The sequence below is a fragment of the Castor canadensis genome, chromosome 2, assembly GCF_047511655.1.
Source record: "Castor canadensis chromosome 2, mCasCan1.hap1v2, whole genome shotgun sequence".
Lineage (NCBI taxonomy): Eukaryota > Metazoa > Chordata > Mammalia > Rodentia > Castoridae > Castor > Castor canadensis.
Window position 1 is genome coordinate 110,741,792 of NC_133387.1, and position 72,089 is coordinate 110,813,880.

The 72,089-nt window shown below is 41.8% G+C and overlaps 1 non-coding gene and 4 pseudogenes across 1 annotated transcript; 2 read left to right on the forward strand and 3 right to left on the reverse strand.

The window, feature by feature from the left end:
- Nucleotides 1-1,091: 1,091 nt before the first annotated feature.
- Nucleotides 1,092-10,216, reverse strand: LOC141418110 (ATP-binding cassette sub-family A member 13-like; annotated as a pseudogene).
- Nucleotides 10,217-10,563: 347 nt separating this feature from the next.
- On the reverse strand, nt 10,564-27,229 carry LOC141418111 (ATP-binding cassette sub-family A member 13-like; annotated as a pseudogene).
- Nucleotides 27,230-27,589: 360 nt separating this feature from the next.
- On the forward strand, nt 27,590-29,115 carry LOC109678126 (cytoplasmic protein NCK2 pseudogene; annotated as a pseudogene).
- Nucleotides 29,116-32,768: 3,653 nt separating this feature from the next.
- On the forward strand, nt 32,769-32,932 carry LOC141420918 (U1 spliceosomal RNA). Its single transcript, XR_012445642.1, has one exon. It is a non-coding gene; the product is annotated as a U1 spliceosomal RNA (small nuclear RNA).
- Nucleotides 32,933-48,594: 15,662 nt separating this feature from the next.
- LOC109678125 (ubiquitin-conjugating enzyme E2 W-like) lies at nt 48,595-49,045 on the reverse strand (annotated as a pseudogene).
- Nucleotides 49,046-72,089: the final 23,044 nt, after the last annotated feature.

Consider the following 72,089-nt stretch of genomic DNA (forward strand, 5'->3'; position numbering starts at 1 on the left):
TATCAAGAGATAGGCTATGAAAGAAGCTCAGTGAAAAAGTATTTGCCTAAGGGATAGAAATTTGAATTTTTTTTTAAACTGTGAGTAGGAATGAGAATGTTTCCATTTGCAGAAGGAAACAAATCATCAACTCTATGGGCTTTTTGTTAAGTCCCTTCTTTGTTTTTTAAAGCTGCCAATGAATTTTTTAATAGCAAAATATGGCAGGTAATACGTTACTTAATATCCACTACTAATGAAAGAGTTCTGAACCCAAGTCTTTATATCTAAAAGAATGTTATGTTTTCTATAATACTGTGCTTTAAAAAATGAACTGGAATTGCCACATAAGAAAAGGACAAATTCTAAGCCAGTATTAGCTGAAATTGTATACTGTTCTTTTTCTGAAAGGTCTTTTTATACATTCCACTTTGTGATATGTCTTCCTGGTGATTTAAAAAACATCCTTTCTTTCTTTAGTTGTAAGTACACCTCATTAGGAAAGATTTATCATAATTCTAGTGTATTCAGTGCTTAATACATGAACCCCCATCGTATACAGAATTGTTGATCAGCAAAAGAAAAGCGAAATTAATACTATAATTAAAGTCAATCCTGATGTTCATGAAAAAAAAAGAAAAGAAAAATTGTTTGCCTAACATATGTAAGGCCCTGGGATTTATCCACAGAACTAACATGAAAAAAGGGTGGGAAAATAAAGTACTGCAGTCATTATGGAAATCAGCAAGGAGGTTCCTCAAAATTTAAAATAAGAACAACCATATGATCCAGAAATTCACTTCTGGATTTATATCCAATGCAAATGAACTCATGTTCCCTGCAGCCCTATTCACAATAACCTAGACATGGAATCTGCCCATTGACAGATGAATTGAGAAAAAGTTTTACACACATGCATGCACACTGGAATATTATTCATAAAAAGGCAGGAGACCATGTCATTTGCAACAACATAGTTGAACATAGAAGAAACATGTCAGACACACACACACTACACTTAGACCAGAAAAGGGAAGAGTAAGAATCCAGTGGTGTGGACTTTATGGGGCCTTTGCTGAAGCAGTCACCTAGCATGGTCTTAGAGGTAGTAGTCACTTCAACTCAGCTTCTCTACTTTTCTTTTCTTGGGGCACTCTGGCTTCTCTCCTTTCTCCACTTAGATTTTCAGTGTCTACTCCATCCTTGGACACAGCCTCCTCCAGCTTTCCTTCACACACTGCATTGAAGACAGGTACTCAGACCCAGTCATTGTCTGAGTGTAACCATAGGAGAGCAAGAAGGAAAAAGACAGTGGCAATCTCAGGCATGCTTCTGCAAGATGGACAGATGTCCAGATCTAGTCCCAAGGCTCCAGTCTGTGTCAATTTCTTATAAGGCACACACTTTCATGCTGTTCTTATTCCTGATTGTGGAGCTCTCTAAATCTCCCCCAGTTCCTTCACCCAAACATTTCACAGACTTGATAGTCTCCTCTGTAGAGACCCTCCTTCCAGCACACTGGTGATAGAGACAACTAGGTCAGAATAGTGGGTACACATCAGGGTTCCTTAGGAGCCAACTCACTTCTGAGAACAGTGGTTGAGTTAAATCCAATTTATGAAGGCTCTGCCCTTGGAACCTTCCCTCATAGAAAAGAATTTCTACCTCAGAATTTATACGCGTATACAGATTAAATTAAACCAATGCATACTTAAAACTCCCACAATGGATATTATTCTAAAATTTAACAATATAACCTTGACATAGAGGAAATTATGAAGAAGGAAAATATACTTCCCTCCCCAGTAGCAAGAAGTAATGGGAGAAACGTTTCAATTTCCTTCAGCACAGGTGAGAGCTATCCAACACAAAGGTTGAGACTGCTTTTTTCTATATTTTTCTGTCAGCTTTCCAGGCTAATCAAACACTACTAGACGCAAAAAGGGGTACAACCACTCTACCACAAAAGCAGCAATAGTACTCAGAACTGGACCTAGAAGAAAGGGATTTTCTTTGTGACATGTATACATGTATATGTGTATTATAACCTGAATTGGTTCATCCCTTCTATTTTTCTCCTTTCTGCCATAGTCCCCTTCCCATGGTGATTTCAACAGGTTTAAAAATTCTATGTTCATTCTTGTGTAGGAAGTACATCAGCTATATTCACTTTCTTAACTTTCTTCTTTTACCCTCCCTCTCCTGTTAGTGACCTCCTCTTAGCATGACCTGTTTTTTCATAATATTGTAGTTGTATTAGGTTTGCATGAGAGAAAACATGTGGCCTTTGGCTTTCTGAACCTGCTAACTTCACATAAGAAGATGATCCATCTATCTGCAGTGACAAAATTTCATTCTTCTTTATGTCAGCAGTGATATTAGTAGATCTGACTGCTGCTCCCTCTGTGTGAGAACAAGCCATCTTTCCTTTCTCTCTCAACATCTTGTTCATTGGTCACCCCTTCTATCTTTCCACGGCTGTCCTCCTACTCTATGGACTGGAGGGGCTGCAGTTTAATGATAGTCATGTTTGAGTTTCCTTGAAATTAGATATAAAAACTAAAAATTAATTTTCTAAGATCATTTCACATTGCTATCTTAATTTAGCAGCTGTAACACAGAATGGCAAAATAAATATAAATTCAAGTATCAATGAATGTTTAGTTCATTTAAAATTCATTACTTTGGCTGACTGTGGAATGTCAAAGTAATTATGTGTTCAAATGTGTCTGAATTCAACATGCCAGAAAAGCACTGAAGAACCAGAAAGAAATTTGATTCAAATTTTACCTAAAATCATTTGTTGAATGTTGAAATGTGTACTTAGATGTGTAGTACTTCAGTAGTGGTACTGTAGTGTCAATGTTCAGAATATTTGCAAATTAGAAATAAAGATTTTCTTTCAAAAATTAATAGCCAGATATTCTGACATGCCTATGTAATCCAAGCACTCAGGAGGCTGAGACAGGAGGATCATGAGTTCCAGGGGCCAGCTGAGCAATATAGTGAGACGCTATCTCAGGGGGAAAAAAAACTATACAAAGCTCTGTATGACAGAGAGTGTTTCATTTACATCACCCTTGTCCTGCCATCTCCTCTGTTTTTCAATCCTTTTCATATTTCTTAGCCCAAAAGGTTAATCAATTCTTGGGTTCAGAGAAATATTTGTATTACAGAAAAAGAGATATGTAAGCAAGTAAGAGCTAGTCTTGTATGAAACATTTCCAAACCACCAGTTGCTATTGTGAACCAGCTCTTTGAAGGCTGATGGGTGGTTTTCTCAGTGGTGTACAGAGAACCCCATCCTCAGCCTGTCCTGTCCTGTCCTGGGGAAGAAGAACTAGCATCTGTCACATTCCCACTCCAACAAAGCCATGGGAGATCACTTGTATGCACTGCCTGATCTTACTCAATCTTCCCAATGCTCTTTGAAATGGGTATCACCATGTTCTGTTTAAGGTTCTAAAACACTCAATAGCATGCCCAGTGTCACTCACCTGGCTCGAGGCACATAGAACGCAGCCTGTTTGAGGATGAGCTCTTGCTCCCTCCATTACATCACTTGTCATGACATCAGTGATGCAAGAGTCAATATGAGTCTGTACCTGAAGACACTTGAGGACAATAGTGCCTTGCCAGACATGGTGCTGCACCAACATGAATGGTCCTGAGGCAGCTATGCAGAGCAAGAGGCCTCAAGAGTGGGCTACAACCTCATGGCTGCCCAGCCCACAGCCACCCTCAGTCAATGATCCATCCAGTCATTCCACAGACATGAACGGAATGTCTACCACATCTGTGTCTTTCTAGACCCTGGAGGGCCACATTAATGACCATGCAGACACACCTCCTCAGCATTCAGCTTTCACTTGACAGGTTTGCCCCAGGTATGTGCCCCACCAAGGTCTCTTCTTGTCTTCCACCCTTCACTCTCACTCATATCTCCCCATTTCAGGTTCTTCCTAGTACTTATCAGTAGCAAAGCTTATATTCTTTTGAGTTTGTCTTTAAAAAGCACTGGCATGATGGGTCTTACCCAAGTTTCACTTCTGCCTTTTGCTCATGCTTAGATGTTGTTCTGCACACCTGGCTCCCAGCCTCAGCCACCCATACTTACCCAGAGGGCTGGTAACTCTTCCTCTCTGATGGTGGACTTTGACCATGTGTCCACAGTGCCCCTCCTTGGGTAAAAACCAAAGTAGTGTCTTCCCTCTACAAAGTTCTCCCCAGCCACAAAATTTGCTCATTTGTACCCAATGAACCCAGAATATACATATGGACCTTCCAGTGTCTCTTACAGCTAAATATTCCCACATGAGCAGACTGAATATGTAGGAACCTCAGTGGATAGATGCATGAGCACATGAGGTCTCCTGGCATTTGTTCACTCATTCATTCATTCAACAAGCATGGATAAGCATCTTTGCTGCTCTCATCCTTATATGGAAGGTTTATAATGGTCAATAGACAGAAGAGATATTTTTAAAACAGCACACGGTGATTAGAGTCATAATGAGGAGGCCAGACCACAAGGGAGGAGACTGGGCAGGGCCACCTGACCCCAGATAGGGTAAGTTAAGGAAAGTTTCCTAAAGGAAATAACACCTAATCTAAGAATAATAGTAGGATAGAATAGCAATCTAAATAATAGTAAAATTCTAGTAAATCAGAGCAGGTGGGAGAGTGAGCATGTAGTATAAAATGAACTCGGAAGGAGCAGGGGTACAGAGCCAGCATGGCAGAGCTCTACACAGGGACAAAGGTTATAGTCTGCTCAGTCTTCCTCTTGCTCCTCTCTGTTCCTCTTGTCTGGTCAGACCCATTTGTGACATCTTCATTTCTCTCCTGGCCTCTCCTCACCCATCTCACCAGTACCTGCTGCCATCAGCTGCCTCAGAGTCCTTCACCCCAACATCTCTGAGAAAGCTCTGAGCAGTTATGTCAGGAGACTGGGTCCTAGGGAGGTGGCCATGTGTGATCACATGTGGAATTCTTTAAACAGTAATGGCTGTTCCGTGTTTTCAGATGGCTTCTACCATGCTAACATGTTGGAGAAAGTCCTAAATAATATAGTTACCCTACAAGCAGCTCATGGTACTCTCCTTCAACAGTGCCATTAAAGGGAAATGTGCAGTCCTGAATTTCACAAGTGTGGCCCAGTAGATGAATTAACTCATTTAGAATATAAAAGCTCACCATGGGGACACCATGCTGAGTATTGTTGAGACACAGAGTTTAATAAGAGATTGGTCCTGCTCTCAGTGAGGCCACAGAGACTACTGTGGGAAAGGAGGCACTAGAAACTAAAATGCAAGCAGCAAGTGCTGGAGCTACGGGGAATTCAGGTCACTGTATAGACCACTAAGCACACATTGGCAGACTGCATATTCTGTGCCAGGCACTGCACATGAATGATTGTGACATGGCTGCTGCATGAAAGAAAGGTTAACTCTAGTAGAGCAGGGAAGAGATGCACAAAAAGAAGTGCATAAAATGTTGTCTTTGGTAGACAGCTCCTTATGTCCTTGTAACAAAGGTGGGCAGTCCTTCTGGATAATATGTCCCCAACTCTAGACCACAGAGCATAGCTGGAGATTATGTCATGGAGACAGGAGAAGCACATATGAGCAATGGCACAGTGACCAGAAAGCCCAGCATAGGGTCAGGAAGGGGCTGCACAATGTGACTCAAGTAGGATCCAATGAGGTTGGAGAGGGTGAGCCAGACTCTTCCTGGCCTCGTACCCAGACTAAGAAGGCTGTGCTTTGTTCTCAAAAGAAACTCAGGGGTAATCTATGCATCCCCTGATAGGCAAGCTCTGAAAACTAGCAAGGGGAAATTACTAAGCCTCTTGTTATACAAGCAACCTACCTGCAAAGATGATGAGCACACGTAGAACCATCATCTTCACTTTCTGCAGCATCTCCATGGTTTCTGAGGGCTTTTCCAGCATCTAACACACTTGACACTTCTCAGTAACACTTATGAAGAAACAGCCAATGATAATCAAGGGTAAATACCTGCAAGCATGTGCATCACTGCTGTGTAGAAGGCTAAGTAATAACATGTATATAAGAACTCTCCTCTCTGCACACCAAGTTAACTTTGCTGGACACAAGAAACAAAGTTTCTTCAGAAAGGTTTACATTTCCTAGTTCAGTTCAAAGCATTGATTTTGCATGCAGCTAACACACCCATTATCTGCTTTCTCTTCTTGTTCTATTCTCTTGAAATGCAAAGGAAAATGATTGTAGGTTATCAGATCATGATGACCCACATAAAGAAGGATGAAACCCCGCCCTTTGCAATGGTGTGGATGGATCTGGAGGGCATTGTGTTAAGTGAAACAAGCCAGGCAAGAAAGATAAGCACTGTCTGTTCTCACTTGTATGTGGAATCTAAAAAGTTGACCACATAGGTGTTGAGAGTAGAATGGTGGTTCCTAGAGGAGTGTGGGGAGGGTGGTCCATGGGTAGAATGTTACACTTGGATAGGAGTAAGGAGTTCTGGTTGTATGACACAGCAGGGTGAGTGTAGTTAACAATAAGACAGTGTATATCAGGATGGTGGAATGGCTCAAGTAGTAGAGTGCCTGCCTAGCAAGTGTGAGGCCCTGAGTTCAAACCCCAGTACCACAAAAAAAGATATTCAATATCTCAAAATAGTTTGAAGACATGATTTTTAATGTTTTAGTGGTTGAAGGGATGTACTAATTACCCTGATCTGATCACTACCCAATGTACACATGTAACACAATATCACATTGTATCCCACAAATATGCACAATTAAAAGTCAGTCAAAACTAAACAGTCACAAGTCTTTACTCCCATTTCCTGAGTGGGGCACAGGAAAATTTCTCCCTCCCCTCCCATTTCTCCCTACTTTAACTGCTAACTAAAATAAATCCTTTCTAAAACTTCAAAATAAATAAATAAACAGCTGGGCATGGTGGCTCAAGCCTGTAATCCTAGCTACTTGGGAGGTGGAGATCATGAGGATCACAGTTCAAGGCCAGCCCAAGCAAAATTTACGAGACCACATCTTAACAAATGGCTGGGCACAGTGGCATTCACCTGTCATCCCAGATATGTGGGGAAGCACAAATAGGAGCATTGTGGTCCAGGCTGGCCCTGGCATCAAGCAAGACCCTATCTCAAAAAAATAACTGACAAGTGAAAAAGGGCTGGGGGCCTGGCTTACGTAATAGAGAAACTACCTTGCGAGCATGAGGTTCTGAGTTCAATCCACAGTACAGCAGTCCCAAATGAATTAAATAAATAAAGAAAGAAAATAATATGACAATATAGTGCTATGGTATAAATTTCCTTTATGAAAAGCCATAAAAATGGGTATGAAAGCTGAAATTGGTTGAAAACAAGGGTTGGTAATACCACATCAATTCAAAAGAAAATTCTAAGCAGAGAAGTAAACTGAAACCCAGTACAGTTTAGGATCAGAAGCAACAAGAAGATAAGGCTGAAAGCTCTGGAAGTAGCATTCTTATTCCAAGGTAGTGATAGTTCTTGTGACTTGGGATAACTTTTTCATTAAGTTCATCCTTCATTAGAATGATTTGAGGAACAGCACTGAAGCAATAGAGCTAACAGAAAATACATCAATTTGTCTGGTGACATATGAACAAGGGCTTAAGGACTTAGATGACACCTCTAATTTCAATGCGTGACTGAAAGAAAGGTGGACGCCTGCATAGACTGTGGGCCATCCAAACAGTCCTGTCACTCCTCTCCACCCCTCCCCCCCCACACACATACCAAAATAACTTGGGCAGGTGCAGCACCTCTGGGGCTCTGCACAAAAAGAGGCACAAATCCTCTAACCTTAGGCAGCAGGTTATTTCCAGAGCATGACAACTAATAGGACTGGAACTTTTAAGAACAAGTTTCCTTTGACCTAACACTAAGGGATGGGTCAACTATTTAAAATTGGGTTGAATCTAGAGAAGGCAGAAGCCAGAAGGTGACTGGGACTTTCCTGTGGTTCACTACAAATTCAAGCACGGTTTTTCTATGTGACATGAATAGATTACTGTTCTGGCTACATATCCAATGGTAAAACCCTGGGCTGCCAGAGTAGGTTCACAGAAAAATTGTTCATGTACGGAATGTTGAGATGAGTGAATAGAATGCAAGGTTTTGCTTTTGAAAATAATTTATTTTTAAGTAAATTTTGCATAAATACAAATATTTAAGTGCTAAATAATGAACCAAATAGTGAAAAGAAATTATTGACATGAATCACTCTGTGTGGAAGTCAACTTCAGAGTGTCACTAAAGTTGAAATTCAAGGATACGACTAGACTACTCTCCCTGACTCAATGTAATTCCCATTAGGTTGCTGCAGTAAGGGAAAAAAATAAAGTGAATTGGGGTGTGATTACTTTGATCTGTCAATAGGATTTTTTTTTTTGCCAGTATCCAACAATACAAATAATCCCATCAGGTATTTCTTGAAGCATGATAATAGTTTGGCACTATGAGGGAAATCCACCATGTCTTTCTTGGTCCTCTCATCTTTTACTGATGTGGCATAATTTCCAAAGTTTCCATTAAGAAAAAAAAATCTAAAAATCTGGATGAAACAAAGTGCTTATGGAAGTTAGCCACTGAGAGTTGTCTGGAATGAAATCATTCCTTAAGAGACCTTTTCCACTTAGCACAGTTTGGATAGCTGTTTCAAACTTATGACAAGCTATATTCTGAACCAAAGATGTTGAAAAATAAACCTTTACTTAAAATATCTCCACAGTCACTTATAATTCCACTGGAAGGCTCTACATCTCTTTCTATCACTCTGAGAAGGTTATGTGGATGCTGAGCAAGTATCAGCAGTGGATTAAAAACCTCCCAGTAATTCTTCTTTCGGCTACCCCAAAGAACTCCTAAAGTGAAATCAACTACCATTTTAAAGTAAGTCCCTATGTCCATGTTATTTTCTGTTAACATTTTATTCCCCAAATGGATCAATTCATAAATACATTCCCATTTTGTATTTTGAGAGCCATTGGGAGTAGAAATTGGGTTAAGCTGTAAGAAGTCCACTTTGTTGGTCATGTTATTTATAACTAAACAATCTAGAATTTCTTCCTTTAAGTTGACAGAATCCATAGAAAATATTTGAGTTTCATTATCAAATGCCACCATGAGTTGCCCTAACTCTCCAAATTCATTTCCACAAATGTTATAAATTGGGTCACTTCTTCCAAACATCAGAAAAGTCCTTGGATTGATTCATATGTGAGAGAACACTAGATGATATACTGAATCTTCTGAAATATAAGGTCTGACCCCAATCATCCCAATGGTCAAGTCAAGAAGTAACATCAACAAGTCATTTATGCTTTTCAAATATGGAATGACTACATTTCTTAATGTAGTTATATCCTTCACAAGATGTTGAACACTTTGTCACATGGTGGAATAGATAGTGTCAAAAAATTTCATGGTGCCCTCAGTATTGGAGATAAAATGAGTTTCAAATATCATGGCTATCTTCCCTGAGACCTTCTTGGACAGCTTAAGAAGTTTCACAGTGGAGTCCACTGATACGGCAAGATCTCTCAGCTCAGCACTGCCATTCAATAGTGTGGTCAGAGTTTTATACATTTCTAAGAGGGGTTCCAGGGCATGACTTTCCTCACCAGCTCTGGACATAACCTCAAGTGACCTCTTTGTAATTTCTAATGTTTCTCTGTTTCACAGAGGGAATGGATTATTTACTTATAAGGAAAGCAAAACTGGTTAGGTTAGAAACTATAACTTCCTGGAGTGCAGGATATGAGTTATGGAAGTCCTTATTAAGAGTTTAAAAGAGTATCCTTAAGATTTCACAACTTTATGGAACTTTCTCTAACAAGGTAAAGAACTGATGTGAGATTTTGGTTGACTTTGAAGGGATCCTCAGCCTATTCACATGGAAAAACAATTGATTCACCACCATAAGAAAGTCCAGCTTATCTTCAATCTCATTTTTCATTGAGGTTTCCCTTAGAAGGGCATGAAGTAAATCTTGCATGAATGCCAGCCCTCAATAGCTATCAAAATAGGGTTCTCCACTGTCTAATGCAAACAAGCTCTTCATTGCAGGATAGACATTCGCCTTAAACTTGAGAAAATGCTCATCAGTGTCTTCATTTGTTGAGGTAAGAAATTGATCCAGTTTCAGAACTTCTAGGATTCTATCTTTGAGGATAAAACTGTAAGTACATATTAATTTCATGTTTAGTGCATTAACAATGGAAACATTAAACTATCAATGGTTTTAATGATTTTATTCACTTCATAAAATAGTATCAGGGGAGGATAATGTTGAGCAATAGATGACATGCTAAAATAATTCTGGATGAAACTTAGTATTTTGTTACCAAATAATTAAAAGTGCAGGAATTTCATGGACAATTTTATTGCCATTCCTTGAACCTAATAATCTAAAAATCCATACTGCTTGCTTTTAGAAAGAAGGTGAAATAACTATAAAGTAATTCTTGATTGTACCAGGAAAATAAAGCTCTGAAAAAGTGGAAATCCTGTCTGTGTTTTCCATGAAATTTAAAATTACTAGATCACTTAGACATTGTGATAGCTTTGCAATGTTTCTATCTGACTAGGCTGACCAATATCCATAGAACTTCCTTTGTCATACATCTCTGGGCTGGGTATACCATAAGGGAGAGTCCCTTGAAAAGAGTCAAAGAGGTGATGGAAGTCAGAAACCTTTTTGTAGCTTAAATATGCCTCCTATTGGCACTAAAGCTAACACTAATTGAGGTGATTCTGAGAAGGGACTTTGCAGAAGTAGTTAAAGTCCCTAATCAGTTAACTGCAAGGTAGTCAAAAGGAAAATTATCCTAGGTGGAACTGACACAGCAGCTGTGTGGGCATCTGATCTCTCCTGCGCCCAGCAACCAGAAGCGGGAAAGCTTGTGAGAGTGGCGGAGGGAGGAAAACTCCACGGGAGAGGAGGGAAGACCCACTTCCCACGTGAACTGTAAATAAACATGGCAGCTGGCAGGAGCAGCAGCACCGCCCAGTAATCAGAAGCAGGAAAGCTTGTGAAAGTGGCAGTGGGAGGAAAACTGCACAGGAGAGGGGAGAAGACCCACCTCCTACATGAACTGTAAATAAACACACAGGCCTGACAACGCGGGTACAGTGTCACTTTTCTCAGTGCTTGGAAAGGGGAAAGCCTGTATCAGAGGCTCCCACACAGGAGAACTCTGAACAAACAAAGCCTGCAGGGCCAGGTGAGTGCTAAGCTCACCCCTGAGATCTGCATAAATAATGCCTCCAGCAACAGCAGGCTGACAGCAGCAGGCAGGCAAGCCACAGTTGCAGATACCACTCTCAGAACTGTCTCCAGACTCTTTTTTTTTCTTTTTCTCCCTACCTTTGATGAGAGAACAACCGAATTACACCTGCAAGCCAAAAAACTTACTGAAAATGTATTGCATTTGAACTTGGGACACATGGTGGGGCTTTGTGTGTGTGTGTGTGTGTGTGTGTGTGTGTGTGTGTGTGTGTGTGTAGTTTTGTTCTACTTTATGCGTCCTCTTTGATGAGACAACTACAGAACAACATCTGAGGCACCATCTCCAGGACTGGAGACTGAGATGGACACCCAAATTATTAAGACTGAAACTGCATTGCATATAAACTTGGAGGTTTTTTGGTTTTTTTGGTTTTTTTTTTAATTTTCTATTTTCCATTTTATTTTAATTCATTTTTATATATACATATAAATGAACTCAGGGCAAAAATAAACAACATTAAAGAGGAAAACTGCCAGGATATGGAAACCTCAGAAAAAAGACCGTAACAGAACTGCAAAAAAAAATGGAAGGCCATCAAGCAGAATAGAACAAATTAAAACCACGCTAAGATTCCACCTCACCCCTGTTAGAATAGCCATCATCAGCAACACCACCAACAACAGGTGTTGGCGAGGATGCGGGGAAAAAGGAACCCTCTTACACTGTTGGTGGGAATGTAATCTAGTACAACCACTCTGGAAAAAAATTTGGAGGATACTTAAAAAGCTGGACATCGATCTACCATTTGATCCAGCAATACCACTCTTGGGGATATACCCAAAAGACTGTTACTCCAGAGGCACCTGCACATCCATGTTTATTGCGGCACTATTCACAATAGCCAAGTTATGGAAACAGCCAAGATGTCCCACCACTGACGAATGGATTAAGAAAATGTGGTACCTATACACAATGGAATTTTATGCAGCCATGAAGAAGAACGAAATGTTATCATTTGCTGGTAAATGGATGGAATTGGAGAACATCATTCTGAGTGAGGTTAGCCTGGCTCAAAAAACCAAAAATCGTATGTTCTCCCTCATATGTGAACATTAGATCAAGGGCAAACACAACAAGGGGATTGGACTATGAGCACATGATAAAAGCGAGAGCACACAAGGGAGGGATGAGGATAGGTAAGACACCTAAAAAACTAGCTAGCATTTTTTGCCCTTAATGCAGAGAAACTAAAGCAGACACCTTAAAGCAACTGAGGCCAATAGGAAAAGGGGAACAGGTACTAGAGAAAAGGTTAGATCAAAAAGAATTAACCTAGAAGGTAACACCCACGCACAGGAAATCAATGTGAGTCAATGCCCTGTATAGCTATCCTTATCTCAACCAGCAAAAACTCTTGTTCCTTCCTATTATTGCTTATACTCTCTCTACAACAAAATTAGAAATAAGGGTAAAATAGTTTCTGCTGGGTATTGGGGGGGGGAGAGGGAGGGGGTGGAGTGGGTGGTAAGGGAGGGGGTGGGGGCAGTGGGGAAAAATGAACCAATCCTTGTATGCACATATGAATAATAAAAAAAAAAAAGAACTGCAAAACAAAATGGAAGGCCAATCAAGCAGAATAGAACAAACAGAAGACAGAATCTCAGAACTTGAAGATGAAATGGTAATTAAAGGAAAAACCGAAGAACTATTAAATAAACAACTCAAGACCTGTGAAAAGAAAATGCAAGAACTCACTGACTCCATCAAAAGACCAAACTTGAGAATCATGGGAATCGAAGAAGGAGAAGAGGTGCAAGTGAAGGGAATGCGTAAACTATTCAACAAAATAATAATGGAAAATTTCCCAAATCTAGAGAAAGATATTCCCATACAGATGCAAGAGGCCTCCAGGACACCAAACAGACCAGATCACAATAGAACTACTCCATGACATATCATCATTAAAACAACAAGTTCAGAAACTAAGGAAAGAATATTGAAGGCTGTAAGAGAGAAAAAACAAGTAACATACAATGCTAAACCCATCAAAATCACAGCAGACTTCTCAACAGAAACATTAAAAGCAAGAAGAGCGTGGGGTGAGATCTTCCGGGCATTGAATGAAAATAACTTCAACCCCAGGATACTCTACCCAGCAAAACTATCATTCAAAATAGATGGAGCAATAAAAGTCTTCCATGAGAAGCAGAAACTAAAACAATATGTGACCACAAAGCAACCACTACAAAAGATTCTGCAAGGGATTCTGCACACAGAAAGTAAAACCCAACTTAACCATGAAAAGACAGGCAGCACCAAACCACAGGAAAAGAAAAAGCAAGACAGTAGAGAGTAACCTCAACTTAGGTACACACAATCAAACCTTCAAACAACTAATACAACTAAATGACAGGAATCACCACATACCTATCAGTATTAACGCTTAATGTTAACGGAATTAATTCACCCATCAAAAGGCAGCGCTTGACGAAATGGATTAAAAAGGAAGATCCAACAATTTGTTGCTTACAGGAGACCCATCTCACCGACAGAAATAAGCATAGGCTTAGGATGAAAGACTAGAAGAAGATTTACCAAGCCAATGGCCCCCGAAAACAGGCAGGAGTAGCAATACTTATCTCTGACAAAGTAGACTTCAAACCTACATTGATCAAACGAGATAAAGAAGGACATTCCATACTAATAAAAGGGGAAATAGACCAAAAGGAAATAATAATCATCAATCTGTATGCACCCAATGTCAATGCACCCAATTTCATCAAACATACCCTGAAACACCTAAAAGCATATATAAACGCCAACACAGTGGTTGTGGGAGACTTTAACACCCCATTATCATCAATAGATAGGTCATCCAAACAAAAAAAATCAATAAAGAAATCCAAGATCTAACATATGCAATAGATCAAATGGACCTAGTTGATGTCTACAGAACATTTCATCCAACTTCTACACAATACACATTCTTCTCAGCAGCCCATGGAACCTTCTCCAAAATAGATCATATCCTAGGGCACAAAGCAAACTCAGCAAATATAAGAAAATAGAAATAATACCATGCATACTATCTGACCACAATGCAGTAAAAGTAGAACTCAACAACAAAAGTAAAGACAAAAAACATGCAAACAGCAGGAAACTAAATAACTCATTACTTAATGGAGAATGGATCATCGATGAAATAAAAGAGGAAATTAAAAAGTTCCTGGAAGTCAATGAAAATGAAAACACAACTTACCGGAACCTATGGGACACAGCTAAGGCAGTCCTGAGAGGAAAGTTTATAGCCATAAGTGCATATATTAAAAAGAATGAAAGATCCCAAATCAATGACCTAATGATACATCTCAAACTCCTAGAAAAACAAGAACAAGCAAATCCCAAAACAAATAGAAGGAGAGAAATAATAAAAATAAGAGCTGAAATCAACGAAATAGAAACCAAAAAAACCATACAAAGAATTAATGAAACACAAAGTTGGTTCTTTGAAAAAATAAACAAGATCGATAGATCCCTGGCAAACCTGACTAAAATGAGGAGAGAAAAAACCCAAATTAGTAGAATCAGGAATGCAAAAGGGGAGATAACAACAAACACCATGGAAGTCCAGGAAATCATCAGAGACTACTTTGAGAACCTATATTCAAATAAATTTGAAAATCTAAAAGAAATGGACAGATTTCTAGATACTGAACCAAGAGGAAATTAATCACCTGAATAGACTTATAACACAAAATGAAATTGAAGCAGCAATCAAGAGTCTCCCCAAAAAGAAAAGTCCAGGACCTGATGGAATTCTATCAGACCTTTAAAGAAGAACTGATACCAACCCTCCTTAAACTGTTCCACAAAATAGAAAGGGAAGGAAAACTGCCAAACACATTTTATGAAGCCAGTATTACACTTATCCCAAAACCAGGCAAAGTCACCTCCAAAAAGGACAACTATAGGCCAATCTCCTTAATGAACATTCATGCAAAAATCCTCAACAAAATAATGGCAAACCGAATTCAACAACACATCAAAAAGATTATTCACCATGACCAAGTAGGCTTCATCCCAGGGATGCAGGGGTGGTTCAACATATGAAAATCAATAAATGTAATAAATCACATTAACAGAAGCAAAGACAAAAACCACTTGATCATCTCAATAGATGCAGAAAAAGCCTTTGGTAAGATCCAACATCATTTCATGATAAAAGCTCTAAGAAAACTAGGAATAGAAGGAAAGTACCTCAACATTATAAAAGCTATATATGACAAACCTACAGCCAGCATTACACTTAACGGAGAAAAACTGAAACCATTCCCTCTAAAATCAGGAACCAGACAAGGATGCCCACTATTTCCACTCCTATTCAACATAGTACTGGAATTCCTAGCCAGAGCAATTAGGCAAGAAGAAGGAATAAAAGGAATACAAATAGGTAAAGAAACTGTCAAAATATCCCTATTTGCAGACGACATGATCCTATACCTTAAAGACCCAAAAAACTCTACTCAGAAGCTTCTAGACATCATCAATAGCTATAGCAAGGTAGCAGGATATAAAATCAACATAGAAAAATCATTAGCATTTCTATACACTAACAATGAGCAAACGGAAAAAGAATGTATGAAAACAATTCCATTTACAATAGCCTCAAACAAAATCAAATACCTAGGTGTAAACCTAACAAAAGATGTGAAAGACCTCTACAAGGAAAACTATTCACTTCTGAAGAAAGAGATTGAGGAAGACTATAGAAAGTGGAGAGATCTCCCATGCTCATGGATTGGTAGAATCAACATAGTAAAAATGTCGATACTCCCCAAAGTAATCTACATGTTTAATGCAATTCCCATCAAAATTCCAATGACATTCATTAAAGAGATTGAAAAATCTACCGTGAAATTTATATGGAAACACAAGAGGCCACGAATAGCCAAGGCAATACTCAGTCAAAAGAACAATGCAGGAGGTATCACAATACCTGACTTCAAACTATATTACAAAGCAATAACAATAAAAACAGCATGGTACTGGCACAAAAACAGACATGAAGACTAGTGGAACAGAATAGAGGACCCAGATATGAAGCCACACAACTATAAACAACTTGTCTTTGACAAAGGAGCTAAAAATATACGATGGAGTAATAGCAGCCTCTTCAACAAAAACTGCTGGGAAAACTGAAACTAGATCCATGTATATCACCCTATACCAAGATTAACTCAAAATGTATCAAGGATCTTAATATCAGAACCCAAACTCTAAAGTTGATACAGGAAAGAGTTGGAAATTCTCTGGAGTTAGTAGGTATAGGTAAGAACTTTCTCAATGAAACCCCAGCAGCACAGCAACTAAGAGATAGCATAGATAAATGGGACCTCATAAAGCTAAAAAGCTTCTGTTCATCAAAAGAAATGGTCTCTAAACTGAAGAGAACACCCACAGAGTGGGAGAAAATATTTGCCAGCTATACATCAAACAAAGGACTGATAACCAGAATATATAGGGAACTTAAAAAAACTAAATTCTCCCAAAACTAGTGAACCAATAAAGAAATGGGCAAGTGAACTAAACAGAACTTTCTCAAAAGAAGAAATTCAAATGGCCAAAAAACACATGAAAAAATTCTCACCATCTCTAGCAATAAAGGAAATGCAAATTAAAACCACGCTAAGATTCTACCTCACCCCTTTTAGAATAGCCATCATTAGCAACACCACCAACAACAGGTGTTGGCGAGGATGCTGGGAAAAAGGAACCCTCTTACACTGTTGGTGGGAATGTAATCTAGTACAACCACTCTGGAAAAAAATTTGGAGGCTACTTAAAAAGCTAGACATCGATCTACCATTTGATCCAGCAATACCACTCTTGGGGATATACCCAAAAGACTGTGACACATGTTACTCCAGAGGCACCTTGCACACCCATGTTTATAGCAGCACTGTTCACAATAGCCAAGTTATGGAAACAGCCAAGATGCTACACCACTGATAAATGGATTAAGAAAATGTGGTATCTATACACAATGGAATTTTATGCAGCCATGAAGAAGAATGAAATGTTATTATTCGCTGGTAAATGGATGGAATTGGACAACATCATTCTGAGTGAGGTTAGCCTGGCCCAAAAGACCAAAAATCATATGTTCTCCCTCATATGTGAACATTAGATCAAGGGCAAACACAACAATGGGATTGGACTATGAGCACATGATAAAAGCGAGAGCACACAAGGGAGGGGTGAGGATAGGTAAGACACCTAAAAAATTAGCTAGCATTTGTTGCCCTTAATGCAGAGAAACTAAAGCAGATACCTTAAAAGCAACTGAGGCTAATAGGAAAAGGGGAACAGGTACTAGAGAAAAGGTTAGATCAAAAAATAACATGGAATTGGAGAACATCATTCTGAGTGAGGTTAGCCTGGCCCAAAAGACCAAAAATCGTATGTTCTCCCTCATATATGGACATTAGATCAAGGGCAAACACAACAAGGGGATTGGACTATGAGCACATGATAAAAGCGAGAGCACACAAGGAATGGGTGAGGATAGGTAAGACACCTAAAAAATTAGCTAGCATTTGTTGCCCTTAACGCAGAGAAATTAAAGCAGATACCTTAAAGCAACTGAGGCCAATAGGAAAAGGGGAACAGGTACTAGAGAAAAGTTTAGATCAAAAAGAATTAACCTAGAAGGTAACACCCACGCACAGGAAATCAATGTGAGTCAATGCCCTGTATAGTATCCTTACCTCAACCAGCAAAAACCCTTGTTCCTTCCTATTATTGCTTATACTCTCTCTACAACAAAATTAGAAATAAGGGCAAAATAGTTTCTGCTGGGTATTGGGGGGAGAGAGGGAGGGGGCAGAGTGTGTGGTAAGGGAGGGGGTGGGGGCAGGGGGGAGAAATTAACCAAGCCTTGTATGCACATATGAATAATAAAAGAAAAATGAAAAAAAAAATTAACATAGAAGGTAACACCCACGCACAGGAAATCAATGTGAGTCAATGCCCTGAATAGCTATCCTTATCTTAACCAGCAAAAACCCTTGTTCCTTCCTATTATTGCTTATACTCTCTCTACAACAAAATTAGAAATAAGGGCAAAATAGTTTCTGCTGGATATTGAGGGTGTGGGGGAGAGAGGGAGGAGGCGGAGTGGGTGGTAAGGGAAGGGGTGGGGGCAGGGGGGAGAAATGAACCAAGCCTTGTATGCACATATGGATAATAAAAGAAAAAAAAAAGAAAATCTCCACTAAGTCCTAATGTGTTCAGTGATAATGAATCTAGGCTTTCCAAAAGTTGGGAGAGTTGAAAAGTTATGTTTGAAGGGCCATTGAATTTATGCCTTGAATTTCTTTGCTAATTTCAGAGAACAGGTGTCTAATGCTAAGCTAAAGTCATGTGTTGGAATTTTCATGGTTTGTTTAAAGTCAAACCATCATTCTTCACTGTTGTAAGTTGATTCACTTTCTTTAATAAAACTTGATGATGCTTCTAAAACTGCCTACATATAATATCTGCATTCAGAAGGATCATGAAAGGAGACAGTAAATAAGAAGTACTATTTGCTACACTCCAATCTCTAGAAATCTATTTGATGATCCCAAATTTAAGAAAATATTATTGTGGATAGATATTTCTGTGCCTTCAGTAATGCTAGTAACTTCTCAATAATGTTTTCACCTGTTGTAATTTTTTTGCAAAGTGCATAATTTTCAGTTTTTCTGTGATTTGCAAAGCAACTTGCTTCATGGGACCACCAAGACAAACTTCATTACCTTTATTTTCAGAAGATGGAACAAATAGTAACATCTTATGCCAAAATTCTTGCACAGTTTTCACAAGAGGAGTTGTAACATAAAAGACTTGTGACAGATCTAGAAGGATGGAATTCCAGTTCACTAATTCATGAGTTAACACAGACTACTTTCCTACTCATTACCGCTTATGAGCATTCATTTAAACATTGTGCATCTTCAACATGGGGAAACAGGTGGAAATGGTCAAGTATGCCAGTCACCTTACAATAAAAGAAAAAAATATATGAGCCCATGGACACCACAGATTTCTAACTCTGGATTCTCCTGAAACTCAGAAGTTGTCTGATTCCAGCACCAAAACCTAGGAACGCAAGTTAAAGCTTCTGAATCAATGGCTGGTCGATCTGATATTAACTCAATGATATCCAGCAGAGTTTTTATCACAGTAGTGATGTTGGAAATTCTTATGCTATTAATACTGGCATATTTGTCCCAAGTTTTTGTTCTGGCATAGTTGATGATTGAAGATGTCACACCAGGAGTTAAATGTTAAAGCAAGCACAAAGTTTATTGAAAGGATAGCAAAGCACCCTAATGGATGGGACTTAGTAAAGGAACTAAGCTATAGAATAGCTGAAGTCTAAGGGTAATATAGTGCTCTGTCTGACTTAGGCACCCCCTACTCTATTTTGAAGTTACATCTGTAATTGGATGTCTAGTTAACTTCTTGCTGAACCCAACCATCTGGTTGCCTCCCCCATCCTTATCAGACTGAACATTCCAGGACAGTCTTATGAGTTCATCCTGTCTCAGACTGGCTTTGAACTGCGATCCTCCTGATCACTGCCTACTGAGTAGCAAACTTCACAGGTAAGTTTATCTACTCCAGAGTTTGAGCAGTACTGTTCTAATTTAAAGCTCCTGTCCTTTTGAGTCCCAACACAGCCTACAAATGATAAGAAATGACTGAAAACTGAACATAGTATATATATAAACGTGCATAAAAATCCTCATCTCAAAAGGTGCTGAAATGGCAGAACAGGAAATAATCTGGCATACTTACATCCAAAGATCACTTCTTTCACCAAAGTCTCCAGAACTACCGGAATCTAAATCATTGATCCAGTGTTGGAATGCTAAGCAACTGAGACTATTTCTCAAATAAACACTTCTTTTCTGAAGTATTGCAAATCATATTACTATTGAATAAAAACCTTATTGCTATAACCTAGTTTTCCTTTCAAAAATCCATACAAACACAAGTTATGCATCATATAAAAATATTTATTGAGTACCTAATATAAAATACTGTGTCACTGTTTAAATCAATCTCTTAAGAATGAATAACCTATCATCTTGAGATGATAGTTGAATTAATATCTAAAAGTTGAACTCAAATAATTTATCTGGATATAGAAGCTATTGGAGACTTCATTAAGTTATTGAAGAATATAGAATAATTATCACTGATGACTTTCCATTGTATGTTTTATTCATAACAAAAGGAGAAAGCTAAATAGAAATATATTATTATTAAATTGGGAATAAAATCCAGTCAAGTGAAAAATGCCACAGCAGCTCACCTAATATGGTTGAAAATGGCAAAGAGGAGAATTGGAAATTCTTGATTTGATGTCTGCTTTCAGACAAGATGAGGTACCGCTAACCATTGAGCAACCCGGAACACTGCTCCATGAAAGAAAGCAACCAAGGTGAAATTGGTAATTATCCCAGTTTTCTACTTAAGAGGGAGTCCGGGCACCTGATCAAGAGTGAAGAAGTGACTTGGAGCCCAGTGGACAAGCTGAGTTGAAGAGATGAAATTTAGAATCTGAAAGACAGCTATGGTGCCCAGACAGAGTGCCAGATCTGGCTGCACAAAGCAAGAATGTCAGCATGTGCTTCCCTCTGGTATACAGCTGAGAACTAATTGTGCATGTGAGGACAGTATGTAGTTTAATATCAAAAGGATTAAAGGTTAGTGTTTATTCATCACACAAGACCATGAATATATTCTATTTCTTTAGCCAGACAGGAACAATTTGCAGTTCATTACTCATACAGTAGGGTGAGCAAAAAAATTTTGCACCATGAGTAGGAGATCTCTATAATCAGAAAGAGCACTTTGCTAGTCCTGCTCAACAGATATTTAAAACAAGTCCCTAAGGCTAGGAGGGTAACTTGTGGTAGAGTCCTTGTTTCATACTTAGCACCACAAAAAAAGAAAAGAGGAAGGGAGGAGAGGACAGGACAGGAAAAGAGAGAGGAGAAGAAAGAAGAGGAGAAAAGAGTGGAGAAAAAGAAAATCACAAGACTTTAAAGGACTAAACAGTGTCAAGTGATTTGTTTCAAAGGTTACAAAATTAGCCATCTCAAAACAAGGTTCAAATATGTAATACTTGTCATCCAATCAGAAATTACCAGGCATACAAAGAAGGGAAATGAAAAGGAGAAAAATTAGTCAATCAAACCTGACAGAGACAGTGGAACCAGAAGAGAAAAACGTGACACATAAAATGGTTTATGCTGTTTAATTTATGCAATTTTAGTTCACCCAGGTGAGTTCAAAGACAAAACTTGTCAGCTTGGATAAAAGAAGACCTAACTATATGTCACATATAAGAAATGCACTTGAAATATGGAGATGTAAATAAAAAGGAAGGAAAAGTAATGCTGCCACAGCACTAATCAGAAGAAAGGTATGTATCGGACAAAGTAGAGTTCAGGTGGTGATATTATCATTTCATGACGATAAAGGCACTGACTAATGAAATTATATCAATTCTAAACACTACTTTATAGCAGAATTTCAAAACCCGTGGAACAAAAACAAATTAAAAACACAAAGGAAAGTAGACAAATCTGCATTATATTGTAGATTTCAGTTCACATTGAGATAAAGTATCAACAAGGAATTGATTTATATGACAGTATCAAGCAACTTGATCTAGCTCTTGTTTATAGAATATTCCACCAAAAATAACATAGTATATATTTTCTTCAAGTGAATGTGGAACAGTTACCAAGATAGACTATATTCTACACCATAAAATGAGTATTAATTAATTTAACAAGGTTATAGTCATACAAAGAATATCCACTGACTAAAATGGGGTAGTTTGGGAAATATTCCAATAGTTAAAAACTAAATAACATACTTCTAAATAGCTCATGGGTCATAACAGAAAATGGAGAGTGACTGGACAGTGATAGAGATGCCCACTGTCTTAATTGAGATGAATTTCATGAATTTCCGCATATGTCAGTATTTATCAAATTGTATATGTTAAATGAGTGTATCATTGTATCCTAATTATATTTCAAGCAGGCTTTTTGTAAAAAAACAAAAATCCTTCTAATTTGAGGCAAGTAGTTTAACCTCTTTAGTACTTATTTCAGAAATAAAATTGCATAAAACTTGCACCCACTATATCTCACTGAGTTTCTACTGAAATAGAACAGCTAATGTGAATAAAATCATTTAAGTGTTTGTAGAAAAAAATGATGAAAATAATTCTAGAAAATTAGCACTGAGATGTGTAACATCATAGAATAAAAAGCTGTCTGCTACCAGAAAATCAAGCAGTATCAAAGTGCTTCTTTAAACAAGATAAAAAATCCACAGTAAACTCCCTGGAGACTTACCTGATTTGTTATCATTCTGATGCTCATTTCACTGGGAAGGAAAAGGAGCTATGACTACCGTACTGTGGTAGGATTTTACAAACAATTCTTCATAAGAACCTAGTAAACTAAATGACATAATTTTCACTTTACCAAGGATGAAAGTGGTAAGATGGCTGCTCAATAAAATCTATCATATTCAATGATTGGTCCCAAGATCTTCTGTTTCCCAAACAATGCCAAAATACCCCACTTGGGCCAAGCTTTGTCTGCATGATAAAACAGTACTCCATAAATTAAGTATCTATGTGAAGAGAGCAAATTACAGAAATGACTTTATCTTAGATAAGGGAGAGATGGAGGCATCCTTAAAACATCTAAGGAGATGTGAGAAGCAGGCACCTCAAAGAAGTAAAACAACAGATCTCTCACCAAGATAATAAAATACAGCTGTCCCTATCCTAGCTCAGGGAGACATCTTTGAAAACAAACAACTAAAGAGATGAGAAGCAGACTCCTCAGAAAAGTAAAACAGTAAAACTCTCACTAAGATAACGAAAGATAGCTATGAAGTGTAAGTGGTAAGTCTCAAGGCCAGTATGAGCTGACCAGACTCTTCTGGCATGTACAGTTAGATAAGGATGGGATGTCAGGGCTTTCAGGTTCATCAGAAAGTCAACTAGATGACATCCAATCACAAACATACTTTCAAGGTAGAAGAGGGGGACCTCAGCCAGGCAGAGCCCTGTATCACTCCTAGACATCAGCTATACTATGGCTTAACTTTCCTAAGTCCCTCCCACACTGGGAGCTTTTGCTATCCTTTCAATAAACCTTGAGCTTGCTTTACTCTTAACTTCTGGTCCTGTGTCTACAGTCATTGACTTTACCTCCACAGGAACTCGGAATCAGCAATCTAGCATCAACTATAACAGAATGTATCCACTAGATCCTGTATTTAGTGCCTACTATATGGCCTTACCAAGCACAGGTGTTTTTGTTTTGTTATATGTTTAAAGGAGAAAGAAGAAATAAGAAATACATAACTTAAAGATGAATGCAGTGAATGCATAATAGGATGCTCCACTATTGTGACACAGTTTTTCTCAAATGTTCATGTTCTTACAAATCATTTGGGCAACTTCCTAAAATGCATATTCTGATTCTAATTACATAGGTCTGAGGTGGACCATGATTGATTCAGCTGAGTGTCTCACAAGGTCTTAGATGCTGCTGATCTAGGAGTAGCAAGGAGATAAGCAAATCATCCTTATGCAGCACACATAACACAAGCAAAGACAGCCCTGGTGTTTAGTCTACTGAATACCTCAGTTATTATTCATCTGACTTAGTGTTAACTATGAACTGTCTATGTGACAGTCAAAATTGCTTAACAATGTGCTCATTACTCAAAGTCCTAATATATTTCAATATAGAAAGATTTGTGAGTCTGATGTAACTGAACAACTATCCCGAGCAAATAACTGAATTGTTGTCTCTCACTTTCCACTTGTAGTTCTACTCATTCTTCAATTCTTGATTCAACCCACTCAGATTGTTGCCTGCCCCATGCACCAGAGCTCTTCATTGGCACCCATCTCTACAAGTATCCATCTTCCCCAGTAATGGAGACTGTCTTAGCCATCAAGCCATGGGATCACCACTTAAAAGTGATCCTGGTGGTTTAAAGGATGACTTCCTTTAAAACAGGGTAGGTCAACAGACATCCAGTCTCCTCTTGACTATCCCAATGGCAGCCCCTGCCAATTCTAGATTCTTTAACTGTCAGATGTTTTCCCTGAGGACGACCACTTGTAAAATCAAACACATGCCTTTCTACCCACTAATTCCTGAAACACCACTAAAATGACAATAGAAAATAGAAAAGTACCTAAACTCATAGATAAAAATGAACGGAAAATAAATGACTAGCATATGAGAGACAATACCACCTAGAAGAAGGAAATCAAATGGACAAGAGACAGCAGATATAGTAGAAAAGTAAAAGTCGAAGTTAAGCCAGAGAGCAGAAAATCAAAAAGAGGAAAGTTGAGTTTCTTTGTAGAACCCCCATAAGTCTCATGAATTAGAGGTACAAGCATCTGACTGTAAGAGGGGTAGAGCCAAAAATAGGCAGATTGTTAAAATACAAATTTGAATAAGGAAAATTCTAACACACGTTCTCTTCATCACCCCAGCCAGAAACTCATCCCCTATGACAAAAGAAGACTCGTAATTTGTTGATCTGGGGAAAGGAAATAGATTGATCTTGAGTTTGAAGACTCTTCACAGTTGATGGTGTGGATGCCACTACTGGAAACACTGGGGATTTAATTTAATCTTTTAATTTTCAATAGTGAAGTTCTCATCACCCCTCCTTTTTTCCCCAGACTGCTACTAATCCACATTTTCTTCTTTCTACCCCTCTGCTCTTAGTAGACATTTATAGGACTCCACTTTGTTGGCTTCAGAGCAAATGACCTGTCCCAAAGAAGAGTCAGGCGTCGTACCAATAATTGATATGTCAATAGTTGAAGGCCCTAAGATGGAGCCAATTGTTAGATGAATCAACTGGGCAATTGTATAATTAGAGAGTTTCAAGTTTCAGCCCACCTTACCCCAACTTCTCTACCTTTCTCCCAACTTCCAAGAAGGGAAGAGAGGCTGGAGTTTGACCTTGTCAAAAATGGCAATGATTTAACCCACCACAGCTATGTAATCCAAAACCCCAAGGGCAGAGCAGGGGTTCCAGGTTGATGCACACATGAGGTGCTGAGAGGGTAGAGTGTCCAGAGAGGGCATGGAAGCTCTGCACCCCAACTGGTGTCTGCCATATCTTACCCTGTGTATCTCTTCTGTCTGCTTGTTCCTCAGTTGCATCCTTTGTAATAAGTCAGCAATCAAGTCAGTAAACTGTTTTTCTGACTTCTGTGAATTGTTCTAACAAACTCTACAACTTGAAAAGAGTGTCATGGGCATCCATATTTGTAACCTATTGCTCAGAAAGGAGCCTCAGACTTGGGGTTGGCATGTAGTGGGAGCCATCGTATGGGACTGAGCCTTCCATCTGAGGTACATACTATCTCCAGGTAGATAGTGCACAAATTGAATTGAATTGTAGGACACCCCATTGGTGTACAAGGAGAATTGGAAAATTGTTTCGTGTGGAAAAAGCACACAGATAGCACCTAATTGAACTGAATTATAGGACATCTCATTGCTACATAAGGAGAACTGGAAAATTGCTTGATGTGGAACACACACACACACACACACACACATTTGGTCTCATTATTTAGTGTGGGTATAGAAATAGACATTGTTTTCCTTCACAAGAGTACTCAGACTGAGGGGTTTTGCCTGACGTAAGGGATGGACTTAACACTCTGTCAAGTGAGAAGGTCCTGCAGGAAGTCAATCAGGACTCTCCTGAGTAGGGTTGTGATTAATCTGCGTGTGTTCAGTATTTCCATGTAAACCAGGACAATCTTGGTTTGCTTGTTTGTTTTGGAGCTTACTGGGATTTGAACTCAGTGATTCACATTTGCTAGTCAAGCCCTCTACCACTTGAGTTATACCTCCAGTCCCTAAACCATGATAATTTCTTTTGTGGGGGAGGAATATTTATTCACATAATTTCGCTTAATACATTTCTTTCTACAAGACTGAATTTATAATTCTCTATAATGTCTTCAATTCCAGTAAGAACACTAGTAAATTATAAGTTAACGAAATCTTTGCATTTGCTTTAACAAATCACTTATCAGATGCTTTTTTTCCAGATTACCTGGAAAATTAAAGATGCAAATTACTAGAAATATGGTGTCCCAATTAAGTTCTGATTTTTTAAAGTACATAAAATATCCCTGAAGTTATCCCAAGTTCCACTCCAAAGTTTTTATTTCACCCTTTTCCTAAGTTGAAGTTTACAAATTGCTAAATCTGTGGGGAACAGATTATAAGAAGCCTAAGCACACCTGTGTCAAATCGGCAGGCTGAGTGTGGCATGGCCCCAGCTGCAGAAGGGGGGAAGGCAAAACACAGCACAGCTGCTTTTCCTAAGTTGTTTACATTCAGAGAAGTAGGAGAGCAGGTTTCTCTTGTTGTACTATCACATCCCTCCCCAAGAACTGTTACTCCTCCTTGTTTACCAGTGGATATAAAAGACTTGCTGAAGAGGACAGGGAATTGATTGATCGAGAGTTGAATTGAAGGATTGATTGATTGATTGGATTGATTGTTTGGCTGCTCGGTGAGGGGCCAAAGCTACCGCCCTGGTGGCTTGCAAGAATGACACTGCTGCTGCTGCTTCTGGCTGTTTGGGTTTCTGGACATCTAAGGATGTGGGACAGTGCAAGTCTGAGGGCCAAGACTTTAAGAGATTAAGGGAAACATGAGTCATGGATGGTAGGCTAACTTGGCCAGGCAAAACAAGACTCCTGGGGAGTCTTATAATAACTGATGGGAAAGAACTGAGCACAGCAACAATTACCAGCAATTTGACTTGGACAGTCTTCCCTTTGTGAAGTAGGACAATAGTTTATGAAGTTACCTTATCTCACTACACATTCCTATCATCGAGACCACTGACTTAAGAACAGATTTTTCTGGGAACTTCCTTTCATGTTCACATATGGAGCCACTTCACAAGTCTTCCTGATAAACACTGAGAAGGCATTTTCCAGTAGCATATTTATTCCAGGGACAAATGGCCATTTTCAAGTATATGAAATATCCTGTAGTCAAAGAAAATCCAGAGAAAACTCAAACTTTCTAATGATTTTTCAGAAGACAAATCATTATAATTCCATCTAAACATAAATATATGCAAATGCCTGGCTGTCCACATGTGAACAAAATCAGAATATTCTAAATAGCTCACTTAATATTTGTTTGTATGATTATGAATTCCTTCACCCTTATTTGAGAAATGAGGGGATGAGGAGAGCTCAATGGCTAAGAGGCTCCCGTTGCCCAGGCCAGTGGGATCCCCCTGTGCAGACGGGGTCCCTCCGGGCAGGTGGGATCCTCCTGGGCAGTGGGGCCGCCCCGGGGCTGGTGGGGTGCCCCCGGGCAGGTGGGGTTCTCCTGGGCAGGTTGGTTGCCTGTGGGTAAATGGGGTCCCGCTGGGAAGGTGGGGTCCCTTGGGCTGGTGGGAGGAGGGAGTAGCAGAAAGAGCTATCCTCTGGCCTTGGCAGGCGGCCCATGACAAAATCTCACAGGTTTATCTTCTCCAAGTGATGTCCCAGATGACGGTTCTCTGCTAAGGTTTGCGTCGGATTTGAGAGTTTGCAGGATCCCTACAACTTTGCAACCTCAGAGGTGCCATCAGCCTAAAAACTCATCTTTTTTGAAGAGTTGTGCATTTTGTAGTCACCTCTCATAGCTGTGTGCCAAAGAAGGACTCCATGAAAGAGGGCAGAAGTGTTTGTCATAGTCAAGTAGGACTACACTGCCCACCAAGACCAAGGGGTAGACATCAGGAAGAATGAGTGTCTGTGACTGCTGGAGACTCCACGACATGGTGGTGAGTGAGGAATGTGGCCAACAGGATGGGCTATGATCAGTCCAACTAGGTGGAGTGCAAAAACAGCCTGGAAAACAGCCTGGTGAAGACCCTCAAGGACATGCTAGGCCTTGGCAAGATGTGTCCCTGATGCCCTGCACACCCTTGGTCAAGCTCACCCACCTGGCTGAGTGGGAGGATGAGCTGTCCCTGTTGAAGGGCTCATGTATCACGGTCATGGAGAAGTGCAGCTATGGCTGGTGATGCTGCAGCTTCGATGGGTGGATCCTGTGTTTCCTCCAACTACTTGCTGGAGGAGGTGGACAAGGTGGCCTCTGAGGCCCTGATCTTCCTGAGACTGTGCGGGGCCTCCACACTGAGCAAAGGGCAAGGCACTGGTACATGCCGCACATGGTGCAGATGCTGTGCTCCTTCAACTCGGTCACCTCAGAGGAGCTCAACCTCGAGCAGTGGGACACTATGAAGGTGATCAAGAAGCCTAAGAATGACCCTAGGTGCCGGAAATTAAAAAATGCCTGGGGCCAGGTGGACTTGGTTGCTAAGAACCATGTGGTGGTCTTCAGTGTCAGGCCGGTCCTGCACCCTGTGCACGCCACAGAGATCAGCTACACTGGACACTCATCCAGAGGGAGCTTTGCAGGTGGGAGTGGTGCTATGGCAATTTGATGTGCCACCAGGCCCAGTGTGTGCTCAAGGAGCGGGATGTAGAGGGTGACTTCCCCATTAAGGACAGCGAGTCCTCACCCAGTGACTTCTCGGTGTCTGTCAAAAAGCATCAGGGAAGAACAAGCATTTCAAGGTGCAGCTCATGGGCAATTACTGCATTGAGCAGTGGTGATTCCACAACATGGATGAGCTGGGGGACACTACCAAGAAGCCACCCATTTTACCAGCAAGCACAGGGAAGAAGCTCTGCCACGTCAGAGCCCTGCAGTGACAGTGGCATGTGGCATCTCTGCCCCACCAGCTCCAGGCCTCTTCTCCCACAGAGGATTTGTGGCCAGCCAGCCTGGCTTGTCTCTGCAGCCTGGTCTGTCTTTCTGTTCAGCTCTGTGAGTCTCCCATCTACCACCCCCAGCCTGGCAGCCCCATGCACACCTCCTAGCCACTTTTAGGAAGGGGGCAGTGGAGGAGGCGAGCCTGTGGACCACGCAGCAGGTGCAGGCCGGCCAGCAGTCTTAGGCTTGGCCTGGGCCCCTAAGTGGCTCCCAGGCCCCACAGGGAGGTGGCCCTTGCAGATAGCAATACTGGAACCACCAGAGAGATGGCAGTAAAGAAGCTGTCCAGTGCCTCTGAGGTGGTGCTCACAATAAAGAGGATTTTTGTAAGAGTCAGTCTCCCGAAGAGGGAAGCAGTGATGCAGAAAGACAAATGTTTCAATAATTGACTCCACACCTGTCATCCACATAGTGCTTTTCCCTCTCCTCCTTTGGCTTGTTTGAATTTTGCAATTAGGTATTTAATTCTCAAAGCAATATGTATCTGTAGCTTTTTGTTGACACTAATAGCATGATTAAGGAAAACAGCTGATCTTTGGGGAAGGGGAGCTACAGATAAGTCATACACATACACTATATATACAGCGTATGTGTATATATACATACATATATATATATATATAATTTGCTTTACAGGGAACTTTTTCAAGGTTTACAAAAGAATATGTAGCTGGCAGTAAGAAACAATGTTTATGAAGAAATTGCATTTTGTTTTCTCTGTACATTTGAACTTCTTTACAGTTTTAATATACAGTCTTGCAATAACATGTTCCTATAATTGAACAGGGGTCTTGAGATCCTCTAAACTTGCATACCCAGTTTTTTGGCTATTGTAATTAAAAAAAGAGTTATGACAAAAATATAAAAATGAGGGAAAATCATTTATGACAGTATATAAAGTAAAATGCAGTACATCAGGGAGAAAAAGGAAGGAAAATAAAGAACACAATATAAAATGGTTATGGAGGCTAAGAAAAATATATTTCCTATTTTATATATGTGATTATGAACTTCCTAACCACCAAGGAAAGCAGAAATTGAGCAACATACAATTTACAGTCATCAAGTAGAATCAAGGCACAGTGTCTGGAGAAACATGGCTCTCAAGAGAAGCCTCCTATTAGTCATTATGTGAGAATTCTGAGTGTGTGATAAACAAGAACCTCAATCACACTCATAGCATGGACTGAACTAGGATCTAGATTTCTTGTGAAAGATTAAGCCACTGGTTAAACTTAAGGGAACTGTTTAATGTACTATAGTTTTGGATGCTTTGTATTAATACCAATAGGCTAATCTTAAAATAAGTATCTTTCTATTCTATTCATTAGAAATAGAATGTACTCTGTTGACACGTCACTTGAGTAGCAGGGGGCATGTGAAGTCATGTTGATGTCCAGGTGTTGAGAAGTTTGCCATCTAACACACACTTACGCTGTGGAGACGAGCTGGTGCTCACATACACCGGAAGAGACACCATCCCCAGGTAAGGCATTCACTCCTAGCAGCTGGAAGATCCAAGAACAGGAAACTCACTTCTGATATCTGTGTCTTGAGTTTCTTCCAGCCCAAATTCCCTTCAGGTACTAAAACTGACACATTTGTGTGTCCAGTGATGACCTCTTGCAAAATATGATCCATAACAGGGAAAGAAAATACACCTTATAATAAATTAAGTCATCCAAATGAGCATACTTGAGGTATAGCCTCCCTTGTCTCACTTTCCAAGATTTCCATGTGAACTGTGCACCAAAAACACCCTGTAGGATGATGGTTTCCTAAGGCATAGTTACAGATTTGAATCTTTACTTGTGTTGAAAGCTATAGATCCCAAAATAAAACCTTATTCAATGATAAAGCAAGATACCTCACATCTACTTATTAGAAACCTAGTAAGTAGAGACCTGAGTGTCATGGCCATGTATGTTATCTTGTCTTGTCAAATGGTCCCAGTGAACCATATTCTTGGTAACCCCCCTTGCAGTCCATCCAAACTGGGCTCTGATTCACAATAGCCCATAAAATGCAGCAGAGGTGACATATGTCAGTTCCACTCCTGCCATTTCTGAGCAGCAGTAACAGGCTTTGCAAACCTCCTTTCTTAACTGTTTTAGGGGATGCCCAGGTGACTCTGTAAGCACAGGGTGTCCTTACCCATGAATAAGATGGTGAACCTGAGTTCCTGTCCTGGCAAAATTGATGATTCAAGACACTGGACAAGAAGGTAAGAGTAAAGCAATTACAAAGCTTGTTGAAAGGATAGATAGCAAAGCTCCCTAATGGGTGGGACTTAGTGAAAGCCTAAACCAAAGAATAGCTGAAGTCTATGGGATAATATAGGGTTCTGCCTGACTTAGGCACCCCTACTCTACTTTGAGGTTACATCTGTAATTGAATGTCTGATTAACTTCTTGCTGAGCCCAACCATCTGGTTTCCTCTCCCCATTTTTATCAGTCTGGACATTCCAGGACAGTCTTATTAGTCCATCCTGTTTTTAGGCCATTATATACATGACTACCACTTGTTTCTTCAGTGAGACCCACCGTTTACATTTATAACCCCTGTCTGATATCTTCGGAAAGTTTGCTGTGCTGTCTTCCTTAAGAAATGTCTTCTCATTTCTTTACATGTTTGTCTTAAAGATGCTTCTCTGTCTCCCTTCTCTAGGAAAAAAAACCACTCCACTTTATTATCTGGTGAGAAGCCCACTCCTCATGTCTCCCAGATGTTTGCTTTTAAGGACAACTTCCTGTCTCTTTTATCTAAGACAAAGTGACTTTTGCTATTTGTTCCCTTTACGTTCTCAGGGTCACTTTTGCCCTTTATTCCCAGAGTCAGTTCTGCTGTTTCTCTGCCCTTTGTCTTCCTTACCTTTGTTCCCCTCAAAATAGCATTACTGTTCCTGGCAGGTGGAGTCTGTGACCAGAAGATTTCCAAATTCTTTGTGTCTCGCAGGGAAGAATCCATCACAGGAATGTGAGTGTAAACGGAGTTTATTAAAAGTTAGGGAAGGGAAATACAAAAGGGAGCATGGTGGGCACAGGTGGTATCTGGAGGCAGAGAGAGAGTGCTTCCCTTCTCCAGATGCTTTTAAAACCTGCACTAATCTATGGGAAAGGAGGAGCCAAGTGATTCCCATCCAATAATCAATGATTGGGGAAGGACATAGGTGTTTCCCTGGCCAGGTGAGGGCAGTCCTGGAGTCAGTGTGTAGTTAATTTTAGATGAATATTTTTCTAAGACCTGAACTTTTCCTAATTTTAACCTGTCTCATTACTAGTTGGGGAGGCTGAGGCCCAGGAAGGTCAACAGAATGGCCAGAACTACATGCAGAGTGCACATGCTTGACATCCAGACAGCTTGGGGGTAGTAGTTGTGTATTACATGTAACAAGGTGATGTCTAAATGGAAATGGAGACTCCACAGGCCAATTACTTGCCGGGTACACAGAATAGGTGTATAAAAAAGATGGTGTCAGGGCTGTTATCTTTCTGACCTATTAGAAGTTACATGTTTGGGCAGGGAGAAATTGGCTGCCCTATTTTGGTAAGGTGTACTGTATTCTTTAGTTTCCCAAATTCCTGTGTGTGTATACTTACCTGGTAGGGGAGATACCATGATCACGAAGGTGGTTTTCCCAGAGCGAGGCTTATCCATTGCACTCCGGATGTGCTGACCCCTGTGATTTCCCCAAATGTGGGAAACTCGACTGCATAATTTGTGGTAGTGGGGGACTGCGTTCACACTCTCCCCTTAAAAAAAAAATTCCTGTGTGAGCTAAGAACTAAGTGGAGCTTGTGGGGCTTCATTCTCCTGGGTGTCAAAGGGGAGGTCAAGACCCTAGGCTAAAGCACCAAGGGGGCATTTGAGGTTTGTAGGATAATTAAGGTGACTTAATTTGGTATATCTGTTATTATTGTGCATTGTAAAACAGACTCTTTGTTTCCTTAACTAACAACCAGGAAACTTTTCAGTACCTCAATGCAAACTTCTGGGTCTGAAGTTGATCGATGATAGCTTTATCCCAGCCCTTTGTCTGGCTCACTGTTTCAAAGCTTCCCTAGGGTTTCTGATACTCATCTTCCTGTGTTTTTTATGGCCCTGGTAGGCACTACATTGCTCCCTGCAACTCCAGGACCCTAAGGTCCAGAGCATCTCTTGAGTAAGTTAGGAAACAGGACTTTCCAAACAAGATCCTCTTTCCTAAGAGAACTCTGGAAAACATGAAAGAGCTGGAAATATTTAGAGTTGCTATTTGTTTTGAATCATAAAAACAATATGGTCCCATATAATTATGACATTTCAATTCCATTTTCATGATCCATAGAGAGCCATGGCTGGAAATATGGTTTTTTGTGATAATATTGAGAAATCTTATTGCTCGATTCTGGGGAAAGCCTTCATTCAGGAGAATAGGATTCATTTTATTACAAACTGTCACAGGGTCAAGGACAAAAATCACAATGAAGAAGCATTTGTTTTGAACACTTAAAATGGAGCTGAAAAGCCACTGTTAATGAGTTCTCAGACACATTCACGACTGAACTTTTGAACAAGGGTGGAAACAGACCACCCTCCACAGTGCTAACTTCTGACCTGTTGTACGAAGCCTGTTCCCCAAGAACCTGAGACTGCACTGACTCCAAGGTCAGCCAGCATTGCTCAGAATTCCTGAATAACAGCAGTTGTATTTTCCAGTCTATATTTGCTTCCAGCTATAACTAAAGCTGCCACTTTGTAAAACTTGGGGAACATTTTCACAAATATTTAATCTGTGTTTTTCCAGATTGCAATTATAATTATCCCCAGATAAATGTAATTTTGTTTGATCGTGACTGGGATGATGTTATTCTCAGTAAATGACACTTAATAAGAAAAAAGACCCAGTATTGTAACAGAATTCACCTGTTGCAAGAATTAATTTGGCTTATCTTAAAAATGAAGAAAACAGAAATTCCACCTTTTCCAATTCCTAAAATATCTCTGTTCCTCTTGCCTCTGCCTCCCATGTGCTGGGATTGTTAATGGCAGTTGTGCAATCTCTAATCAGAATATTTCCAAAGTCCCTGTATCCTGCAGGAAGACTCCATGGCAGGACAGGGAGTTTATTAAAATTCCATTCATGGAATTTCTTAAAAGTTAGGGAAGGGAAATACAGGTGGAAGCCAGGAAGCAGAGAGAGCATGTGTCTCTTCTCCAGGTGACTTTAAAACTTATACTAACCTATGGTAATGGGAGAAGCAGATGATTCTCATCCAATAATCCATGAGTGGGGAGAGGCCTGGGTGGTTCCTGGGCCAGATGAGGGTAGTCTCTGGGCCAGGGCATGATCAATCTGAAATGCAATATTAAGTCTAGTATACTTTATGAGTTCTGAACTTTCCCTAATTCTAGCTTGCCTCAGGATTACAGGTATATGCCACACCAGTTAATTCATTAAATTATTTGCAACATCTGCATTTGTGTCCAGATTGTCAGAGAGGTCTATCCTGGTGACAGTCCACCACAAAAGCCTTGGGCTTCTTATTTGCTGACTAGGAATTCATTATCTAGCTATAGTTTTGCAGAATTTGTTTCAAAACTGAAATTTCAGTTGTTGTCTAGCCTTGTCAATAGCAAAAGAGGGAAATGTGCCTTTTATCTGTGGAGATGGATAGTTGGTTGTTTTGGGGGCCATTGGCTGCTAAACTGTCACTCATGACAAGCAGTGCAGTGTGCAAGATTTCTACCAGCTTCTGTGACTTGCCCTCTTCTTCGTACTGGTCCCTGAGCATCCCTAGACTGTGGCTAACACCTATAAGCATTTTCTGAAGCAGGCTACCCTGTCGCCCCTGTTCAAACACCTGCAATTTTAGAAACAAAAACATTATTTATAATAGTAACACTAGAAATAATGTATTGATTAAGAAATACTAACTGACCATTCTAGATGACAGCAATTTTTTTTGATAAACTGAAATTGAGGCAGGCTAGAATTAGGGAAAGTTTGAGACCGAGACCCCTCCCTGACATGCCTTCAGAGCTACACTGTAACTAAAATAAGTCAGAAAGAACAGGAACTTCCTCCCTCCTGGGTGGGACACCTGAGAATTAACATAGGTGTATATAGGAAGTCCATGCAGCTCCTCCCCCTGGCTCTAAGGTTATTGAAGCCAGGTAGTGACACAACCTCACCTGGCTTGGGAACTACACATTTCCCTTCCCACTCATTGATTATTGGGTGGAAATCACCTGGTTAGTTAGCACCTAAGAGCAGAAACACACTTTGTCAGCCTCCAGATTCCACCTGGCCTCACCATGCCCCCTTTTGTGTTTCCCTTCCCTAACTTTTAAGAAACTCCATTTATGCCCACATGTCCTGCCATGGATTCTTCCCCACGGGACACAAAGAATTTGGAAGTCTTCTAATCACAGATTGCACGAACACCACTAACAATTGTACAATGATTTAATTTCTACTCAGAATATTAAAATTACATATTGAAACAATGGAAACACACAGCTGTTAATTGGTTTGCTAGTTCTTTCTTTCCTTCCTCCAAAGAGAAAACAAGAGAGAAGGAAATGATGTAACAAAATGTAATTGGAAAACTAAACTAACATGTTTAAGATAGTTTAAATGTAGCCAGAAACCTTGAACTATATGCCATCATTAATATATAGTGAGTAAAGATTGCCACAGTAAGCACACACTTGGGAATGAAGGTGCTAATGGCAATTAGGATTGAGGTCCTTCATTCACATTATACCAAAATAGACCTTTCAAGCCCAAATCGGATTGTGTAAGGATATGCATGATGAAAAGGTAGGTGTGACAATGAAGACTTAATTTATCACACATTTAAGTGACCCAGATAATGCACAAAATACTGACAGCTTTGATGCTGGTAATTTTGATACTGGATTGTTGAGCCCAAGTTTGTGCCCTGGTGTAGTTGATGACTGAAGATACTAGACCAGGAGTTAAGAGTTAAAGCAAGCACAAAGTTTATTGAAAGGATAGCAAAGCACCTTGAGGGGTGGGACTTAGTGAAAGAGCTAAGCCAAACAATCGCTGACATCTAGGAGATGGAATAGGATGCTTCTTGGCTAGGTCCAACCATTCTACCTTGACACTGTATTTGTGATTGGTTGGCACTGAGTTAGCTTCCTAATTAAATTCAACCACCTGCCCATCCCTCTCTTTATCAAACTGCACATTCCAGGAGGGTCTGCTCAGCTCGTTCCTGCCTTAGAAGTTTGCCCGACTCATTCTGACCTTGGAGCCCACCACCCACATTGTGCAGCTGCATTTTGTTACTTTGGTAAGAGTCTCATTCTCTGAGAAACCTTTTGTTTCCCTCACCTCTTTAGATGTCTGCTTTTAAAGTACTTGTCTCATCCAAAATGGAGTCACCTCTGTCATCGCTCCCTTTATAATTTCAATGTGGTCCCTGAGCACTTTAAAACCAAATAAGTGTCATCAAGTAGACAAATATTGCTGTATTATTATTACTATTCTATTCACAATTTGAGATTTTGACCCTTACCAGTCCCACATATTTGGGTTGATAACACTTTTAAAGGTGTGGGTTCATTGAGAGAAAAATATGAGATGGGGATATAAAGAGAGTGGGAGATGACTGTAAGGGCTCTGTCACAGTCTCTTAATCTCACAGAAAACAAAAAGCTCTGAGCTGGCCAGGAGCCTTGTGGGCTTCCAAGGTCCACAGCTATCTAGTGGCCAGGGGTTCTCAGCTCCACACCAGCATTGCTGAAACAGCTCATAGCCTCCTTTCTCCATGTTTGGCTTTAAGTCAGTCACTGTTTGTGCCCAGTGCTTCTTTGAAAAACCTGACAGAAGTTACAAGGCAAGTAGAATGTTTGTACACAAACATCCAAGGAGTTTATCAAAGTAGCCATGGGGCATCTTATGTGCCAATAACAAAGTATTAGTCTAGGAACCTCTTAGCCATCAGGTGCATGCATGTTGTTTTGGTGACTTTTGCTGAGGGCCTGATGGGTGCATGTGGGAGGAAATGCACCCCATGCCAGGAAGTGGATCCTGTGGCCTTTCCCAGGAAGTGACTTAAAATCAGATGGTGAATGGCATGTCTCTCGAGCTGTGCAAGCCTCTGTCCTGAGCACCTAACTGGGGGCGACTGGAGATGCAGAAAGGACAAAGAATAGAATACAAACATGCAGAAAGTTGGGATCAGGTGTGCTGGGTGCTCGGATGGAGATGCACAATAGCCTCATTACTTCTTTTCTCTTCTTTTACTTTGCTTCTTTTCCCTATTCATTAAAACCTTACTTCTTTTCTATTCTTCAAAGTCTCAGTCCTTAGACTCACAGACACACAACAGCAGCTGCCACCAGCAGCATCCACAGCAGCCACACCTCCCAAGCAGCCAGCAGCCAGCAAATCAACCAACCACCCCCTCACATGCCACCCCAGCAATAGCTTCTTTCCCTCTCAAGCAGCCAAGCAACCAACCTGTAGAGAGCTTTCTCAATCTCTGTTCTACTGAACTGGGGGCGACAGGAGATCCAGAAAGGATAAACAATAGACAAACATACATAAAGTTGGGACCAGGTGTGCTGAGTGCTTGGATGGAGACGCACAACAGCCTCGTTGCTTCCTTTTTCTAATAACTCTTCTTTCACTTTGCTTCTTTTCTTCTCTATTCTTTAAGTCCTTACTTCTCTACCATTCTTTAAAACCTTGCTTCTTGTCTATTCTTTAAATTCTCTTTCCTTAGATTTGCACTGTCCCATGTTTTCTGTAACCTTTCTTAAAGTTGTGGCCCTCAGACTTGCACTGTCCCATGTTCTCTCTTAAAGTCTCAGTGCTCAGACTTGCAGACACACAACAGCAGCCTTGTCTAAAAACTGCATTAGCATAACTCTTAATGTCTCAGTCTTAGACTTGCACCAACCCATGTTCTCTTTAGCTTTTCTTCAGCTTAGCTTTCTTAAAGTCTCAATGCTCAGATTTGCACTGTCCCAGGTTTCCTCTAATCTCCAGCATAACTAAGCAGCAGCAGCAGCCTCACAGCCAGCCAATCAAAAATCCCCCATCCTCCTTCAGCAAGTCTTTTATATACAGTGGTAAACAAGGAGGTGGAGCAACAGTTCTCGGAGAGGGATGTGACATTGTAACAAGAGAAACCTGTGTTCCTACTTCTTTCTCTGAAGGTAAACAACTTCAGAAAAGCAGCTGTGCTGCATTTTGCCTTTGCCCCCTTCTGCAGTGGGGGCCATGGCAAACTCAGCCTGCAGGTTATTGGCACAGCTTTGCTTATGTCAAGTTCTCATAATCCACTCCCCACACCAACCCACCACATCCTCCTTCAGCCAGTCTTTTATATACAGTGGTAAACAAGGAGGTGGAGCAACAGTTCTCAGGATGGGGCATGAACTGTAACAAGAGAAACCTGAATGGCTATTCTCTGAATATAAACACCTTAGGAAAAGCAGCTGAACTGCATTTTTGCCCTCCAACTCCTCTGTGGCTGGGGCCATTCCAAATTCAGCCTCCAGATTATTTGACACAGCTGTGCTAATGTCAAATTCTCATAGGCTTCTCATACTCCCTTCCCCATGCAGGGAGGTGAAGGAAATAGATTTGGATACTACAGATTCATGGGATCCAGGCCAAAGACACTAGATGCAGGAGAGCACCTGTCTACATACTCTCAACCAGCTGATCACATGGATGAGATAGTTCTGGTTTCTGGCAACTTGGGCCATTGCTGTCAGCTTCCTCCTCAGAAGTGATGGACAAGACTAAACACACCATCATCTCAAAGAAGTCATCTGTGGGAATCGAGCACCAATATGAAGAAAATGTTTAGAAGTAAAGATTTTTTCCTAGAATGTTTCTCATCTAAAAATAATCCCAGAATCTTAACAAAGTGAAAGCTCTTACATTTGCTTGATTTAAAAAGGTTGAGGTGATAAAGCATTGCTTATAATATCTGTATGATTTATGAGGGGAGGTTTCTGTATTTAAGGAAGAAAACTGATCCTTTTTTTCAGGATTGGCCACATGCAACAAGAAGAGCAGCTTTCTCAAGGCAGAAGACATGGGGATGATAAAAACAGTGGTCATCTTCCTCCCTTCAAAACAAACACCAGCCAGCCCAGTTTAATGAATATTTTGGATGAACAAAGGTGCTTTTGGCAAGAACATTTTCTTTTCTAATTATCAAAAATGGGTAAAATAAGGAAGGTTAAAATTGTGGTTATGGTTCAGAAATTGTTTTAGCATGAATCTTATAATATATTTTCTATATTAATGTCTCTAAAAACTACTCAGTACTTATGGTTGTGTTAGAATGAGTTACATTCCCCTCTTATATAGTATTAAAATAACCATGGTATCATCTTTCAGAAATTCTATTGATGGCTGATATGGTCTGAACATTTACATCTCCATGAAATTCATATGCTGAAACCCTAAGTCCCAAGGTGCAGTCTGAGGGAGTGGGAATTTGGGGAATTGCTATAGTTTTAATGTTCCCCCAAGGCCTATGTGTACCTATGGAGAGGTATGGACCCTTTAGGTGGTGGGACCAAATGGAAAAAAGTTAGATCACTGAGGAGATGTCCTTGAAGGGGACACTGAGACCCCAATCCCTTTTCCTCTCTTTGCTTTCACACCACCATGAGTGAGTAACTTCCACAGGTTCCTTGCATCCTGTGTCTCACCACAGGGCCACAGGCCATGGAGCCAAGCCACCACAGACTGACCCCTCTGAAATTAAGCCAAAATAACCCTTTCCTCTTGTTTTTATTTATATTTATTATTATTGTACTGAGGCTACATCATGACATTTACAAAAGTTCTTGCAATGTATCATCATATTTGAATTCACCCCGCCATCATTCTCCTTTATCCCTCCTCACTCCCCCCATTGACCTTTCTTCTTATTAAGTTGGTTAATAGTTTGTGTACTTATTATAGTAATGGAAAGCCAAGGAACACAGAAAGCGATGAGTCCATGAGAGTTCTACCCTCATGATAGGATTAGTACCTGTGTAAAAGGAAGCACTTTCATCCTTTGCATCATGTGAAAACACAGAGAAGATGCCATGTATGAACTAGGAAGTGGGCCCTCACCTGATGTCAGACTTCCTGGCACCCTGAACATGGACTGTGAGCCATCAGAATGATGAAAAATTTCTGTAGCATAAGCCTCTCAGGCTAAAGCATTTTGTTACAATATCCCAGTGGGACTAAGCCAATGGTGTACATCAAAAAGTACTGAAGCTCCACTTTTTTGTCTATAGGTTCATTTAGGATTCAGATGAAAATTACTCATTTATAACTATCAAAGTCACAGTGTCCCTCATATTTTTATTATTGTTTCCCTTGATTAAAGAAACTTTGTTACCTAGCATGTGAGAAAGAGCAGTTCCTGTCCCTGCCTGGAGGTTCATGGTCTAGGAAAATAGGATGTACAAACATCAGTTTCTCAAGACATGTCCTGTCAGAGGAGGTTGAACAAGGGGAGAGAGAGGAGGACTGGGGTGAGGTTATGGGGATACACAGTATATTGGGGTTTGATGAGTCATTCAGGGGGTGATTGGGGATAGTCAGGGTTAGCATGTGCCAAGGGTTCAGAGCAGACCTGGACAGTGGAGGAACAGGATTCAGACAGGATATGAAAAGGATCTAGGAACACAGGCAGGTGCTAGACAGTGAAGAGTTTTACCAGGGTGGGAAGCAAGGTCATGCCCCCCCAGACACACCCACATCCTAATCCTCACAACCTGTGGATATGTTTTGTTACATGACTGTGAGATTTGAAGTTGCAGATGAAATTAAAACAATAATCTGCCAGCCTTGAATGGGAAACTATGCTAGATTATCAGGTGGTCTCAAAGAAATTATAGGGATATTTATTAGTGGTGACAATAGACAAGACAGTCAGTGTCAGAGTAGTGGTACATGGGAAGTGATAAATGGACCTGCCATTTGAGGCAGGCTACAAAATAAGGAAAAAGTTGCTGGGACTCAAGTGCCATGTGACTTTTTCTAGTAGCAATTGTAAAGTCTTAGACTTTCCAATTGTAAATCCCTTGTAAAAAGCCTTCAGGGAACTATACCGTGCCCCCCTTTATTCCTAGTCCATCCCACTCAGAGACTACTCAGATTCTTCCATGGACCACCAACATTCTTCCCAACACTTGCCTTTGTGTTTAAAAAATGACTTGAAAAAAGAGTTCTCTCTCTTTTTTCCTTTTCTTCTTCTTTTTGAAAAATCTTTTTTATTGTTGTATTAGGGGTACATTGTGACATTTATCAAAGTTCTTACAATGTATCATAGTTGAAGTCACCCCCTTCATCATTCTCCTTCATTCCCCTCCCCCCATTTCTGGTATAGTTTCAATAAGTCTCATTTTTCCATTTTCATACATGAGTACATAATATTTCTACCATATTCACTGTCCTTCACCCTTTCTTTTTATTCTCCCCCATCCCACTGGTACCAACTCCAGACAGGACATGTTTTATCTTCCTATACCCTATTTTTGAAAAAAAAACCCACATTTTTATTTGTTTAAGATAGATACACAGGGAGTGTCCTTGTGACATTTCCATGTATATATGTATTAGACCCTGAATTGGTTCATCCCTTCTATTTTTCTCCTTTCTACCTTAGTCCCCTTCTTATGGTGATTTCAACAGGTTTAAAAATTCCATATTCATTCTTGCATAGAAAGTACATCAACCATATTATGCATCTTCTTTCTTTTATCCTCTCTCTTCTGTTAGTGACCTCCCCTTAGTGTGACATGTTTTCATAACATTTCTTGTATTTGTATTCTCTCTGTCCTTTTTTCTCTCCATCCAACCTGGCAGGGACCACACTGCTTTTGGCAGTGTCTTCCCCTTACCTTGGATAAACTTTGTTACCACCCTCACTACATATATGTGTCCTGCCCAGATTCTTTCCATGTGGGATGTAAGAACCTAGGTGTCTTCTGACCAGAGTTTCCAGAGATTCCCATCCAGTAACATAATGATGGAGAAGAGGCCACAAGCAGGGAAAGAGGCTGGCTGTAGAAGCCGGAAAGAGTATGAAAATAGTGATAAGTTCCAGTGTTACAGAAGATGTGTGTAGGACAGAAAGCCTCCATTCAACCTTGTTGACTTAGGTGTTTAGTCAGGGGGTGGCAGGGGTCAGCATTCCGAATTCTTGTCTCATGAAGGCAAAGAATGAACTTCATGGATAATGAGAGTGAGTAAAGTGAGAGATTTTATTGAGATAGAAAAGTTGCAAAGTGTAGAGCTCAGAGCTGGGAGGTGTCCCAAGAGAGGGTGCCAGAGAAGTGATGTGGTCTGAGGTTTTAACCTTTCTACTCCAGGGTGGTGCTCAGTCTCTATGCTAATGAGGTGTACAGAGAGCAGCATTCTGGTTGGTTGTGCCTGCCGAGTTCTGGTTGATCGTGCACTGGTCCTCATACTGTCATTATTCTGGTCCATCCCGCTTTTTCTTCTTTTTACCATTTTAAGGTCACAGGGAGGTCATAATGGAGGTTTTCAGGAGCCCTACTGTCTCACCAGAACCTGCCAACCCAAAATACAAAGACAACACACACAGGAAAACTCCTTACCTCCCCCTAAGTGCCTAAATCTAGAGTGTAAGTTCCTTCTTTGGTAAAGGAAATGTACTACTATGAGTTAAGTTGACATTTGTAAAGAGGAACCTACACTAGGAACAGATCAGACCAATCTCATCCCCTGAGAGGCTCTTTTCTGCCCAAGGAGATAATCCTGATTCTCCAGAAATTTTTTTCTCATTTGTCCAGAACTTGCCTTTCCACCAAAATGGCTCAAACCCCTATTCCTATTTAGCCTAAAATGGTGGATAAACCTCAATCATCAACTGCCTTGGGCTACATTTTTCTGTGTCAACTCCACCTCCCTTGCATGCTGGAATAATTAATCCTGTTTTTTCTCCTATCTTTTTTTTGTTTTTTGGCTTGGTTTGGGAACCCATACACTGCACCTAGAAAGGTACAGGGAAAAAGGAGTTGTAGAAGAGACAACAGTACCTCAGCAACAGCCTCAAGAAGGAACACAATCCTGCACACACCTTGATTTTGGCCTAGGGAGATCCATTTCAGGCTTTCAACACCCAGAACTACACAATAGTCAAATTGGGTTGTGTTCAGCCAGTACATTGGTGGTAGCTTTTTGCAGCAGTAGTAGGTGATTCAAACACATAATATATAACACAATGTTGTATTTCCAGACCACATTCCTTTTAATTCTAATCTCAAAATATTTACAATTCTAAGGTAAATATCATCCTTACATGGTATTACTCAACTGTATTATAACATTAAAAAAAACAACTTGGGACATAAAGAGGGATAGAACTGGAATAAAAGCCAAATAGGGCTTCACATCTCTTTTGCCCCAACCATGAAAAGTGCTCAGGGTCACCAATTCAAGTGACCCATAAATTAAAGTGACTCATAAAATTGCTAATTAATAAAGTGTTTCCAGATGGGAGACAAGAAAGTGATATCTTCTGAGCAGAACTTCTTTTTCAAACAACACAACAGCCCATAAGTGTGCTGGCCATATCAGACTGCAGGCTACCAACCTAGACATACAGACTAAGAAGAGCACAGATATGGAGTCCAAAGGCCAAACCACAACAGCTTACACAGTAACAATAATTGCATTTAAATATTTAAAGTCCTGGGTGATTCTCTACTGCTATAACAGAACTTGAGACTGGGGGATTCATAAAAACTAGAGTTTTACTTGGTTCATGGGTCTGGAGGCTGGGGAGTGTGGGAGCATAGCACTGGCATCTGTTTGTCCTCTGGTGAGGGCCTTCGGTGTCACATAGGAAGACAGGTCTCTTCCTTTTCTAATAAAGCCACCAATGCCATCATGAGGGTCCTACCTTCACAACTTCCTCTAGTCCTAATGATCTCCCAAAAGCCCCACCCCAAATACTATCAATGTATCTATTCCCACACATGAAGTTTTGGAGGCCATAGGCAAACCACAGCAAGTGCTATGGGAAGGGTATTCACAAAGGGGTGGGAACGCACAGAAGAGTGAGCCAATCTGATCTAGTATGTATCAAGATCCTAACAGGAGATAGTGAGTCTCCTCTAAATAGTCATGCCTCAATTCTGACTGAGGGGCTCTCCAAAATGTCCCTTGAACATGGAGGCTTGATGTGGGAAGTGGATTATGAGAATTTGACATAAGCACAGCTGTGCCAAATTGGCAGATTGGTTTGGTCTTCCCCTTTTTGTTTCTTGAATGCTCCTGATGGAACCTGTTCCTGAATCCAAGGAGTTGTCTTAAAACCTCTGTTGTATGCCAGGGCTGTTATGATCCAGTTTCTCCAGCACAAGGTAAAACCTCTTTCACTATGAGCTACCTGCAAGACAGCCTGTAGGGGACTCTTAGCAAGAGTAGGAAGTCTCTTGGCCTGTGAAGATAAACCCACATGCATTATTCCCAGTGCTTGATGGGCCAGAGTGTCGTCCTGATCCTCCTCATCTGATACTGAATCAGAATCACTGATGGCTGAGTGGCTCTATCGCCCACAGCATCTTGTTACTGCCTTTCACACTTCTGAATGACTGGTTGTAAGGGGTAAGTCGTATATCCTGGCTACTTCTTTTCTCTACTACCTTACTTGGACTATAACCCCACAGTATTCTTCTACCTTATAGTTCTTCTTCTGCCATATTTCTCCTACCTTTTATATTATTTCTTCTACCATATTCCTATTTCTTCTACTGAATTTCTGTTTCTACCATATTTCTTCAACCTTATTTCTACTTCTGTTTTTTCTATTATCTAACTTTTTTAGCATAGGTTTTTTAAAGCCTATATATAGAGTTTCCCATGGTTTTACACCTGACTGTATTCAATTCACTCTCCTGCTAACTTTGTTTGTGTTTCTGTTCCTTGCTGATTTTTCATTTCTCTATTATGCACACACTTCCCAGAGAGTGTCTCCTCATCTCAGGCTTTGAGTTCCTCTGTAGTTAGGCCCCTGTTCAAGTGCCACTTCTTGTGAGCATTAAGTGAGCTCTTGTTCTCCTGACTTAACTGGGGGTGAATGGAGATGCAGAAAGGACAAATGATAGAAGACAAACATGCAGAAAGTTGGGATCAGGTGTGCTGGGCTGCTCAGATGCAGATGCACAACAGCCTCATTGCTTCTTTTCTCTAATAACTCTTGTTTTGCTTCTTTTCTCTATACTTTAAAACCTTACTTCTAAAGTCTTTTCTCTTTTCTATTCTTTAAAGTCTCTTTACTTAGACTCGCACTGTCCCAGGTTTTCCTTAATCTTTCTTAAAGTCTTGGCCCTCAGATTTGCACTGTCCCATGTTCTCTCTTAATCTCTTTAAGTTTTGGCCCTCAGACTCACAGACACACAACAGCCAGCAGCAGTAGCACCAGCAATGTCATTCTCACAAGCAGTCAACCAATCATTCCATCCTCCAACCAATCCACCAAAACCTTGACCTCCTTCAGGGAGTCTTTTATATATAATGGTAAACAGGAGGTGGAGATAGGCATGACATTGTAACAAGAGAAACTTGCCCTCTCTCTCAAACAACTTAGGTAAAGCAGCTGTGCTGCATTTTGTCTCCACCCCCTTCTGCAGCTGGGGCCATGCCAAACTCAGCCTGCCAATTATTTGACACAGCTCTGCTTATGTCATGATCTCATAGGCTTCTTATAATCCACTCCCCACAGCTGGGTTTGAAGGAAGATTTGGTGGCCCAAAGCTTCAGGTGTGTGTTCTTGGACCTTCCTGTGCAAAGCAGAAGAGCTATCATGGTTGTAGTCACAAAAGGGGACTCTGCAGATAAGACACCCCCTGAGCCTCTGCAACAACAATGTGAAGTTCATCTTGGGGACTATGTAGTCCAAACCCTTGTGTCACCTATTTTGGGAAGTGAGGCTCAACTTTGACAAACTCAGCCAGCCTTCAATTTCTATACTTCCTTCCCTCATGATGACTGTCTCATTCTCTGGAAACTCACCTACTTATGCCCCTGCACACTCGTGCTGGGACACCACCTTCCTGTTGGACCCCCTCTTACTATGTCTAGTCAGAGAACCTCAAACCATCACTTGACCTCCTCCCACTGGTTCCCATATCAATCAAGTGTTGTATCAGTTCCAAACTGCATTTGAGTGCTCAGATAAAATGACAAGGTAAGAAGAAAGGCACACTTGTAGAAAAGTGAGAAACTACAGGAGTTGGCTGTATCCAGGGATCTCATATTTTAGTAAGCAAACTCTCCTGTTTGGCTATCATCTCTCATTGCCACCTCCCACCTGGCCCCAGTAAGTGTACACTTGTCCTTCCACTTCTACAATGCATTAGTTCTAGGACCCTCCAAGGATACCAGATGCTCATGTGTCCTCCACAAAATGGCATAGCATTTCAATGTGTCCTACAACATTCTCCTCCTTTCTTTAAACCATCCCTACGTTACTTATAATGCTTCATACTATGGAAACAGTTATTGTATTGTACTGTTAACAGTATAAGAAGAAGAAAAAGTTTGTCCTTGTTCAGTACAAATTCAAATTGTATTTCTAACATTTTTGATGTTCAGTGAATCCATGGATGTGGAATGCACAGGGTTGACTGTGATCTAGAGACACTCTCAAGGAGAGACCCAATCATGTGAGAAGCAGACATGTGTGCATACCTCCTGTAGCTCAGCTGAGTTATTCAGGATTTGCATCCATTTGAAGATCATCAAAACCAAATTGCAGTTGGAGATCAGCCAGGAAAAGGTGGTAAACTGACCCTATGAAACATATTTTGAATTGATTTAGACTGTAATTTGTTCTCATATTTTTATGTGTCTAAAGTCATTCATAAAATAATGTTATTTTAACCTGTAAAGGTAAAGCAAATGAAAATCAAGTATCCACGACAGGCACCTGAGCACCAGAATTTACCTGCCTCCAATCTATCTACTCACACATGCCTAAGGATCATCTTTCCATAATGTGTATCTGATTCTACTGCTCTGTTGGTCATCTGTAATCTGTCCTGGGCTCCCTTTCTAGATGGACTCCTGTTACTGCCTGCAGTACCTCAGACACACTAAATATCAAGCACTCCCAGCTCTTCTCAAGTCCCTAGGCATCACACACTGTTCAATATTATTCACAATCAGGAAAGTGTAAATGAAACTGCAATCAGATAATGACACAACACCATGCTGACAGAATAATCTTTTCATTGCAAAGAGGGAAGAAAGTGCTATTCAACATGATGTTAGCCACCTGGATTCATTTTTTTAAGGGTACAGGATTAAAGGACAAGATGATACTTACAAGTAAAGAAAATTAACAAGAAAAAAAACTTGACATAAGCTTTTCAATTAAAGTACTATAACATTCAAACTTGACTTAAAATGTTATAAAAGAAACAAGACTGCAAGCAAAAATATTTATGGATTTTCCCAAACATAAATAAAAGAAATAGTGTTTAGGCAGTAGAGCTCATGCTGATGACTAGCAGGAAGTAACAAGAATGTAATCTACTTGGAAAAAATCTTTAATGTACACATAGCAGACCCAAATGATGAACTGCAGCAATTTTATAATCACTGCCATCTTTCTTACTTCCAAACTAAAAGCCTTGATCAAACCATTCATACCTTATATTATTCACACTTTTACTTCAGATTGAGGAACTATATACAACAAACGAATTTATTTTCACCATAGTGATAACATATTGTATCTCTCTGCCAATGTGACTTGAAAACCTACCATGTCAAAACAATTTGACAGCAGATATAAACAATTAAATAAATACACAATGATCTTTCATTATAGTCCTTTAAAGACGCATATTAATTCATGCTGTTAGCCTTAGATCACAATGCATAGAATCCAAATACAAACAGTTGGTTTGACTTTCAAAGTTCTGTTGGATCCCTCACTTTATCTTATAATCCTACTATAACCAATAAATTCATTTCATAGGCTCTATCATGCTTTAGTCATGGAGTGGCAGGAATTAATGAAAAGTTTTCCTGTTACAACATCCACTGTCGACAATGATCGTTCCAAAACCACCAAGGAAATCATTGTTATTGCGCAATACATGAGGACCTGGGACTTTTCCCAAAAGCTTAAAAAAATTAAAATTAAAAATGGAATTATATTTGATATTCCCTGACACCTGCATTAATACTGTATGACTAATAAAAGCATGTCAGTTGCCTGAACTGAACCAGCGTTAAATATGCACCCAGAATGCCCATGAGTAAAAATGCAGTAAAAGGAAGTAGTCTTCATTGCCTATAGGTCACTTCCAGTCAAAGGTTAAAGTTCAAAGACTGATCAAGGAGCTCATTTTCTCAGTAGGACTACCTTCTGCTAGGAGGATGATAACAGTGGCGTCAACAAGTATCAACATAATACCACCATTTTGGGTTTTTTGAATTCTTGTTACATGTTCACACATAAAATGAATTATCTGGTGGATGTCTTCTCTCATTGCAGCTGGAAAGAATGCTGATAATGCTAAGACAAACCAATTAGACTGAGAGAGCAGGGGACCAGTCTTCTGTGAGAATGGAAAAACAGATATGACCATTGCTATGCACGTAAACAGGAATATTTTCACCAGTAAACATGACATGAGGAGAGTCAAAATGGTATCAACTACTAAACTTAAACAGAAGCTGAAATTTTTCCCCATCATATAAGTCACCTGGTGCACCTTCCATGTCTACAGTCCACTGTGTGATTGAATTTTGAGCACTCTTTTTCATTTACAGTCATCCCAGGAGGTGGGTTATTTTGCAAAGCCAACAGTTCTTTCCGTAGCTGTTTCTGCATTGACACCATGATGGAACCATCCCCCCAAGGCCAGTGAGGCCAGAGTGGATTCTTTTTTAAAAAGGTAAATTAACCAGGAGGTGTGGTGACATTTGACTGTATCCCAGCTACTAAGGAGCAGAAGTAGGAAGATTTTGGTCCCATGCCAGTCCAAGGTAAAAGCACAAAACCCTATCTGAAAAGTTAGTAAAGCACAAAGGGCTGGGGCCATGGCCTAAGTGATAGAGCACTTGCCTGTCAAGTGCAGAGTCCTAAGTCCAAAACCCCAGACCTACAGTGCACACACACACACACACACACACACACACACATGCATACAGAAATATATGTGCATATAAAATTTATATATACATACATATGAAATGAAACCTTACACAATACTCACAAGCATACAGTAAGGAGACAAAAGTCTAAAACAGACAATTTAACTATAAAAAATCTTGACGAGCACAACATATTGATCAAAGTGATGTGAATAAAGTAGAATCCCACAGTATTAAAATTACAAGATATATTTCATAGAAATAGAAAAGGCGTCCTTATAAGAAAAACAAATTACATATGAATGAAAATCAGGCCACCAAAAGAGAGCACAAGCTACAGAAATATTCATAATATATGTAATAAATAACCCAGTCTCTATGCAATCACTGGAAAATTGAATGAATCTTAATATACCATGAACATATGATTGATTTGCAAGGACAACTATGGAGAGCCAAGGAGAACACAGCACAATGACTGTCTTCACATGGACTGACTTCCTTCTGAAGACAGTCAGCAGGCACACAAACCAGACATGGAGACCATGCGAGTTCCCCTGTGGCTCAGCTATGGTCCTAGTTAGAATTTCCTCTTTTGAATTTAATGTTACATTTATTAACATATTATACCTGTATGGGGGTACATTGTGACATTTACTAAAGTTCTTACAATATATCATAATGATGTTCACCTCCTCCATCATTCTCCTTTATCCCCCCTCCTTCCACTCCTGGAATAGTTTCTACAGTTCTCATTTTTCCATTTACCTACATAAGTATATAATATTCCCACCACATTCACCCTCCTTCACCCTTCACTTATATCCTCCCCTCTCCAACAGGTGTCATCCTCAAGACAGGAACTTTTTTGCCTTCCTGTCCTTCATGGTTGTAAAAAGACATTTTTGTTGGTGTAAGTTAGTTAAACCAGAGTTTCCTTGTGACATTACCATGTTCGCATGTATTATAAATGGTTCATCCCCTCTAATTTTCTCCTTTCTTTCTTACTCTCCTTCTCATGGTGATTTCAACAGGTTTTAAATTAGGACTGGTGGAGTGGCTCCAGCAGGAAGACTGCCTACCTAGCAAGCCTGAGGCCCTGAGTTCAAATGCCAGTGCCACCAAAATGAATAAATTAATTAAGTAAATACTCGAAATTCATTCTTGTATAGAAAGTACATCAACCATATCCACCTTCTTAACTTCCTTCTTTTACCATTCCCCTTCATTAATGCCCTCGCCTTAGTGTGACCTGTTTTTCATTCTTGGCTTTCTTTGTTTAAGTCTCTTTGTTGTTCAGTGAAATTTTTGCCTTGGTATTACATCTTTACATACATTGTGATTAAGTCAATGTAACCCCCTCCACTGTACTGCTTCACCCTTTTCCCTCCATCTTGTTTTGTTTAACAGTTTTCAGTGTGTTTTGTTGTATTTAGTTCCTGCACAAATGTAATATATTTCATTATTAGTTGCTATCTTTCATTGCTTCTTTTATTCCTTCCTTGGTTTCCTCGGCCAGTCCCACTTTTGGATACATGTTCTGTATATATTTTCATGTATGTATGTGTAATATTGCTTGTATTTGTATTGGACATATCTTCCACTTTTGAGAGAAAAGAAACCTTTGGCTTTCTGAACCTGGCTAACTTCACTTAAGATGATGTTCTCCAGTTCCATCCATTTATCTGCCAATGAGAAAATTTCAGTCTTCTTTATGGGGGAAAACTTCCATTGTATATACGACCATGTTTTTTGTAATCCATTCATAAATTGTGAAATTTCTTGACTGTTTCCACAACTTAGCTATTGAGAATAATGCTGCAATAATGTTCCAATAAACATGGGTATGCAGGTGTCTTCATTGTAAACTGGCTTACATATCTTCAGGTATGTCCATAGGAGAGGTATTTCTGGACCATGTGGAAGATTTATTTTAGTTTTCTGAGGTGCCTCCATACATTTTTCCATAACGGTTGTACTAATTTACATTTCAACCAACAATGTATAAGAGTTCCTTTTTCCCCACATTCTCACAAAGGTTTGTTGTTGTTTTTGTTCTTGATGGTAGCTATTCCAACAGGACTGAGGTAGAATGTTAACGTGGTTTTGATTTGCAGTTCCTTCATGGCCAGTGATGGATAGCATTTCTTCATGTGTTTTTTTTATCCATTTGGACTTCTCATTTGAAAAGTTTTGTCCAGTTCATTTGCCATTTCTTCATTGGGTCATCCATTTTTAGGGGAAGTTTTGTTCAGCTCCCTTCTTGTTAATCCATTGTCAGATACATAGCTAGCAAAGAACTTCCCCCATTCTGTGGACAACCTCTCCAATCCTGTGCCTATCACTTTTGATATACAGAAACTTTTAATTTTCACATACTGCCATTTGTCAATCCTTTATCTTAGTTTCTGAGCCACTGGAATTCTATTTAGGAAGTTATTGCCTTGTTTATAAGTTCCAGTGCATTCCCCATTCTTACCTGTGTTAGCTTCCATGTTTCAGCTCTTATATTAATGTTCTTAATCCACTTACAGTTGATAAGTGTACAGGGTGAAAGACATAGATATTGTTTTAGTTTTCTGCATGCAGATATCCAGTTTTCCCAGCAACATTTGTTGAAAATGCTGTCTTTTCTCCATCATATGTTTTTGGCACTATGTGAAAGATCAGGTGATCATAGTTGTGTGGATTCATATCTGCATCTTGTATTCTATTCCACTGGTCTTCATGGTTTTTGTACCACTACCATGCTGTTTTTATTGCTATGGCTTTGTAGAATAGTTTGAAGTCAGGTATTGTGATAACCCCAGCATTGCTTTTTTGTTTTACTTAGTATGGAAGGAAGAGAGCAGTGAAGGAAAAGGACTCAGGAACTCTGCCAGTAAGAAGTAGGCCCAGGAAGAGTGTAGGATAATGAGGAAGAACCTGTCCAAAGAAGAGCAAAGAGGAGCTAAAAGCCACTAGGAAAGTGAAAAGGACAGTCAGGAGATCATAGCCAAGAGGAAAGGGAACAGAGAGCAGTAGGATTGCAAGCTCAGAGTCAGGAACAGCAGGGAAAAGGTCAGCTTGGGAGGAAGAACTTTAAGCAGAAAAGCAGGGTGGGATGCCTGGGAGACTTAGGGGACAGTGGGGAAGAAAAGAAAGAGACAGAAGGCAGTGAGAATAACACCGGGGGAAATTAAGAGCCTTCAGTGCAGAGGAAGAGCAAAGACAGACCCAGTGTAATGGTGGGAAAAGACAGAGAGGAAGCAGGGAGGATGGAGAAGACAGCAAGAAGGTACAAGCAACTGTTAAAGGCACTGCAAGCACAGCCAAACTGGGCAGCATCAATGGTGAGGAGAGTGACATGGAGAGAGAGTGAGTGACTGCAAGGCAGAGGGGATTCCCAAGAGGGAGAGAAAGAACCGCTCTTCCAATAGGAGCTCCAAGAAAGGCAGGACACAAAGCACATCTTCCTCCTCAGATGGAAGTCCATAGTCCAAAGACAGGAAGAGTGGACATTGTTGCCACGGAGAAGATGAGGCTGAAGTGCTATATTCACTCCTGTGGTACCCATTGAAGTTACAAAAGCTGCTGGGCTCCTGTCACTCACAGAAGGAGTGCCTGAATGTCCCCCAGTTGAGCTGGCAGCTGTGTACAAGAAGGGCAGCCCTCCTTAGTGAAGTCTCAGATACTGAAAGAGCAGTGCTAAGAGAAATCTCAGGTGACCTCCAAGGATGTGACCAACATCCTCAGTAGTTGAGGCTGGCCATGCAAACACACTGCCTGCACCCTTCAGGAGAAGCAGTCACTTGTCCCAAGGGGGAGCTGTTTGCAGGACCCTGGACTCAGAGGATGAGAGGCTTCCCAGACTGGTCTTCTATGGGTGACATTTTCAGCTGTCACTTCCAGAGTAACTGAATTCCCAAACACCCAAGAAGGACCCTTCTGTGGATTCAACACAACAGCTCTGAAATTATACTTAATGACAATAAAAGGCTACAAAAAGTCAGGAAAATTAGCACAATGGTTTTAGATGCTCTCTGTCAGCTAAGAAATCTTGTCTATTCACTAGGGTATGACTGGGATCCAGGGGACTGCCTTCAGGCCTTCCTGGGCATAAACGTAGCTCACCAACTTTTCAACACTGCTAATGCATGCCAGCAGAAAGAGATCCACATCCCACTGACCTTCTTTCCCCTTGGTAGTAATAGATACAGTTAGTCCTCCTCTTTCCTGAAATAACTATCACATTAATTTATCAAAAGATGTACACAGCAGAAACTTGGAAACAAAAGCAATGGAAGCAATTGGTCTCTGGAGGTTGCAGAATGGATGGCTCAAGATCCATTTTGCTGCTACACATCCACTGTGTACTCTGGCCTCACAGTCCCCCTCCCCCTGCCCCAGAAGTTTGGCTTTGTGTTTCAGAGTGCATGGAACAAAGATCCTGCACTCTTTGGAGGGTGGCAAGTGCAGGCATGGCCGGACTCAGTGAGCCTGAGCTTCCTGTGAGCCCTCTGTGTTCCCTGCACACTTGTATTTTTTTAACACATTGATGAACTCCACTGGGCACTGGTTGTTGCACTGTCCTAGAAGCCAGGACCACCTAAGATCTTGTGGTCCCCAGTTCACATCAAAAGGACATCAGGCAATGTGATCTTTTGGTAACTTGAAAATTAATATGATATTAAATTGTTGTGGTGGTCTTGTCTTTTTATTTCCTTTGTTATAAATAAAATAGACACTAACATCTCATGTTGAAATAACAAATCTTACACATTCTCAGCTTACTTACTACAAAAGAAGGCAGAACTAGTTAACCTTCTCAAGAATACTGTGTTTCCTTCAGCACAGAAGTGCTCATTTTAACATAATGAAACTGGGTGAGGAACTACCAGGGCCCCTAAGATAACTTGGGATATAGGTTGAAGGTGCTATCACAAGGCATGGAACAACTGTTACTAATTGGATCCTTAAAAAATAAATGTTTACACTCTGTGAACAGGAAAGAAAAAGGAAACAAAGCAGTGTTTACCCTTTTCCCTATCTGCACACTGACTTAGTGCTTTCTGCATTTCCTCTTCCTGGGAAGCAGGGCACTAGTAAGGTGAAGGATCATTTGGGGCTGCATTTGGGTAGGTCTGGGTACACCCTGGGCCCCCAAATACTTGTGAGTCCAATGAGAAGTCTGAGGTCTAGGGCTTTACCAGGTAGGCAGAAGCTGAGGGTGAGAAGCCTGAGGAGGAACATGGAACACATGAGGAGGGTTTGGTGGACAGTCTGCATCTTCTTATGGGTCAAGAATAAGGACAGCCCATAGGATTGCACCACAGTCTTACTGTGCTATTGTGGGTTCAGTGCTGGAGCTCCTCACACAGTCTGGGGCCATCTGTGACTTTCAAAAGCTGCAGGTCATGATAGTCATGTGGGGATCTTGTCACCTTCTGCAGCCCTACCAACAACTGCAGTGCTGCTTCTAAAACCAAATCCAGACCCTGAGCCAGCTTCTTCAAAGGCTGGACAGCAGGAATCAGCTTCCTCACAGGTTCTGGAGATCAATCCACTTCCTTCAGAAAGTTCAAAGCTCAAGCCACCTGCCTCACATGCCACAGAGTTCCAGTCAGCCCCACACCAGGTTCATCAGATCACCTTGCTGGCTTTCATCTGTGACCACACACAAAAGGCTGGTCAAGGAGAAGCCTCACCTCCTGCCATTCCCTCTGCATCTGTTAGCAGAGCAAATCATGATGATGGATGCAGTGACTGTAGTGCAGGGCAGGCAGCAGGCATCCTTTTGAACCCTTTTGCCTCCTTGCTCATCACTTCAGGTCTGTGGGTGAGATGTGAGATGCCTGGCACCTCTATCTGTGATCAGTTTACTGAGAATTCACATTAGGAGTTTTCATGGAAAGGTTACAAAAGACTGTTGGGGTTATTATCCCAAGTCCAGAGGATGGAAAACACATGTCCAGCTCATTAAGAGTGGAATGGAGTAAAACTGGGAAGGCCTTAGAGTCAGAATTTACATGACCAGGAATTACAATTGTTTCTAGACAGCCCATGTTTTCTGGACACTGCCCTTAACCCAGAGGCCTGTTTGTCACCATGTCAGTTTTCCAATCAGGAGGAGAACAGCAATCATAAGGGCACCTGCATCCTAGAATCTTTATTTCACACACCTACCTCCAACCTGTCCTCTCTCGAAAATCCTTGTCAGAGTCAGGAAGTTCATAGCAGAGGACTTCCTTGTTAACATACATTCTGGGAGTGCCTAAGACAAGGGACTGTACAGAGGCTGCCAGTAGAAGCTGAGAAGTCTATCGGGACAAAAATGTACCATGTAATCCAGTGCTTACTAGATGACCTCAATGACCCTGGTGTCAGGGTTTAAGAGCTCTTAAAACTTTCTCTGAAAACCAAGATGAAGAAAAAAGGTATCATAGTGAGAAGTGCCCTACCTGAGAATCTGGGACAAGGCAGACAGCAAGAGTGACTTCTGCTATCCCTCCCCAGAAGTGAGGATTACTTCTGGTCCATGAGACACCCTGAAAACACTAGTCTATGCACAGATGATATTTCCCACCAAATGCAAGTTCACTCACTTCCACATTCTTCTCACATTTTCAAACCCAAACCCCTTGCCAAACACTTCCCGACATCCAGTGGAGACCCTCAGGCACAGTTAACTGTTAGATGGATTGCTCTTTTTTTTCTCTCCAGCCTCATGGCTCCTATATATCTTCCCATGTATGACACTGTGAGGACAGTGCAGAAATCACTCACTCTCCACTCCCTGTGTCTGGGTGAGCCCCATCAGCCTAATAATTAGGCTTTACTGTGTCCCCCATTTCACCTTTTCAGAAGACTTCCACCTATTCCTTTACTACAGGCTCCAATTAAACTCAGGACACAAGCTAAAACTGAATTTGCCAAAAGCCTTTTTGTCCCCACTGATTATTCACCCTCTCTTCACTTCCCAACCTTTTCACCATAGTCAAACCAGTGTCTTCTTCCTGGACACACATATGTGTGCACATATGTGTGGCTGTGTGCCTGTGTTCAACACATACACACACACACATCTGTGTCAGTTCTTAAATGTGTTTCCCTGTGGGTGTGTAAATGTTTATGGTCATAGAAGCTTTTGTATGTCTATGTGTACATCTCTTTGGAATAACTTGTGATTTATCACTGGATACCACTTTGGTCCTAAGATCTGGGTCTACTCGTGTCTCATGTTTGATCTGTTAGAGAGAAACAGTTTGGTTGGGGAATAGTCTCATCTCTATGGAAAGGTGTCAGGGGTCCATGAAGCACCCAAAGATAGGTAGAGATACAGACATGATACATGAGGCTATGTGGCAGATAACAGGATGATCACAACAAAGCAAGTTTCACAACTGGGAAAGCTATGAGAGGCAGAGTGACCTGTCCAGGGTCAAATGCCTCATTGGAAAAAGGAGCAAGGAGCGAACCCACATCAGGCAGCTCAAAGTAAGGGCCAAGTTTCAACCCAGCCAGAGAGAGCAGTGTGGAGGGTATAGGTGTGACTGCGTCTAGTTGTCCACATGGTTTGGGTCAGGAAGCCATCACCATGATGGTAGATCTAGGGAAGGCTTTTGTTTGAGGCAGAGTGTCAGTTGAGACCTTCAGAGATGACCTCACTTCCTGGATAAGGACAAAAAAGAATTTAGAACCCTGGTGGCCAGGCAACTAAATTACTGAGCAACCACTATCAACTCATATCTCTACTAACTCTGTAGAGAGAAAGATGTTCTCTTGCTGTCTCCAATGGTGTTGGGACTCAGGCCTCAGGAGACCATATAGAGGAGAACAGCCCAATTCTGGAGAAACTGCTTCAGGACTCAACAACATCCCCAGGGGAGAAGTTCCCAGAGGAAAACAAAGGTGGGAGATGGCCTGAAAGGGTAGATGAAGGGGCCCACCCAATCCCTTTTGGCTTCCACAGACCACATCCTCAGAGGTGTGTGTGTTTGTGTGTGTGTGTGTGTGCGCGCGTGTGTATGTGTGCATGTGTGCGTGTGTGGGTGGGTATATACACAAAGATGGGTACCTTTTTGTATGAGAGTTTATAGGAAAATTCAATGCCGCTGTTTTGACTTACTATAAGGCAAAGTCTTTTTCTAGTGTGCTCCTGTTTTCATGTTTTAACTAACCTACCTTGGGCACAAACCAGGGTGGAAATAAATCAGCCCACATCCCAGGTGAGCGCATCAGGGAGGACATCCTCAGCACCATCATTCTGGAGAAAAGGGTTGATGACCTGCTGCCTCCCCTGCTGGTCTGGGACCACTTCTTCATCCCCATCTTCCTATGTAACAACTGGTGATCCAGGACAACTTAACATGATCACAACAGATGGTTCAAATGGTAAGCACCACCTCCAAAGCCCAGAGGACATGTCACCTTCTAGCTGTGCCTTTCAGGGCCCAGTTAGATTGAATTCATAGTAGTAGAGTTTACCATCATAGGTTAGTAATTCTAGTAGGAGGATTCCTGGAAGAACTTGGCCAAGACTTAATAATGTGGACTTGGCTACACCACTCTCAGGAAGGCTGTTGTAACTTCTTCCTTTGGAACAATCAAGGGCAAAGAAGAAATAGAGGTTCTTGTCTCATCCTGTAGATGTATCAACAGATAAATGTGTTCCTCTTGATCCAACTACAGAAGCCAAGCCAGTTCCTTCATCAAGTCCAGAGCTCGAATCAGCTCACTCAGAACCTGTGGAGGTCGAATCAACTCCCAATGAGCCTCCAGAACTGGAGCATGAAATGGTGCCTGGGCCATCTAAGGAGCCCACAGAGCATTCACCTGTGAAAACAGAGAATGGGCAAATTGAGAAGAATCCACTCTTGGATGTCCTTCAACATTTGGTGCCCGAGCAGGTCACATTAACTGATGCTGTGAGTTGCTATTTGGGGCAGTGTGATGCCAGGAATCCCACTGACCTTTTCTCCCAAAACCAGTGATTCCCCAACCCAGAGTCATTCTTGAGATTGAAATCCTAGGAACACAATAACCATGAGAATTTTCATAACTAGAAAGCTCAATGGTCTTTACAGGAGATGTGGGCACCTCCAGTTACTATATCAATTCAAGCACAGGTTAGATTGCAGTAGCCAGGAAATCATATTTCTCTTGGGCCAGAAACTCAGGGCCTTGGGTGAGGCCTGAGATGCCTGAATTTACTCCCATAAAAGAGTACAACAAAGAGTTTACATTCCAGAAATTATAGGTGTGTAGGTGCAGAAGTAAGTTCTTCCTAGGGTTCTGATCCTGCAATGATACCCAGTGTGCAAATGGGGAGAGTGGGAAAATAGGATAAGCACAATGACCTGGTCATTGTCACACACCTGATAGGAAGGTTTGGTCAGTTATGAAGCCTGCTCTATCTCACCAAAGTTGTGGCACTGTCAGAGCCAGCATGGCCTAGGGACAGTGGGATGAGAGGTGTGGCTGTGTCTGGATCTGCTTTTCCACATGGACTTGGAAAGTAATGGGGGTAGCATCGCAGTGAATCTCAGGGAGGAAGGTCATGTCTGAGGAAGAGGCTTACATGAGGAAACCTAAAAAGATTTCACTTCTTGCACTAAGGACCCCAGAAACTGTACGACAAGGTTTACATGTACCCATAGTCCCCACCAACAACAGTCAGCTCCTTTCTCTGGAAACCCTACAGAGACAAGCATGCTCTCTTGTTGTTTTGTAGTTTATGCACAAGCATGCACCAGGTGAGCCCACAATGGAGCCCATGTCCACATATGGAAAGAATGGGTCAGTCCTTACGTCAGAAGGCTCTGGATTTCCCAGAGGTTACCAAAGTTGACTTAGAGAGCTCACATCATGTGAGGACACTACGTGCAGCAATCTGAGCTCCAACAGAAGGAACCTCACTTCACTTTCTGGCAAAGTCTTCTTCCAGTTTGCTAGTGTTTCCATTTTGATCTGTTCCTCCTTGACCCCCATGCAGAGTGAAAATGAGTCTGCATCCACCCTGGATGAGAACAGCACTGAGGACATCCAGGAGGCACCCACACAGGAGATGTTGGGGGAGCTACAGCTGCCTTCCCTGTCATTTGGAGACTTGCTCTTCATGCCCACTGGATTGCAAGGCACCCAAGGAAGAGTAAATATGATTCAACAGGCACTGCAGATCTTGTTTTCATGGTGAGCACCACTTCAGTACTTGTAATGATCCCTACCTCCTGGCTGGATTTGGCAGTGCCCTTCCCTGCTCTAAGTTTAAAACTGCAGACTGGGGTGCTCATGGGAACTCCCTTATGAGGTGTTGCAGATGGAGTGTGGGTGAGCCAGAGAGGTGCTTGTCCCTGCCTGAGCCCAGGGAATAGGCAGCACCATGCTCTGCCTCATCTGCATGTCCATACTGGAACATGGAAAAGAACTCTGCCTTGTTCCCCACTTTCCTTGACCTGGGCAAAGACTTGTGGCAATTTGCAAATTAGCTTCACTGTTCCATGGGTTCCTCCCTGATATGGCTGTAGCAGACCAGGAAGTCCTGTGATTACTGAGGACCCCAAACACAGTGAGAGTTCAGGGATGGCTCTGGATGGGTTTCTTTCTTTAAACTAATCTTGGAGTCTCCTACTTTGTGGTAGCAGGATTCCTGGCACTTTGCATAATTCCATTAAAAAGCAGTAAATCCCTGATGTCCTGGGTGTCATTCCCTTGTCACGGCAGTAGGTAACGTGTGTGTTCCAGCAAGTTCAGTGGATGTAACCCATTCTTGGATTCTTCTAGGTATGACTCCAACAGAAATCGCACAACTCAGGAGCAACTCAAACGGTGAGCAGATGTTACTTAAAGTAGGTGGGCACCAGTCTGAAGAGAGAGGACATTTGGGGAAATTTTGGATAGGACTGGGCACACCATAAGTCCCAAAACTCTTTTGACTTCAACTAGAGGGCTGAGGTCTAGGGCTTTCCCTGAATGAGAAGGAAGTCTAGATAACTACCAGTAGCATCCTGGGAACTGAAGTATGACAGGGGCTGCTAGGGCTGCAGGCCCCTGTGAGAAGTCATCATTCTCAACACAGAGCCTACTCCCTGTTGCTCCTCAATCCAACAAAGAAGGGGTGAGGGAATTGTTTCTCATAGAAATTACTTGGTCCCCAGAGTCCCAATGAGTTCTCAGAAGGCCTGCTGTGCCTATGAGGTGAAAATGGTCATGGGTGACATCCCACAAGGTGTGCATGGAGATGAGGCAGTAGGAACCAATATGTGAGGGCAGCCAGCACCTGTGATTCCCAGGAATGAGGATGTACACAGGTGAATTTGAATTCTGGATGAATGATGTTCCCAGAGACACACAGGACAGCATGGAGAGTCTCTAAATAATCAAGTCATACTCAAACCATTTAGCTTGGGCTTCCGCTCATGGAAGTTCCCTGCAGCTCCTCCATGTGTACATTGTCCTCCACTGCCTGGACAAAGGGCTTCTTCTGACCTGTGATGATCTCTGGGTTAACGGTCAAGGACAGGAACCTAGCACCCAAATGTCTACTGTGGCAGGGCAGAATTGAAGGTCAGGCCTCTGATTCTGCTTCTCATCCATCTTCCTCCAGGGCTGTCTACTTGATCCTTATGACCTGGCTCGACGTGTACCCGGAGGACTTCCGCCAGCCCCTTGACATTGCCTGCCTAAGGCTGCTTATAGTGTTCCTTCAGCCAGCTGTGACTCATGTGGACAGAAAGTGCCATGTCCAGTTTCTCCTGGGTCCTGGAGACCAATAAGGCAGAAACTGAGGGTGAGAAGCCTGGGGCAGAAACATAGAGCATGTGAGTAGTGTTAGGTCCTGGTGTCAACATGTGGACATCCCAAGTCTGTCACTGATTCAGGAGCAATGAGGAGCTATGATATATAGCAGTTGGAGCACCATCTGGGAAGGCATGATGTCATGGGGTCAGGAATGGCCTTCTCAGACAGGCATGGGTTTGTTGGTTTTGGTGCTCCCCACTAGCAAAGATGGCAGAGTGGGAGCCTGGGAAGACCCTTTTCCATCTACAGCTGAGCTGGGACATGCAGTAATCCAAGAACTTCTCTGAGCAGTAGTCTTTAGGTGTCATCAGAGCCTCAGCACTGTCTTTCCCCAGCCTTAGTCACAGGGGTGAATTCTCAGTAGTTTCATTGCTGGATTAGAGCAATCTCAGAACCATGGTATAGACCTGTCATAGAGATGGCTCGAAGAAGTAGGGGTTCTGCAGTCCATATGGGTGACCCTGACCACTCCTTTTCCTTTCTCACACCAGAACTGAAGCTCTTCATACTTCCAAAATATTCTATACCATTAGCATGAAGTCCACCTATCAGTTCCTACTGAAGAAGCAGATATTCAAAAAGCAAACAATTATCAAGAAGAGTGCAAACTCAAACCTCTCTTGGAGGAAGAAGAGAGGAGTCACTTGTCCCTTTGGAGGTTTCACCAGGATCTTATTGGCTGGAAATCGGGCCCTTCTATCATAGATTAACCCTGGCCTGCAGGTAGTCCTTCAACTCATCTCCCTGGACCTTCAAAGTTCACTGAAAGGTTCAAAGCTTTGTCCATGGAATGTATATGTCCAAATTTATTCTTAATATTGTTTATTTGGTTTACCTCTTCATATTTCTTGCCAATGTTAATTTTCCAAGATACACTTAAGTTAGTTTCAAATTGCCAACCACTTGGTTTCTGTCAAATTTTCCTTATTTATTATCTTTGTTCTCCATTTATTCAGACTCAGTCCCCCCTCTTTCCCTCACTTTTTGTCTGTATGTCTCCATTTCATGATTTGTTTATATTCCAAATAAAGTTGTTAATTTTATGAATTTATATGGAGTGTTACTTTTTCATAGAAATATTCTTACCACTATTAGTGTTTACCTGTTAAATACTCACCTTTTGAATCTTTCCAGCCCTCTTTTTAGTTCATTTCTCACAAAATCAACATACCCTTGTTTTTTTATTCACTTAATTTTATTACAATTCAGGAAATACAGTAAGGAATTTTATATTAATTTTACTTTATTTTTGTAGAGAATATTAATGTCTGTATATTTTGTCTGTTCTCAGGAAATTATTTGTCAAAACATGTATTGTTATGCTATTTTATTATATTTTTCTTATTTCTACTGAAATACACTTATGTAGTTTTCACTGTTTATTGACATAGGAAAAATTCTTTGTTTCATATTTTTCTGTAGTATTTCAAGAACATAAACTTTTTAATAAAAAACAGTTTTTCATTTTAAAGGCAACATAGTCACTGTACTAATTGCAAGCAATAAAAAAACACATGAGGAAAACGAAAGTCCCTTGTTATCTTTAATCCTCCTCCACCCCATGTTTTGTTCCTTCATTGCCATTGACTGGTCCAGGGCTTGCATGGCACTGAGTAATCTGATTAAACACAGACCTGCACAGGACATTTGAGGCCCCAAGATCAACTATACCTGTTGTCTGTGCTCTGCTTTCTTTCCAAGGAGCTGAGCTCCCCTGTCCAGTCACTTGAACAGGCAATCATCAGTGACACCCACCATCCCTGGAAGTTGTATTATAAACCCTCGTGCAGCTTCTTAAACCATTCTGGTATAAGGGCAGGATAGGAGACATCGCAATCTTGCAGAAGAAGAAGACTGGGGCCTGGAGACATGGTGAGAAAGGTAACAATATCCACAGAAGCATGAGTCCAGCAAGGCATTGAGGGAAGACTCTAGGTCAAGTACATGACAGGAAATAAAAGCCCTTGAAAGACTTCCTGGGTGTCTTCACCCCAGCTCAGTAGGCCTGGAGCAATGCTTGTCCTTTTCCATACTTCATGTCCTCAACCTTAGTAGGAAAGTGGAGATTCTCTGAGCAGGCTGGAGGTGTGGAGGGGTCAAAGTTTTGCCAAAATCTGAGTTTTAAGAGTGTGACCATTAGTCTTGTAGCCCTTTCTTTTTGGAAAGAGCATGGAGCCTTCATGATCATTCCTCATATTTTGAAAGAAAACAAATTTTAGAACATCCTATCAAATTATTAAGGATTATAAAAATACTTCTACAGATATGTAATATCAAGACCAACACCTATTTTGTCGATAATTGTTACTTAATTAAGACCGTGTCATAAGAACGCATTGAAACTCTTCTTCCAAACTTTTTACTTTTACTTATATGCTAAGAATTTATTCACCATTAAAAAACATGTTGCTTTTCTTCCTTGCATGGAAATCTTAAAATCAAAGCTACAATATAAACAAATGTGATTGTGCAATTCACAAGTCTAAAAAACATTAGGACTGAACTGGTTACTTCTCTACAGAGACAGTAGGAGATTTTTCCATTGCTCAGATGTTTGCAACAGAACTTCTCCCCTTGCGACTTGGCATGCAATTACAGGTACCTTTGGACCACCCATATTACCCCATAAGGAAGAGGATGACTCCAACTTTAACACATTCACCTGATATAATCCACAATTTCAACCACATCAGTGGCCACACTGTTGGGTACAGCTGATGTTTTTTTCACAACAGGACTTTCCTGATGAAAGAAGCAATACATTGACTTATGACCTAGCCTGAGACTTCTGCATCTGAATGACCACTCCAGATTTGTCTGTCATAGTACCTGTGACCATCAGGCACTCCTACATAACATTTGACCCCTACTCACATTTCCATGAGAAATCCTGCATAGCTGTATGTAGTTCAGAGCTAGTTCTGGCTGTGGCACTGAAGTTGAAAGATACAGAAGAATGCATTCATATCATTGTGTTCAAATTGCACAGAGCAAAAGAACAGCTGTGCTGGCAGCATCTGTGCATCCTTGCATCCTTCAAGGTGCCACGAAAAGTACTTTGCTAACGGTATTTGTTTTACAAGGTGGACTTCCGCATCATTACTACTTCCTAAATTTGTCCCCCTAGCTCGTCACTGGAAATGATATTTCAGCTCCCTTCTTTGCCCAATATTTATTTATTACCCCAATATTGTGAAGCAATTTCTGTTGTAGTTTTCCAAGAATGTTTTGGCAATTGTGGGTGGAGTTTTATTTATTTTATTTTTGGTGATAGGGATCAAACCCAGGGTCTCTTGAATGCTAAGCAAGTGCTTTGCCCTGTAAATGGATTTGTTCATCTTTGCAATATGAAGTATTACTTCACAGGAAGCCCTCAGCACATGAGAAATTATATGTAAAATACTTGTGACTTTTCAGAACCTTCTAACCCAAAGCTCTTCTTTTTATTTGTTTGTTTGTTTCATTTTTGTTTTTTGTTTCTGTTTTGGTTTTTTGGCAGTACTGGGGTTTGAACTCAGGGCTTTGTACTTGCTAGGCAGGCAGCGTACTGCTTGAGCCACACCTCCAGCCCTCTTCTCTGTCTTTAATCAAAGAAGTAGCTTGTTTTAACCTTGTGTTTGTGAATTTCATATGTAAGTGCTACTTTTTTATGGTGTCATTGCTTCATTAGCCTGTATAGCTCAACAAATAACTCACTGGGATTAATACTTCCCCACTAATTATAAATACAAAACTCACACTATATGAGTATGGTAGTTTTTTATTGCTGCCATTACGAATTATCATAAATCCAGTGGCTTAAAATGACACAAATAGATTGTCTTATAGTCTGTAGAGCAGAAGCCAAAGGGGTCTTGCTGTTTTCAGATCAAGGTGTGGGCAGGCGTATTGCTTGCTGGAGGCTCTAGGGGAAAATCTCTTTCCTGCTTATTCAGGTCCTTGTCAGAATTCAGTATTCTGCAGGTGGTGGTTGGTGGTTGTAAACCAAAGGCTGTCCCAGCTTCTAGAGGCCACCGTGTTCCATGGTCCATGGCCCCTTTCCTCCCTCACCCAAGCCATCAACCATAACTGAGGTCCCTCTCATGTTGCATCAGTCTCTGGCCATAACTAGGAAACATTCTCTGCTTTTGAGTCTCCTGTGATTCCACTGAGTTCTCCCAGATGAGCCAAGATAATATTTCTAAGTCAAGGTCATTAACCTTAATCACATCTGAAAAGTCCCTTTTGCCACCTGAGGAGGCATAGTCACAGGTTCCTAGGATTAAGGAGTGGACATTTTGGGATCCATTATTCCACTATCACAATGAGGGATTCTATTTTCAAATAAAACTCATATAAACTCTTAAAATAATTTCAGAATGAAAATTGTCTTTGGAATCAACTCTACACCACTTTCAAAGATGTGTCTTTTCTTGACACAAAGTTCAATGACTTTTGTTTTACTGTTTGTTGGAATTCTAATTAACCAATCACTATTCAAAATTAGCTCATGGTGTTATACTTTAATGTCACTAAAAAAAAGATTTCATTAAAACTGAAGTGGTAGGCCAAGTGTTAGTATTATACACCTTTAATCCCAGCTACTTAGAAGGTGGAGACAGATCAAAGATGTAGGCCAGCCTAATCAAAAGTTAGGGAGACCCTATGGCAGAAACAAGCTGGGCATGGTGGTTCATGCCTGAAATCCCAGCTACTTGGGAGGCAGAGGTAGGAAGATCGAGGTCCAAGGCTGGCCCAGGTAGCAGTGTGATACTCTATCTGAAAAAAACAAGCTTGGCTCAAGTGTAGAGCTTGGGAGGCCCTGAATTCAGTCTCCAGTACTAAAGAAAACTAGAGGGGGAGGGGAGAGAGAGAGAAAGAAAGAGAAAGGAGGGAGAGAAAGAGATGAGGTGGGGAGGAAGGAAAGAAGGGGGGAAGGAAGGAAGGAAGGAACGAAGGAAGGAAGGAAGGAAGAAGGAAGGAAGGAAGGAAGGAAATGAGGCTGTGAAAGTAAATTTTTGTAATTCATTTTTTTTGGAGGTGGGGTCTTCTCATGAACTTCTGTCAAATTATGATCCTCCCCATCTCAGCCTCCCAAAAAGAATATGCATTTTTTTCAGACATTTACATGCTTTGGAGAGATAGCTATCAACTTCCCTTACAGTATCACATGCAGTATCGTGTGTACTGTTTGTTACCAGCACACAACTGGCTCTATATCTAACTCTCCTTGTCAGTAGAACAACATCCAAAGCTGGTGTACACCCTGGTCAATAAGACAAGTTTACTAATCACGTGCTTGGCTCTTGAGGGAACATCAAATTTGTATAAAAGTTTCAAATTCCTCCTCCCAATTTTTATACTTACCTCATGTGTGAGTCACAGACAACTTGTACCAGCACAGCCCATAGATCACACACTCAATAACACAGGTCTACAGTTCCAGAGTGCTCCAAACATCTCCTCCAGGTAGACACATGGGTTGCTCCTGGCCAGCACTATAGGTGTCCTAGATGGGACAGTGCCCCCATGGGACAGAATGATGTCCACATGTCCATTGGTCTGGAGCTGTCTCCAGAGAAGACCTTCAGGGCAGTCCCTGGGCTGTGGGAGTCCAGGGTCAGGCACCCTCCTCTCCAGGCCCCTCCCAGCCCTTCCCCCAGCTTTTGGGGGTGGTTCCTCCCTCATGGACCCCACATAGTGTATAGACCTAGTTGAGGACACTGAGAGTCCCCACTTGCTCTCACACCCTTAACGCTGACTCCACTTTCTTTCCCTCTGACCCCCACCCACCTGCAATAGCCATATCTTTTTATTCTCCATAGCTCCCACCTCTTTGCCAGAGGCGACCTTCCCGCAGCTTCTACCAAAGCTACAAGCACAGATAGATGTGGGGCCTTACTGGGAAGTTGGGAGGTAGGGGTGGTGGACAGGCAGCTAAAAAAATCTCAAAATCCAGAGGGGCCATGAAAAGCTCTTCCCGATTGTGGAAGCTCCAGGGTACCCAGGCCTGTGCAACAGAACCAGGGGGGACAGGGTGTGAAAATGGCCCTTTAGAATCCCCACTTAGGCCACCATCCCCAGATGGCCCAGAGGTGTAAGAAAGCTGGTGGCAGGCAGAGGTGAAAGGGCATGTGCTCTGTGACTGCTTCCACAAATGGTGGAAACATTAGGTGGGAGGCCCGGCCTCCTGACTGCTATTCCAGTGCTCCTGGCTCAGACGCACCTCCACTAGCACCTGATAGACCCAGGCACCCACAGCTCTGTCTGATTGTAAGCCAGGCAGATCATGGCCCAGTCCCCAGCTCCAGCAACAAACTGCTTTTCCCCTCTGGACCACAGGGTTCTGTGCTCAGTCTTTCCTGCTGGTGGGAGAAGAGGACTGTCCTGCCCACTAGTCAATGTCCTTTCTCTTGCCCAGCAGCCTCGGCTTCCACATGGACGACCTAGTCTCCCTGCAGCCTGATTTCCTCACAGCCACAGAGCCCTGTGCCCCAGACTGGAGAGGCCTCTAGGGCTCCACCTGCCAAGTGAGTTCAGGGTGGAACCCAGTCCACACATGCCTGGTGCCAGGGATTGCCACTAGCCCTGTCTTCTCCCCTTCTTGTCCCTCTGCCTCCAGACTGCAGAACTCTACCCTTCTTTCTGGCCCTGCAGCCTCTACTGCCCTGGTCCCCATGCTCAGTGGACTCCTTGTCATCAAGAGCCTTGGGCTGTCAGCTCTGCTTCTCTGGTGAGTGATGTGGATTGAGCTAGAGACTGACAGAGCAGGGAGCTGCTTCTGCCTGAGGATGGAGGATCCCTGGGGAAATCACCAGGAAACCAGTGGGAAAATTGTAACTGACAGGGCTGTCCAAGTGGAAGCTTCACTGAGTCCATCCCCCTGGCCTCCTCATACAGGCCATCTCAAGTCACATCACCTGCACAGCCAGAAAGTCTCTCCCACTCTGGGAATGCCCAAGTCCAGCGACTGCCTAAAGCCACTGTCCCAGGCCTCCCTCTCACCCTGCGATCTAAAGGACAGAGGGTAGACACAGAAGGAAAAGAGCCACCAGCTCAGGGGACATGTGCGGAAATCGAGTCTGGAAACAGGGCCAGGTTGGACCAGGAGTAGGATTGCTGGAGAAGGAGCTTGTTGGGAGAGGAAAAGGAAGGGGGGGGGAAGGGTGAGGAGGGGAAGAAAGAGGGAGAGAATCAGAGCCCAAGAATGGATTCTACTCACTTCATGGTCTCCTCCTCACATCTCAGGACCCTAAGGATCCATGTGTACTACACAGACAGGACCCGGAGTGCCCATCTCAGCCTAGGCCCCAGGCCTAAATGCACCTACCTGAGCCACAGGACCTGAGGTGGGTGAACTGTGTCCCCCAGGCCTAGCTCCCAGGAGCTCCTCCCTGACCTCTGAACACTGCATTTCCTGTAAAGAAAAAGCCAGAATTTAATCGAATGCTGTTGGTACATCTCTCACTCCAGAGGAGTCCTGCCTGCCGGACCCACCCCTCACCCTCTCCCTGCACCCAGTCTGCAGCTAGACCAATGCAGTCCAACTGTAGGAGCCAAGCCTCTGAGCCAGTGATGATCATCCACCCCCCACGTCTGTACCCCAGAGAAAGAAAAACTTTAGACAAAACACACTTAATAGAATTCATTTGAACAAAGAAGGGTTCGTGAACCAGGCAGTCCTTATAACAAGAAGAGGGTCAGAGCTCAGCCCTGCAACCCAGGCAGGTAGGCAAACAGGAAAAGACCAAAGAGAGTAGAGACAAGGAACAAAATGCAGACAGATTATCTCCAAGTTACTTTCCTTGTGAAGGTGGAAGCCAAGGACAGCCTCATCGTGCCAGCCAACTCGGCTCTGTTCGGGGATTTCCTTCCTTTCTCTACCCTGATTCCTCAGCTCAGAGAACTTAGTTTGGGCTGGTGGTATGGGACCTTGGCATGAGTGACTTGGTCTTGTTAGCCTGATGCAGGAGGTCAGTCCAAACTAGCCGCTTCTGTGAACCCATCCAGGGTCATTAGTGGGGCCCAGCACTCTGTCCAGTTTGCCACCCTCTGTCATCCCTCTCTGTGCAACCCATGCCCTCCTGACTGCTGCCAACATGGCTGTGAGCACAAGAAAAAGGGGACCCCCTCCCTTGTGCTGCACAAGCTAAGCAGGAGACTTTCCCCTCCCCCAGCTCACAATGGGACAAGCACTCACTCCCACAGGACTGATCTTTTTTTTTTTATTTCATGGTGGTACTGAGGTTTGAACTCAGAGCTCTCAAGGCACTCTACCAATTGAGCCATGCCCCGACCTCTTTTTTTTTTTTTTTGCTTTAGTTAGTTTTTTAATAGGTTCTCTGAGTTTTACCAGGGACCAGCATCAGACCACAATCCTCTTACCTATGGCTTCCCAAGTAGCTGAGATTACAGACATGATACCACCACACCCAGCTTGTTTGTTAAGATGGGGTCTCAACTAGCTTTTTGCTTGAGTTGGCTGTTTTCTCTTTCTGACACTGTCACCATGTTGGACCTTCCCAATGGACCCTCTAACTTTGTCATCTTTTTTTCTGTTGTTTATCACCTATTTTTCTTTATTTCTACTTTATGAGACAAGTCCTCATGGTTACATTCCAATTCTTCTATTCCAATGTTTACAATTGATGGGGCCAGGCACTGGTGGCTCACACCTGTGATCCTAGCTACTCAGGAGGTAGAGGTCAGGAGGATCATGGTTCAAAGCCAGCCAGGGCAAATGTTCTCAAGACCCTATCTTGAAAAAGCCCATCACAAAAAAGGGCTGGTATAGTGGCTCAAGGTGTAGGCCCTGAGTTCAAATCCCAGTGCCAGAAAAAAAATATGCTACTACATGTTTTGTTCTCCTGAATGTTTCTTTTTAGCATGTTTCCTCTGTGTGCATGTTGTGTCTTTTGTTCTTCCTTTTGTTGACCCAGTCCTTCCTCAGAACTTTCTGGAAACTTCTGTAGATTCTTGGCAGTCTGTCTGCAAGAGGAGTGCTGGTGCTCGGCATTTAATCCAGGGCTATGGGTTCTAGACCAACCAGGCAGGAAATGGCTCCATTTTTCAATACGTGACAGTTCAGTTTCTCCCGAAGGCCTATCCTGATGTCCTTCATGAGGGACAAGCTGGGGCAAGATTGAAGGCAGCCTAGGAAAGTGGTCTTGCTCAGGATCTGTTGTCACTTGTCACCCATTATTTTTCTCTCTCTCTCTGTCTCTCTCTCTAGTGTCTAGTGTCCTGAGTAGAGACTCACTCAAGTTCTCTGTGAGTGACAGGATGTGGGCAGCTGACCTGCCCTTGCTCTCCTGCAGACACAGATTCTGGGAGCTCAGCTGATCTGCAATGCAACCCTGCAGCAGCTGCTGTCTGTGGTCCAGCACCCACCTCTGCACTGCACTCAGAGATGCCCGTGCCTCCTATCTCTCTGCGCTGGGGCTCTGAGGGCAAAATGACCTGCTTCTTATGCCCCTCACCCCTCCCATTTTCTCTGGTCTGTGAAGTAGGCCCATTGTTAGCCAACTTCAGCATGTGTTGGGTTTTTATTGTTGTTGTTCCTGGTGGGACTGGGATCTGAACTCAGGGCTTCATGCTTACGAATCAGGCACTCTCCCACTTAAGCCACACCTCTCCACTCCATTTTGCTCTGGCTCTTTTGGAGATGGAGTCTGGAGAACTGTTTGGCCAGGCTGTCCTCAAACCTTGATTCTCCCCATCTCAACCTCCCAAGTAGCTAGAATCACAGGCATGAGCCTCTGGCACCTGGCAACTTCAGCATGTTTATGGAGCTCTCTCTCTGTCCTTGAGGACAGGTGTATATACTTCATCCCCATTTATGGCCCTTTGCTCCTCCACAGCATCTTAGCAGATTTACCATCAAAACACCCCATCTGGAGACCACCATGGGTCACACCCTCTCCTGTAAAGCCTCCTGGCTCGTTCCCACTCTCAAGTGTCAGGGTAGGCACTGAGACCCCAGACCAACCTCTTTGTGCCTTGATCCCTCCAGAGTTGGTGACTCTGATCAGGAATAGCTGGGACACTGTGGTCTTCCCTCATCACCCAGAACCACATCTCAGTAAGCCCTTATAAATTCATGAAGGAGCCCCATTTGCAGTCTTCCCCAAATCTACAAGCCTCATCCTCTGCTAACCTCTCAAGCATGCAGCCATCAGCACCACCCACTGTTCTCCCAGTTTCTTTACACATCACCTCTCGTTCTTGCTAAGATCAGTTCTCATGAGGACACTCTTGTTGCTTGCAGTCCTCTCCAGTGGTGACATTTTGACCTCCTTCACCTGAGGCCTGAGGGTATGGTTGCTGTCCTCTGTGTTCCTAGTTGCCCCTTCCTGCCTTCTAGTCCTCCACACACAACCCTCATAGGGTTATTTCTGCCATCAGACCATGGCATCATTATGGACCCTTGGTCACCCTTGCAGATCCTACACAACCTGGGCATTCCTCTCATCCTTGTGGGTCTTGACTCTTGGTTCTCTGTCACTCTCACTGCTCCTGCCATAATCCTTGGTGACCTTGGGCCCATGTGGACTCATACACAACTTTCCAAGTCCCTGGCCTCTCAGCTCCTTGGCCTGCCCCCACCAGTGATCTTGTCCTCTTCCCCACCCCAACCTTCCATTGAGATGGTCAGCATGAGTGTTGGCCCCTCTTTCGTCTCAGTCCAACCTCTACCTGTCTAGTTCCATCACAGTTACCTGAATCTAGTGCCTCTTGAGTCCCACAAGGACCCATGACCTGTCACCTCATCCCTTTCCCCCCACCTTACTCATGCTCTCCTTTCTCTTAGACCCCACGGTCCAACAGCACACACCCTTCACACCCGGGCTCCTCTGCCACCCTTCAGCACACACCCACACACCTTGGTCCCTCTCCTCTTTAGTGAAAAGCCCCTGGTTAAATGCTAACAGTAGTTGAATCCAGCTTCCCACATGCTCTGTGCCTGAACCCAGAGAAGCTGAATGTCATGTGAAATATAATTTGCCATGCTGAAATGTCCCATTGTAACATAC